Raw genomic sequence first — 72089 nt, 5'->3', positions numbered from 1 at the left:
GAGAGAGATTGGAAAACACTGAGATATACAATCACTGACAGATACTGACAGAGATTGGGAATCACTGAGAGATGCTGAGAGATATTGCGAATCACTGAGATATACAATCCCTGAGAGAGATTTGGAATCACTGAGAGATACAATCACTGTGACAGATACTGAAGAGATTGGGAATCACAGAGATATACAGTCACTGACAGATACTGAGAGAGATTGGGAATCACTGAGATATACAATCACTGTGACAGATACTGAGAAAGATTGGGAATCACTGAGAGATATAATGTCTCTGAGAGATACTGAGGGAGATTGGGAATCACTGTGATATACAATCACTGAGAGGTACTGAGAGAGATTGGGAATCACTGAGAGATACAATCACTGTGACAGATAGTGAGAGAGATTGGGAATGACTGAGAGATATACAATCACTGAGAGATACTGAGAGAGATTGGGAATCACTGAGATATATACAATCACTGAGAGATACAGAGAGAGATTGGGAATCACTGAGAGATACAGTCACTGAGAGATACTGAGAGAGATTGGGAATCACTGAGAGATATATAATCACTGTGACAGGTACTGAGAGAGATTGGGAATCACAGAGATATACAATCAATGAGCGATACTGAGAGAGATTGGGAAACACTGAGAGATATACAATCACTGAGAAATACTGAGAGAGATTGGGAATCACTGAGAGATACTGAGAGAGATTGGGAATCACTGAGAGCTACACAATGACTGAGAGAGGTTGGGAATCACTGAGAGATACTGAGAGAGATTGGGAATCACTGAGAGCTACACAATGACTGAGAGATACTGAGAGAGATTGGGAATCACTGAGAGATATACAATCACTGAGAAATACTGAGAGAGATTGGGAATCACTGAGAGATACTGCGAGAGATTGGGAATCACTGAGAGATACAGTCACTAAGAGATACTGAGAGAGATTTGGAATCACTGAGAGATAAACAATCACTGAGAGAGGTTGGGAATCACTGAGAGATACTGAGAGAGATTGGGAATCACTGAGAGCTACACAATGACTGAGAGATGCTGAGAGAGATTGGGAATCACTGAGAGATATACAATCACTGAGAGACATTGGGAATCACTGAGAGATACAGTCACTGAGAGATACTGAGAGAGATTGGGAATCACTGAGATATACAATCACTGAGAAATACTGAGAGAGATTGGGAATTACTGAGAGATACAATCACGGTGACAGATACTGAGAGAGATTGCGAATCACTGAGTAATACAGTCACGGTCAGATACTGAGAGAGATTGGGAATCACTGAGATATACAATCACTGTGACAGATACTGAGAAAGATTGGGAATCACTGAGAGATATAAAGTCTCTGAGAGATACTGAGGGAGAATGGGAATCACTGTGATATACAATCACTGAGAGGTACTGAGAGAGATTGGGAATCACTGAGAGATACAATCACTGTGACAGATAGTTAGAGAGATTGGGAATCACTGAGAGATATACAATCACTGAGAAATACTGAGAGAGATTGGGAATCACTGAGAGATATACAATCACTGAGAGATACAGAGAGAGATTGGGAATCACTGAGAGATACAGTCGCTGAGAGATACTGAGAGAGATTGGGAATCACTGAGAGATATATAATCACTGTGACAGGTACTGAGAGAGATTGGGAATCACTGAGAGATATACAATCACTGAGAGACATTGGGAATCACTGAGAGATACAGTCACTGAGAGATACTGAGAGAGATAAGGAATCACTGAGAGATACTGAGAGAGATTGCGAATCACTGAGATATACAGTCACTGACAGATACTGATCGAGATTGGGAATCACTGAGATATACAATCACTGTGAGAGATACTGAGAGAGATTGGGAATCACTGAGAGATTGGGAATCACTGAGAGATACTGAGAAAGATTGGGAATCACTGGCAGATACAATAACTGAGAGAGATTGGGAATCGCTGAGGGATACTGAGAGAGATTGGGGATCACTGATAGATACAATCACTGTGACAGATACTGAGAGAGATTGGAAATCACTGAGATATACAATCACTGACAGATACTGACAGAGATTGGGAATCACTGAGAGATGCTGAGAGAGATTGCAAATCACTGAGATATACAATCCCTGAGAGAGATTTGGAATCACTGAGAGATACAATCACTGTGACAGATACTGAGAAAGATTGGGAATCACTGAGAGATATAAAGTCTCTGAGAGATACTGAGGGAGATGGGGAATCACTGTGATATACAATCACTGAGAGGTACTGAGAGAGATTGGGAATCACTGTGAGATACAATCACTGTGACAGATAGTGAGAGAGATTGGGAATGACTGAGAGATATACAATCACTGAGAGATACTGAGAGAGATTGGGAATCACTGAGAGATATACAATCACTGAGAGATACAGAGAGAGATTGGGAATCACTGAGAGATACAGTCACTGAGAGATACTGAGAGTGATTGGGAATCACTGAGAGATATATAATCACTGTGACAGGTACTGAGAGAGATTGGGAATCACAGAGATATACAACCAATGAGCGATACTGAGAGAGATTGGGAAACACTGAGAGATACACAATCACTGAGAGATATTGGGAATCACTGAGAGATACACAATCACTGAGAGATACTGAAAGAGATTGGTAATCACTGAGATTCAGTCACTGAGAGATACTGAGAGAGATTGGGAATCACTGAGAGATATACAATCACTGAGAACTACTGAGAAGGATTGGGAATCACTGAGAGATACTGAGAGAGATTGGGAATCACTGAGAGATTTTGCGAGAGATTGGGAATCACTGAGAGATACAGTCACTAAGAGATACTGAGAGAGATTTGGAATCACTGAGAGATAAACAATCACTGAGAGAGGTTGGGAATCACTGAGAGATACTGAGAGAGATTGGGAATCATTGAGAGCTACACAATGACTGAGAGATGCTGAGAGAGATTGGGAATCACTGAGAGATATACAATCACTGAGAGACATTGGGAATCACTGAGAGATACAATCACTGAGAGATACTGAGAGAGATTGGGAATCACTGAGAGAGATTGGGAATTACTGAGAGATGCACAATCACTGAGAGATACTGAGATAGATTGGGAATCACTGAGAGATATACAATCACTGAGAGATACTGAGAGACATTGGGAATCACTGAGAGATACAGTCTCAGAGATATTGAGAGAGATTGGGAATCACTGAGAGATATACAATGCATTGGGAATCACTGAGAGACACTGAGAGAGATTGCGAATCACTGAGATATACAGTCACTGACAGATACTGAGGGAGATTGGGAATCACTGAGAGATATACAGTCACTGAGAGATACTGAGAGAGATTGGGAATAACTGTGATATACAAGCACTGAGAGATACTGAGAGAGATTGGGAATCACAGAGAGATACAATCACTGTGACAGATAGTGAGAGAGATTAGGAATGACTCAGAGATATACAATCACTGAGGGATACTGAGACAGATTGGGAATCACTGAGAGATATACAATCACTGAGAGATACTGAGAGAGATTAGGAATCACTGAGAGATATACAATCACTGTGGCAGGTACTGGGAGAGATTGGGAATCACTGAGAGATATACAATCACTTAGACAGATACTGAGAGAGATTGGGAATCACTGAGAGATATACAATCACTGAGAGATACTGAGACAGATTGGGGATCACTGAGAGATACAGTCACTGAGAGATACTGAGAGAGATTGGGAATCACTGAGAGATATACAATCACTGTGACAGATACTGAGAGAGATTGGGAATCACTGAGAGATACAATCACTGTGACAGATACTGAGAGAGATTGGGAATCACTAAGAGATAGAGTCACTGAGAGATACTGAGAGAGATTGGGAATCACTGAGATATACAGTCACTGAGAGACACTGAGAGAGATTGGGAATCACTGAGAGATACAGTCACTGAGAGATACTGAGAGAGATTGGGAATCACTGAGAGAGATTGGGAATCACTGAGAGATACTGAGAAAGATTGGGAATCACTGGCAGATACAATCACTGAGAGAGATTGGGAATCACTGAGGGATACTGAGAGAGATTGGGGATCACTGATAGATACAATCACTGTGACAGATACTGAGAGAGATTGGAAAACACTGAGATATACAATCACTGACAGATACTGACAGAGATTGGGAATCACTGAGAGATGCTGAGAGATATTGCGAATCACTGAGATATACAATCCCTGAGAGAGATTTGGAATCACTGAGAGATACAATCACTGTGACAGATACTGAAGAGATTGGGAATCACAGAGATATACAGTCACTGACAGATACTGAGAGAGATTGGGAATCACTGAGATATACAATCACTGTGACAGATACTGAGAAAGATTGGGAATCACTGAGAGATATAATGTCTCTGAGAGATACTGAGGGAGATTGGGAATCACTGTGATATACAATCACTGAGAGGTACTGAGAGAGATTGGGAATCACTGAGAGATACAATCACTGTGACAGATAGTGAGAGAGATTGGGAATGACTGAGAGATATACAATCACTGAGAGATACTGAGAGAGATTGGGAATCACTGAGATATATACAATCACTGAGAGATACAGAGAGAGATTGGGAATCACTGAGAGATACAGTCACTGAGAGATACTGAGAGAGATTGGGAATCACTGAGAGATATATAATCACTGTGACAGGTACTGAGAGAGATTGGGAATCACAGAGATATACAATCAATGAGCGATACTGAGAGAGATTGGGAAACACTGAGAGATATACAATCACTGAGAAATACTGAGAGAGATTGGGAATCACTGAGAGATACTGAGAGAGATTGGGAATCACTGAGAGCTACACAATGACTGAGAGAGGTTGGGAATCACTGAGAGATACTGAGAGAGATTGGGAATCACTGAGAGCTACACAATGACTGAGAGATACTGAGAGAGATTGGGAATCACTGAGAGATATACAATCACTGAGAAATACTGAGAGAGATTGGGAATCACTGAGAGATACTGCGAGAGATTGGGAATCACTGAGAGATACAGTCACTAAGAGATACTGAGAGAGATTTGGAATCACTGAGAGATAAACAATCACTGAGAGAGGTTGGGAATCACTGAGAGATACTGAGAGAGATTGGGAATCACTGAGAGCTACACAATGACTGAGAGATGCTGAGAGAGATTGGGAATCACTGAGAGATATACAATCACTGAGAGACATTGGGAATCACTGAGAGATACAGTCACTGAGAGATACTGAGAGAGATTGGGAATCACTGAGATATACAATCACTGAGAAATACTGAGAGAGATTGGGAATTACTGAGAGATACAATCACGGTGACAGATACTGAGAGAGATTGCGAATCACTGAGTAATACAGTCACGGTCAGATACTGAGAGAGATTGGGAATCACTGAGATATACAATCACTGTGACAGATACTGAGAAAGATTGGGAATCACTGAGAGATATAAAGTCTCTGAGAGATACTGAGGGAGAATGGGAATCACTGTGATATACAATCACTGAGAGGTACTGAGAGAGATTGGGAATCACTGAGAGATACAATCACTGTGACAGATAGTGAGAGAGATTGGGAATCACTGAGAGATATACAATCACTGAGAAATACTGAGAGAGATTGGGAATCACTGAGAGATATACAATCACTGAGAGATACAGAGAGAGATTGGGAATCACTGAGAGATACAGTCGCTGAGAGATACTGAGAGAGATTGGGAATCACTGAGAGATATATAATCACTGTGACAGGTACTGAGAGAGATTGGGAATCACTGAGAGATATACAATCACTGAGAGACATTGGGAATCACTGAGAGATACAGTCACTGAGAGATACTGAGAGAGATAAGGAATCACTGAGAGATACTGAGAGAGATTGCGAATCACTGAGATATACAGTCACTGACAGATACTGATCGAGATTGGGAATCACTGAGATATACAATCACTGTGAGAGATACTGAGAGAGATTGGGAATCACTGAGAGATTGGGAATCACTGAGAGATACTGAGAAAGATTGGGAATCACTGGCAGATACAATAACTGAGAGAGATTGGGAATCGCTGAGGGATACTGAGAGAGATTGGGGATCACTGATAGATACAATCACTGTGACAGATACTGAGAGAGATTGGAAATCACTGAGATATACAATCACTGACAGATACTGACAGAGATTGGGAATCACTGAGAGATGCTGAGAGAGATTGCAAATCACTGAGATATACAATCCCTGAGAGAGATTTGGAATCACTGAGAGATACAATCACTGTGACAGATACTGAGAAAGATTGGGAATCACTGAGAGATATAAAGTCTCTGAGAGATACTGAGGGAGATGGGGAATCACTGTGATATACAATCACTGAGAGGTACTGAGAGAGATTGGGAATCACTGTGAGATACAATCACTGTGACAGATAGTGAGAGAGATTGGGAATGACTGAGAGATATACAATCACTGAGAGATACTGAGAGAGATTGGGAATCACTGAGAGATATACAATCACTGAGAGATACAGAGAGAGATTGGGAATCACTGAGAGATACAGTCACTGAGAGATACTGAGAGTGATTGGGAATCACTGAGAGATATATAATCACTGTGACAGGTACTGAGAGAGATTGGGAATCACAGAGATATACAACCAATGAGCGATACTGAGAGAGATTGGGAAACACTGAGAGATACACAATCACTGAGAGATATTGGGAATCACTGAGAGATACACAATCACTGAGAGATACTGAAAGAGATTGGTAATCACTGAGATTCAGTCACTGAGAGATACTGAGAGAGATTGGGAATCACTGAGAGATATACAATCACTGAGAACTACTGAGAAGGATTGGGAATCACTGAGAGATACTGAGAGAGATTGGGAATCACTGAGAGATTTTGCGAGAGATTGGGAATCACTGAGAGATACAGTCACTAAGAGATACTGAGAGAGATTTGGAATCACTGAGAGATAAACAATCACTGAGAGAGGTTGGGAATCACTGAGAGATACTGAGAGAGATTGGGAATCATTGAGAGCTACACAATGACTGAGAGATGCTGAGAGAGATTGGGAATCACTGAGAGATATACAATCACTGAGAGACATTGGGAATCACTGAGAGATACAATCACTGAGAGATACTGAGAGAGATTGGGAATCACTGAGAGAGATTGGGAATTACTGAGAGATGCACAATCACTGAGAGATACTGAGATAGATTGGGAATCACTGAGAGATATACAATCACTGAGAGATACTGAGAGACATTGGGAATCACTGAGAGATACAGTCTCAGAGATATTGAGAGAGATTGGGAATCACTGAGAGATATACAATGCATTGGGAATCACTGAGAGACACTGAGAGAGATTGCGAATCACTGAGATATACAGTCACTGACAGATACTGAGGGAGATTGGGAATCACTGAGAGATATACAGTCACTGAGAGATACTGAGAGAGATTGGGAATAACTGTGATATACAAGCACTGAGAGATACTGAGAGAGATTGGGAATCACAGAGAGATACAATCACTGTGACAGATAGTGAGAGAGATTAGGAATGACTCAGAGATATACAATCACTGAGGGATACTGAGACAGATTGGGAATCACTGAGAGATATACAATCACTGAGAGATACTGAGAGAGATTAGGAATCACTGAGAGATATACAATCACTGTGGCAGGTACTGGGAGAGATTGGGAATCACTGAGAGATATACAATCACTTAGACAGATACTGAGAGAGATTGGGAATCACTGAGAGATATACAATCACTGAGAGATACTGAGACAGATTGGGGATCACTGAGAGATACAGTCACTGAGAGATACTGAGAGAGATTGGGAATCACTGAGAGATATACAATCACTGTGACAGATACTGAGAGAGATTGGGAATCACTGAGAGATACAATCACTGTGACAGATACTGAGAGAGATTGGGAATCACTAAGAGATAGAGTCACTGAGAGATACTGAGAGAGATTGGGAATCACTGAGATATACAGTCACTGAGAGACACTGAGAGAGATTGGGAATCACTGAGAGATACTGAGAGAGATTGGGAATCACTGAGAGATACACAATCACTGAGAGGTACTGAGAGTGATTGGGAATCACTGAGAGATATACAATCACTGAGAGATACAGAGAGAGATTGGGAATCACTGAGAGATATACAATCACTGAGAGATACTGAGAGAAATTGGGAATCACTGAGAGATATACAATTACTGAGAGAGATTGGGAATCACTGAGAGATACACAATCACTGAGAGAGATTTGGAATCACTGAGAGATACACAATCACAGAGATACTGAGAGAAATTGGGAATCACTGAGAGATACACAATCACTGAGAGATACTGAGAGAGATTGGGAATCACTGAGAGATATACAATCACTGAGAGAGGTTGGGAATCACTGCAGATATACAATCACTGAGAGAAACTGAGAGAGATTGGGAATCACTGAGAGATATACAATCACTGAGAGATACTGAGAGAGATTGGGAATCACTGAGAGATATGCAATCACTGAGAGATACTGAGAGAGAATGGGAATCACTGAGAGATATCCAATCACTGAGAGATACTTAGAGAGATTGGGAATCACTGAGAGATATACACTCACTGAGAGAGATTGAGAATGACTGAGAGATACACAATCACAGAGAAACTGAGAGAGATTGGGAATCACTGAGAGATATACAATCACTGAGAGATAATGAGAGAGATTGGGAATCACTGAGAGATTGGGAATGACTGAGAGATATAGTCACTGAGATATACTGAGAGAGATTGGGAATGACTGAGAGATACACAATCACTGAGAGATACTGAGAGAGATTGGGAATCACTGAGAGATATACAATCACTGAGAGATACTGAAAGAGATTAGGAATCACTGAGAGATACTGAGAGAGATTGGGAATCAGTGAGAGATAACAATCACTGAGAGATGCTGAGAGAGATTGGGAATCTGTGAGAGCTATAAAATCACTGAGAGATACTGAGAGAGATTGGGAATCACTGAGAGATACAGTCACTGAGCGATACTGAGAAAGATTGGGAATCACTGAGAGATACAGTCACTAAGAGATACAGAGAGAGATTGGGAATCACTGAGAGATACACAATCACTGAGATATACTGAGAAAGATTGGGAATCACTGACAGATACTGAGAGAGATTGGGAATCACTGAGAGATACACAATCACTGAGAGATGCGGAGAGAGACTGGGAATCAGTGAGAGATATACAATCACTGAGAGACATTGGGAATCACTGAGAGATACACTCACTGAGAGATACGGAGAGAGATTGGGAATCACTGAGAGATACTGAGAGAGATTGGGAATCACTGAGAAATATACAATCACTGAGAGGTACTGAGGGACATTTGGAATCACTGAGAGATACAGTCACTGAGAGACACTGAGAGAGATTGGGAATCACTGAGAGATACAGTCACTGAGAGATACTGAGAAAGATTGGGAATCAATGAGATATACAAACACTGAGAGATACTGAGAGAGATTGGGAATCACTGAGAGATACACAATCACTGAGAGATACTGAGAGAGATTGGGAATCATTGAGAGCTATACAATCACTGAGAGATACTGAGAGAGATTGGGAATCACTGAGAGATACAGTCACTGAGAGATACTGAGAGAGATTGGGAATCACTGAGAGATACAGTCACTAAGAGATACAGGGAGAGATTGGGAAACAGTGAGAGATACACAATCACTGAGAAATACTGAGAGAGATTGGGAAACACTGAGAGATACTGAGAGAGATTGGGAATCACTGAGATATACAATCCCTGAGAGAGATTTGGAATCACTGAGAGATACAATCACTGTGACAGATACTGAGAGAGATTGGGAATCACTGAGATATACAATCACTGAGAAATACTGAGAGAGATTGGGAATTACTGAGAGATACAATCACGGTGACAGATACTGAGAGAGATTGCGAATCACTGAGATATACAGTCACTGACAGATACTGAGAGAGATTGGGAATCACTGAGATATACAATCACTGTGACAGATACTGAGAAAGATTGGGAATCACTGAGAGATAAAAAGTCTCTGAGAGATACTGAGGGAGATTGGGAATCACTGTGATATACAATCACTGAGAGGTACTGAGAGAGATTGGGAATCACTGAGAGATACAATAACTGTGACAGATAGTGAGAGAGATTGGGAATCACTGAGAGATATACAATCACTGAGAGATACTGAGAGAGATTGGGAATCACTGAGAGATATACAATCACTGAGAGATACAGAGAGAGATTGGGAATCACTGAGAGATACAGTCACTGAGAGATACTGAGAGAGATTGGGAATCACTGAGAGATATATAATCACTCTGACAGGTACTGAGAGAGATTGGGAATCACAGAGATATACAATCAATGAGCGATACTGAGAGAGATTGAGATACACTGAGAGATACACAATCACTGAGAGATATTGGGAATCACTGAGAGATAGACAATCACTGAGAGATACTGAAAGAGATTGGGAATCACTGAGAGATACACAATCACTGCAAGATACTGAGAGAGCTTGGGAATCACTGAGATTCAGTCACTGATAGATACTGAGAGAGATTGGGAATCACTGTGAGATATACAATCATTATGGCAGATAATGGGAGAGATTGGGAATCACTGAGAGATTCAGTCACTGAGAGAGATTGGGAATCACTGAGAGATACAGTCACTGAGAGATACTGAGAGAGATTGGGAATCACTGACAGATACAATAACTGTGACAGATACAGAGAGAGATTGGGAATCACTGAGAGATACAATCACTGAGAGATACTGAGAGAGATTGGGAATGACTGAGAGATACAGTCACTGAGAGATACTGAGAAAGATTGGGAATCACTGAGATATACAATCACTGAGAGATACTGAGAGAGATTGGGAATCACTGAGAGATACACAATCACTGAGAGATACTGAGACAGATTGGGAATAACTGAGAGATATATAATCACTGTGACAGATACTGAGAGAGATTGGGAATCATTGATAGCTATACAATCACTGAGAGACACTGAGAGAGATTGGGAATCACTGAGAGATACAGTCACTGAGAGAGATTGGAAATCGCTGCGAGATACAGTCACTGAGAGATACTGAGAGAAATTGGGAATCACTGAGAGATACAATCACTGCGAGATACTGAGAGTGATGGGGAATCACTGAGAGAGACACAATCTCTGAGATACTGAGAGAGATTGGGAATCACTGAGAGATATACAATCACTGAGGGATAATGAGAGAGATTAGGAATCACTGAGAGATAGTGAGAGAGATTGGGAGTCACTGAGAGATATACAATCACTGAGAGATACTGAGACAGATTGGGAATAACAGAGAGATATATAATCACTGTGACAGATACTGAGAGAGATTGGGAATCACTGAGAGATACAGTCACTGAGAGATACTGACAGAGATTGGGAATCACTGAGAGATTCTGCCACTGAGAGATACTGAGAGAGATTGGGAATCATTGATAGCTATACAATCACTGAGAGAGATTGGGAATCACTGAGAGATACAGTCACTGAGAGATAGTGAGAGAGATTGGGAATCACTGAGAGATACAGTCACTAAGAGATACAGGGAGAGATTGGGAATCAATGAGAGATACACAATCACTGAGAGATACTGAGAGAGATTGGGAATCACTGAGAGATACTGAGAGAGATTGGGAATCACTGAGAGATACACAATCACTGAGAGATGCTGAGAGAGATTGGGAATCACTGAGAGATATACAATCACTGAGAGACCTTGGGAATCACTGAGAGATACAGTCACTGAGAGATACTGAGAGAGATTGGGAATCACTGAGAGATACTGAGAGAGATTGGAAATCACTGAGAGATACTGAGAGTGATTGGGAATCACTGAGAGATACAGACAACTGAGAGATACTGAAAAGATTGGGAATCACTGAGAGATACAATCACTGCGAGATACTGAGAGAGATTGGGAATCACTGACAGATACAATAACTGCGACAGATACAGAGAGAGATTGGGAGTCACTGAGAGATACAGTCACTGAGAGATACTGAGAGAGATTGGAAATCGCTGAGAGATACAGTCACTGAGAGATACTGAGAGAAATTGGGAATCACTGAGAGATACAATCACTGCGAGATACTGAGAGTGATGGGGAATCACTGAGAGAGACACAATCTCTGAGATACTGAGAGAGATTGGGAATCACTGAGAGATATTCAATCACTGAGGGATAATGAGAGAGATTAGGAATCACTGAGAGATAGTGAGAGAGATTGGGAGTCACTGAGAGATATACAATCACTGAGAGATACTGAGACAGATTGGGAATAACTGAGAGATATATAATCACTGTGACAGATACTGAGAGAGATTGGGAATCACTGAGAGATACAGTCACTGAGAGATACTGAGAGATTGGGAATCACTGAGAGATTCTGTCACTGAGAGATACTGAGAGAGATTGGGAATCGCTGAGAGAAATATAATCACTGTGAAAGGTACTGAGAGAGATTCGGAATCACTGAGATATACAATCATTGAGCGATACTGAGAGAGATTGGGAATCATTGAGAGATACACAATCACTGAGAGATACAGAAAGAGATTGGGAATCACTGAGAGATATACAATCACTGAGAGATACTGAGAGAGATTGGGAATCACTGAGATATACAGTCACTGACAGATACTGGCAGAGATTGGGAATCACTGAGAGATACTGAGAGAGATTGGAAATCACTGAGAGAAACTGTAGAGAGATTGGAAATCTCTGCGAGATACTGAGGGAGTTTGGGACTCACTGAGCTATACAATCACTGAGAGATACTGAGAGAGATTGGGAATCACTGAGATATACAGTCACTGTGAGATACTGAGAGAGATTGGAAATCACTGAGAGAAACAATAACTGTGACAGATACAGAGAGAGATTGGGAATCACTGAGAGATACAATCACTGAGAGATACTGAGGGAGATTCGGAATCACTGAGATATACAATCACTGAGAGATACTGAGAGAGATTTGGAATCACTGAGAGATACACAATCACTGAGAGACACTGAGAGAGATTGGGAATCACTGAGAGATACAGTCACTGAGAGATACTGAGAGAGATTGGAAATCGCTGAGAGATACAGTCACTGAGAGATACTGAGAGAGATTGGGAATCACTGAGAGATACAATCACTGCGAGATACTGAGAGTGATGGGGAATCACTGAGAGATACAATAACTGTGACAGATAGTGAGAGAGATTGGGAATCACTGAGAGATATACAATCACTGAGAGATACTGAGAGAGATTGGGAATCACTGAGAGATATACAATCACTGAGAGATACAGAGAGAGATTGGGAATCACTGAGAGATACAGTCACTGAGAGATACTGAGAGAGATTGGGAATCACTGAGAGATATATAATCACTCTGACAGGTACTGAGAGAGATTGGGAATCACAGAGATATACAATCAATGAGCGATACTGAGAGAGATTGAGATACACTGAGAGATACACAATCACTGAGAGATATTGGGAATCACTGAGAGATAGACAATCACTGAGAGATACTGAAAGAGATTGGGAATCACTGAGAGATACACAATCACTGCAAGATACTGAGAGAGCTTGGGAATCACTGAGATTCAGTCACTGATAGATACTGAGAGAGATTGGGAATCACTGTGAGATATACAATCATTATGGCAGATAATGGGAGAGATTGGGAATCACTGAGAGATTCAGTCACTGAGAGAGATTGGGAATCACTGAGAGATACAGTCACTGAGAGATACTGAGAGAGATTGGGAATCACTGACAGATACAATAACTGTGACAGATACAGAGAGAGATTGGGAATCACTGAGAGATACAATCACTGAGAGATACTGAGAGAGATTGGGAATGACTGAGAGATACAGTCACTGAGAGATACTGAGAAAGATTGGGAATCACTGAGATATACAATCACTGAGAGATACTGAGAGAGATTGGGAATCACTGAGAGATACACAATCACTGAGAGATACTGAGACAGATTGGGAATAACTGAGAGATATATAATCACTGTGACAGATACTGAGAGAGATTGGGAATCATTGATAGCTATACAATCACTGAGAGACACTGAGAGAGATTGGGAATCACTGAGAGATACAGTCACTGAGAGATACTGAGAGAGATTGGAAATCGCTGCGAGATACAGTCACTGAGAGATACTGAGAGAAATTGGGAATCACTGAGAGATACAATCACTGCGAGATACTGAGAGTGATGGGGAATCACTGAGAGAGACACAATCTCTGAGATACTGAGAGAGATTGGGAATCACTGAGAGATATACAATCACTGAGGGATAATGAGAGAGATTAGGAATCACTGAGAGATAGTGAGAGAGATTGGGAGTCACTGAGAGATATACAATCACTGAGAGATACTGAGACAGATTGGGAATAACAGAGAGATATATAATCACTGTGACAGATACTGAGAGAGATTGGGAATCACTGAGAGATACAGTCACTGAGAGATACTGACAGAGATTGGGAATCACTGAGAGATTCTGCCACTGAGAGATACTGAGAGAGATTGGGAATCATTGATAGCTATACAATCACTGAGAGAGATTGGGAATCACTGAGAGATACAGTCACTGAGAGATAGTGAGAGAGATTGGGAATCACTGAGAGATACAGTCACTAAGAGATACAGGGAGAGATTGGGAATCAATGAGAGATACACAATCACTGAGAGATACTGAGAGAGATTGGGAATCACTGAGAGATACTGAGAGAGATTGGGAATCACTGAGAGATACACAATCACTGAGAGATGCTGAGAGAGATTGGGAATCACTGAGAGATATACAATCACTGAGAGACCTTGGGAATCACTGAGAGATACAGTCACTGAGAGATACTGAGAGAGATTGGGAATCACTGAGAGATACTGAGAGAGATTGGAAATCACTGAGAGATACTGAGAGTGATTGGGAATCACTGAGAGATACAGACAACTGAGAGATACTGAAAAGATTGGGAATCACTGAGAGATACAATCACTGCGAGATACTGAGAGAGATTGGGAATCACTGACAGATACAATAACTGCGACAGATACAGAGAGAGATTGGGAGTCACTGAGAGATACAGTCACTGAGAGATACTGAGAGAGATTGGAAATCGCTGAGAGATACAGTCACTGAGAGATACTGAGAGAAATTGGGAATCACTGAGAGATACAATCACTGCGAGATACTGAGAGTGATGGGGAATCACTGAGAGAGACACAATCTCTGAGATACTGAGAGAGATTGGGAATCACTGAGAGATATTCAATCACTGAGGGATAATGAGAGAGATTAGGAATCACTGAGAGATAGTGAGAGAGATTGGGAGTCACTGAGAGATATACAATCACTGAGAGATACTGAGACAGATTGGGAATAACTGAGAGATATATAATCACTGTGACAGATACTGAGAGAGATTGGGAATCACTGAGAGATACAGTCACTGAGAGATACTGAGAGATTGGGAATCACTGAGAGATTCTGTCACTGAGAGATACTGAGAGAGATTGGGAATCGCTGAGAGAAATATAATCACTGTGAAAGGTACTGAGAGAGATTCGGAATCACTGAGATATACAATCATTGAGCGATACTGAGAGAGATTGGGAATCATTGAGAGATACACAATCACTGAGAGATACAGAAAGAGATTGGGAATCACTGAGAGATATACAATCACTGAGAGATACTGAGAGAGATTGGGAATCACTGAGATATACAGTCACTGACAGATACTGGCAGAGATTGGGAATCACTGAGAGATACTGAGAGAGATTGGAAATCACTGAGAGAAACTGTAGAGAGATTGGAAATCTCTGCGAGATACTGAGGGAGTTTGGGACTCACTGAGCTATACAATCACTGAGAGATACTGAGAGAGATTGGGAATCACTGAGATATACAGTCACTGTGAGATACTGAGAGAGATTGGGAATCACTGAGAGAAACAATAACTGTGACAGATACAGAGAGAGATTGGGAATCACTGAGAGATACAATCACTGAGAGATACTGAGGGAGATTCGGAATCACTGAGATATACAATCACTGAGAGATACTGAGAGAGATTTGGAATCACTGAGAGATACACAATCACTGAGAGACACTGAGAGAGATTGGGAATCACTGAGAGATACAGTCACTGAGAGATACTGAGAGAGATTGGAAATCGCTGAGAGATACAGTCACTGAGAGATACTGAGAGAGATTGGGAATCACTGAGAGATACAATCACTGCGAGATACTGAGAGTGATGGGGAATCGCTGAGAGAGACACAATCTCTGAGATACTGAGAGAGATTGGGAATCACTGAGAGATATACAATCACTGAGGGATAATGAGAGGGATTAGGAATCACTGAGAGATAGTGAGAGAGATTGGGAGTCACTGAGAGATATACAATCACTGAGAGATACTGAGACAGATTGGGAATAACTGAGAGATATATAATCACTGTGACAGATGCTGAGAGAGATTGGGAATCACTGAGAGATACAGACACTGAGAGATACTGAGAGAGATTGGGAATCACTGAGAGATTCTGTCACTGAGAGATACTGAGAGAAATTGGGAATCGCTGAGAGATATATAATCACTGTGAAAGGTACTGAGAGAGATTCGGAATCACTGAGATATACAATCATTGAGCGATACTGAGAGAGATTGGGATTCACTGAGAGATACACAATCACTGAGAGATACAGAAAGAGATTGGGAATCACTGAGAGATATACAATCACTGAGAGATACTGAGAGAGATTGGGAATCACTGAGAGATACAGTCACTGAGAGATACTGAGAGAGATTGGGAATCACTGAGATATACAGTCACTGACAGATACTGGCAGAGATTGGGAATCACTGAGAGATACTGAGAGAGATTGGAAATCACTGAGAGAAACTGAGAGAGATTGGAAATCTCTGCGAGATACTGAGAGAGATTGGGACTCACTGAGCTATACAATCACTGTGAGATACTGAGAGAGATTGGGAATCACTGAGATATACAGTCACTGTGAGATACTGAGAGAGATTGGGAATCACTGAGAGATACAATAACTGTGACAGACACAGAGAGAGATTGGGAATCACTGAGAGATACAATCACTGAGAGATACTGAGGGAGATTCGGAATCACTGAGATATACAATCACTGAGAGATACTGAGAGAGATTTGGAATCACTGAGAGATACAGTCACTGAGAGATACTGAGAGAGATTGGGAATGACTTTGAGATACAGTCACTGAGAGATACTGAGAAAGATTGGGAATCACTGAGAGATACAGTCACTGAGAGATACTGAGAGAGATTGGGAATCACTGAGATATACGGTCACTGACAGATACTGGCAGAGATTGGGAATCACTGAGTGATACTGAGAGAGATTGGAAATCACTGAGAGAGATTGGGAATCACTGAGATATACAGTCACTGAGAGATACTGAGAGAGATTGGGAATCGCTGCGAGATACAGTCACTGAGAGATACTGAGAGAAATTGGGAATCACTGAGATATACGGTCACTGACAGATACTGGCAGAGATTGGGAATCACTGAGTGATACTGAGAGAGATTGGAAATCACTGAGAGAGATTGGGAATCACTGAGAGATACAGTCACTGAGAGATACTGAGAGAGATTGGAAATCGCTGCGAGATACAGTCACTGAGAGATACTGAGAGAAATTGGGAATCACTGAGAGATACAATCACTGCGAGATACTGAGAGTGATGGGGAATCACTGAGAGAGACACAATCTCTGAGATACTGAGAGAGATTGGGAATCACTGAGAGATATACAATCACTGAGGGATAATGAGAGAGATTAGGAATCACTGAGAGATAGTGAGAGAGATTGGGAGTCACTGAGAGATATACAATCACTGAGAGATACTGAGACAGATTGGGAATAACAGAGAGATATATAATCACTGTGACAGATACTGAGAGAGATTGGGAATCACTGAGAGATACAGTCACTGAGAGATACTGAGAGAGATTGGGAATCACTGAGAGATTCTGTCACTGAGAGATACTGAGAGAGATTGGGAATCATTGATAGCTATACAATCACTGAGAGACATTGAGAGAGATTGGGAATCACTGAGAGATACAGTCACTGAGAGATACTGAGAGAGATTGGGAATCACTGAGAGATACAGTCACTAAGAGATACAGGGAGAGATCGGGAATCAATGACAGATACACAATCACTGAGAGATACTGAGAGTGATTGGGAATCACTGAGAGATACTGAGAGAGATTGGGAATCACTGAGAGATACACAATCACTGAGAGATGCTGAGAGAGATTGGGAATCACTGAGAGATATACAATCACTGAGAGACATTGGGAATCACTGAGAGATACAGTCACTGAGAGATACTGAGAGAGATTGGGAATCGCTGAGAGATACTGAGAGAGATTGGAAATCACTGAGAGATACTGAGAGTGATTGGGAATCACTGAGAGATACAGACAACTGAGAGATACTGAAAAGATTGGTAATAACTGAGAGATACAATCACTGCGAGATACTGAGAGAGATTGGGAATCACTGACAGATACAATAACTGTGACAGATACAGAGAGAGATTGGGAATCACTGAGATATACAATCACTGAGAGATACTGAGAGAGATTGGGAATCACTGAGAGATACACAATCACTGAGAGATACTGAGACAGATTGGGAATAACTGAGAGATATATAATCACTGTGACAGATACTGAGAGAGATTGGGAATCATTGATAGCTATACAATCACTGAGAGACACTGAGAGAGATTGGGAATCACTGAGAGATACAGTCACTGAGAGATACTGAGAGAGATTGGAAATCGCTGCGAGATACAGTCACTGAGAGATACTGAGAGAAATTGGGAATCACTGAGAGATACAATCACTGCGAGATACTGAGAGTGATGGGGAATCACTGAGAGAGACACAATCTCTGAGATACTGAGAGAGATTGGGAATCACTGAGAGATATACAATCACTGAGGGATAATGAGAGAGATTAGGAATCACTGAGAGATAGTGAGAGAGATTGGGAGTCACTGAGAGATATACAATCACTGAGAGATACTGAGACAGATTGGGAATAGCAGAGAGATATATAATCACTGTGACAGATACTGAGAGAGATTGGGAATCACTGAGAGATACAGTCACTGAGAGATACTGACAGAGATTGGGAATCACTGAGAGATTCTGCCACTGAGAGATACTGAGAGAGATTGGGAATCATTGATAGCTATACAATCACTGAGAGAGATTGGGAATCACTGAGAGATACAGTCACTGAGAGATAGTGAGAGAGATTGGGAATCACTGAGAGATACAGTCACTAAGAGATACAGGGAGAGATTGGGAATCAATGAGAGATACACAATCACTGAGAGATACTGAGAGAGATTGGGAATCACTGAGAGATACTGAGAGAGATTGGGAATCACTGAGAGATACACAATCACTGAGAGATGCTGAGAGAGATTGGGAATCACTGAGAGATATACAATCACTGAGAGACCTTGGGAATCACTGAGAGATACAGTCACTGAGAGATACTGAGAGAGATTGGGAATCACTGAGAGATACTGAGAGAGATTGGAAATCACTGAGAGATACTGAGAGTGATTGGGAATCACTGAGAGATACAGACAACTGAGAGATACTGAAAAGATTGGGAATCACTGAGAGATACAATCACTGCGAGATACTGAGAGAGATTGGGAATCACTGACAGATACAATAACTGCGACAGATACAGAGAGAGATTGGGAGTCACTGAGAGATACAGTCACTGAGAGATACTGAGAGAGATTGGAAATCGCTGAGAGATACAGTCACTGAGAGATACTGAGAGAAATTGGGAATCACTGAGAGATACAATCACTGCGAGATACTGTGAGTGATGGGGAATCACTGAGAGAGACACAATCTCTGAGATACTGAGAGAGATTGGGAATCACTGAGAGATATTCAATCACTGAGGGATAATGAGAGAGATTAGGAATCACTGAGAGATAGTGAGAGAGATTGGGAGTCACTGAGAGATATACAATCACTGAGAGATACTGAGACAGATTGGGAATAACTGAGAGATATATAATCACTGTGACAGATACTGAGAGAGATTGGGAATCACTGAGAGATACAGTCACTGAGAGATACTGAGAGATTGGGAATCACTGAGAGATTCTGTCACTGAGAGATACTGAGAGAGATTGGGAATCGCTGAGAGAAATATAATCACTGTGAAAGGTACTGAGAGAGATTCGGAATCACTGAGATATACAATCATTGAGCGATACTGAGAGAGATTGGGAATCATTGAGAGATACACAATCACTGAGAGATACAGAAAGAGATTGGGAATCACTGAGAGATATACAATCACTGAGAGATACTGAGAGAGATTGGGAATCACTGAGATATACAGTCACTGACAGATACTGGCAGAGATTGGGAATCACTGAGAGATACTGAGAGAGATTGGAAATCACTGAGAGAAACTGTAGAGAGATTGGAAATCTCTGCGAGATACTGAGGGAGTTTGGGACTCACTGAGCTATACAATCACTGAGAGATACTGAGAGAGATTGGGAATCACTGAGATATACAGTCACTGTGAGATACTGAGAGAGATTGGGAATCACTGAGAGAAACAATAACTGTGACAGATACAGAGAGAGATTGGGAATCACTGAGAGATACAATCACTGAGAGATACTGAAGGAGATTCGGAATCACTGAGATATACAATCACTGAGAGATACTGAGAGAGATTTGGAATCACTGAGAGATACACAATCACTGAGAGACACTGAGAGAGATTGGGAATCACTGAGAGATACAGTCACTGAGAGATACTGAGAGAGATTGGAAATCGCTGAGAGATACAGTCACTGAGAGATACTGAGAGAGATTGGGAATCACTGAGAGATACAATCACTGCGAGATACTGAGAGTGATGGGGAATCGCTGAGAGAGACACAATCTCTGAGATACTGAGAGAGATTGGGAATCACTGAGAGATATACAATCACTGAGGGATAATGAGAGGGATTAGGAATCACTGAGAGATAGTGAGAGAGATTGGGAGTCACTGAGAGATATACAATCACTGAGAGATACTGAGACAGATTGGGAATAACTGAGAGATATATAATCACTGTGACAGATGCTGAGAGAGATTGGGAATCACTGAGAGATACAGACACTGAGAGATACTGAGAGAGATTGGGAATCACTGAGAGATTCTGTCACTGAGAGATACTGAGAGAAATTGGGAATCGCTGAGAGATATATAATCACTGTGAAAGGTACTGAGAGAGATTCGGAATCACTGAGATATACAATCATTGAGCGATACTGAGAGAGATTGGGATTCACTGAGAGATACACAATCACTGAGAGATACAGAAAGAGATTGGGAATCACTGAGAGATATACAATCACTGAGAGATACTGAGAGAGATTGGGAATCACTGAGAGATACAGTCACTGAGAGATACTGAGAGAGATTGGGAATCACTGAGATATACAGTCACTGACAGATACTGGCAGAGATTGGGAATCACTGAGAGATACTGAGAGAGATTGGAAATCACTGAGAGAAACTGAGAGAGATTGGAAATCTCTGCGAGATACTGAGAGAGATTGGGACTCACTGAGCTATACAATCACTGTGAGATACTGAGAGAGATTGGGAATCACTGAGATATACAGTCACTGTGAGATACTGAGAGAGATTGGGAATCACTGAGAGATACAATAACTGTGACAGACACAGAGAGAGATTGGGAATCACTGAGAGATACAATCACTGAGAGATACTGAGGGAGATTCGGAATCACTGAGATATACAATCACTGAGAGATACTGAGAGAGATTTGGAATCACTGAGAGATACAGTCACTGAGAGATACTGAGAGAGATTGGGAATGACTTTGAGATACAGTCACTGAGAGATACTGAGAAAGATTGGGAATCACTGAGAGATACAGTCACTGAGAGATACTGAGAGAGATTGGGAATCACTGAGATATACGGTCACTGACAGATACTGGCAGAGATTGGGAATCACTGAGTGATACTGAGAGAGATTGGAAATCACTGAGAGAGATTGGGAATCACTGAGATATACAGTCACTGAGAGATACTGAGAGAGATTGGGAATCGCTGCGAGATACAGTCACTGAGAGATACTGAGAGAAATTGGGAATCACTGAGATATACGGTCACTGACAGATACTGGCAGAGATTGGGAATCACTGAGTGATACTGAGAGAGATTGGAAATCACTGAGAGAGATTGGGAATCACTGAGAGATACAGTCACTGAGAGATACTGAGAGAGATTGGAAATCGCTGCGAGATACAGTCACTGAGAGATACTGAGAGAAATTGGGAATCACTGAGAGATACAATCACTGCGAGATACTGAGAGTGATGGGGAATCACTGAGAGAGACACAATCTCTGAGATACTGAGAGAGATTGGGAATCACTGAGAGATATACAATCACTGAGGGATAATGAGAGAGATTAGGAATCACTGAGAGATAGTGAGAGAGATTGGGAGTCACTGAGAGATATACAATCACTGAGAGATACTGAGACAGATTGGGAATAACAGAGAGATATATAATCACTGTGACAGATACTGAGAGAGATTGGGAATCACTGAGAGATACAGTCACTGAGAGATACTGAGAGAGATTGGGAATCACTGAGAGATTCTGTCACTGAGAGATACTGAGAGAGATTGGGAATCATTGATAGCTATACAATCACTGAGAGACATTGAGAGAGATTGGGAATCACTGAGAGATACAGTCACTGAGAGATACTGAGAGAGATTGGGAATCACTGAGAGATACAGTCACTAAGAGATACAGGGAGAGATTGGGAATCAATGACAGATACACAATCACTGAGAGATACTGAGAGTGATTGGGAATCACTGAGAGATACTGAGAGAGATTGGGAATCACTGAGAGATACACAATCACTGAGAGATGCTGAGAGAGATTGGGAATCACTGAGAGATATACAATCACTGAGAGACATTGGGAATCACTGAGAGATACAGTCACTGAGAGATACTGAGAGAGATTGGGAATCGCTGAGAGATACTGAGAGAGATTGGAAATCACTGAGAGATACTGAGAGTGATTGGGAATCACTGAGAGATACAGACAACTGAGAGATACTGAAAAGATTGGTAATAACTGAGAGATACAATCACTGCGAGATACTGAGAGAGATTGGGAATCACTGACAGATACAATAACTGTGACAGATACAGAGAGAGATTGGGAATCACTGAGAGATACAGTCACTGAGAGATACTGAGAGAGATTGGAAATCGCTGAGAGATACAGTCACTGAGAGATACTGAGAGAAATTGGGAATCACTGAGAGATACAATCACTGCGAGATACTGAGAGTGATGGGGAATCACTGAGAGAGACACAATCTCTGAGATACTGAGAGAGATTGGGAATCACTGAGAGATATACAATCACTGAGGGATAATGAGAGAGATTAGGAATCACTGAGAGATAGTGAGAGAGATTGGGAGTCACTGAGAGATATACAATCACTGAGAGATACTGAGACAGATTGGGAATAACAGAGAGATATATAATCACTGTGACAGATACTGAGAGAGATTGGGAATCACTGAGAGATACAGTCACTGAGATATACTGAGAGAGATTGGGAATCACTGAGAGATTCTGTCACTGAGAGATACTGAGAGAGATTGGGAATCGCTGAGAGATATATAATCGCTGTGAAAGGTACTGAGAGAGATTCGGAATCACTGAGATATACAATCATTGAGCGATACTGAGAGAGATTGGGAATCACTGAGAGATACAGTCACTGAGAGATACTGAGAGAGATTGGGAATCACTGAGATATACAGTCACTGACAGATACTGGCAGAGATTGGGAATCACTGAGAGAAACTGAGAGAGATTGGAAATCTCTGCGAGACACTGAGAGAGATTGAGAATCACTGAGAGATACAATCACTGAGAGATACTGTGGGAGATTCGGAATCACTGAGATATACAATCACTGAGAGATACAGAGAGAGATTGGGAATCACTGAGAGATACAGTCACTGAGAGATACTGAGAGAGATTTGGAATGACAGAGAGATACAGTCACTGAGAGATACTGAGAAAGATTGGGAATCACTGAGATATACAATCACTGAGAGAGATTGTGAATCACTGAGAGATACACAATCACTGAGAGATACTGAGAGAGATTGGGAATCATTGATAGCTATACAATCACTGAGAGACACTGAGAGAGATTGGGAATCACTGAGAGATACAGTCACTGAGAGATACTGAGAGAGATTGGAAATCGCTGAGAGATACAGTCACTGAGAGATACTGAGAGAAATTGGGAATCACTGAGAGATACAATCACTGCGAGATACTGAGAGTGATGGGGAATCGCTGAGAGAGACACAATCTCTGAGATACTGAGAGAGATTGGGAATCACTGAGAGATATACAATCACTGAGGGATAATGAGAGAGATTAGGAATCACTGACAGATAGTGAGAGAGATTGGGAGTCACTGAGAGATATACAATCACTGAGAGATACTGAGACAGATTGGGAATAACTGAGAGATATATAATCACTGTGACAGATGCTGAGAGAGATTGGGAATCACTGAGAGATACAGTCACTGAGAGATACTGAGAGAGATTGGGAATCACTGAGAGATACAGTCACTGAGAGATACTGAGAGAAATTGGGAATCACTGAGAGATACAATCACTGCGAGATACTGAGAGTGATGGGGAATCACTGAGAGAGACACAATCTCTGAGATACTGAGAGAGATTGGGAATCACTGAGAGATATTCAATCACTGAGGGATAATGAGAGAGATTAGGAATCACTGAGAGATAGTGAGAGAGATTGGGAGTCACTGAGAGATATACAATCACTGAGAGATACTGAGACAGATTGGGAATAACTGAGAGATATATAATCACTGTGACAGATACTGAGAGAGATTGGGAATCACTGAGAGATACAGTCACTGAGAGATACTGAGAGATTGGGAATCACTGAGAGATTCTGTCACTGAGAGATACTGAGAGAGATTGGGAATCGCTGAGAGAAATATAATCACTGTGAAAGGTACTGAGAGAGATTCGGAATCACTGAGATATACAATCATTGAGCGATACTGAGAGAGATTGGGAATCATTGAGAGATACACAATCACTGAGAGATACAGAAAGAGATTGGGAATCACTGAGAGATATACAATCACTGAGAGATACTGAGAGAGATTGGGAATCACTGAGATATACAGTCACTGACAGATACTGGCAGAGATTGGGAATCACTGAGAGATACTGAGAGAGATTGGAAATCACTGAGAGAAACTGTAGAGAGATTGGAAATCTCTGCGAGATACTGAGGGAGTTTGGGACTCACTGAGCTATACAATCACTGAGAGATACTGAGAGAGATTGGGAATCACTGAGATATACAGTCACTGTGAGATACTGAGAGAGATTGGGAATCACTGAGAGAAACAATAACTGTGACAGATACAGAGAGAGATTGGGAATCACTGAGAGATACAATCACTGAGAGATACTGAGGGAGATTCGGAATCACTGAGATATACAATCACTGAGAGATACTGAGAGAGATTTGGAATCACTGAGAGATACACAATCACTGAGAGACACTGAGAGAGATTGGGAATCACTGAGAGATACAGTCACTGAGAGATACTGAGAGAGATTGGAAATCGCTGAGAGATACAGTCACTGAGAGATACTGAGAGAGATTGGGAATCACTGAGAGATACAATCACTGCGAGATACTGAGAGTGATGGGGAATCGCTGAGAGAGACACAATCTCTGAGATACTGAGAGAGATTGGGAATCACTGAGAGATATACAATCACTGAGGGATAATGAGAGGGATTAGGAATCACTGAGAGATAGTGAGAGAGATTGGGAGTCACTGAGAGATATACAATCACTGAGAGATACTGAGACAGATTGGGAATAACTGAGAGATATATAATCACTGTGACAGATGCTGAGAGAGATTGGGAATCACTGAGAGATACAGACACTGAGAGATACTGAGAGAGATTGGGAATCACTGAGAGATTCTGTCACTGAGAGATACTGAGAGAAATTGGGAATCGCTGAGAGATATATAATCACTGTGAAAGGTACTGAGAGAGATTCGGAATCACTGAGATATACAATCATTGAGCGATACTGAGAGAGATTGGGATTCACTGAGAGATACACAATCACTGAGAGATACAGAAAGAGATTGGGAATCACTGAGAGATATACAATCACTGAGAGATACTGAGAGAGATTGGGAATCACTGAGAGATACAGTCACTGAGAGATACTGAGAGAGATTGGGAATCACTGAGATATACAGTCACTGACAGATACTGGCAGAGATTGGGAATCACTGAGAGATACTGAGAGAGATTGGAAATCACTGAGAGAAACTGAGAGAGATTGGAAATCTCTGCGAGATACTGAGAGAGATTGGGACTCACTGAGCTATACAATCACTGTGAGATACTGAGAGAGATTGGGAATCACTGAGATATACAGTCACTGTGAGATACTGAGAGAGATTGGGAATCACTGAGAGATACAATAACTGTGACAGACACAGAGAGAGATTGGGAATCACTGAGAGATACAATCACTGAGAGATACTGAGGGAGATTCGGAATCACTGAGATATACAATCACTGAGAGATACTGAGAGAGATTTGGAATCACTGAGAGATACAGTCACTGAGAGATACTGAGAGAGATTGGGAATGACTTTGAGATACAGTCACTGAGAGATACTGAGAAAGATTGGGAATCACTGAGAGATACAGTCACTGAGAGATACTGAGAGAGATTGGGAATCACTGAGATATACGGTCACTGACAGATACTGGCAGAGATTGGGAATCACTGAGTGATACTGAGAGAGATTGGAAATCACTGAGAGAGATTGGGAATCACTGAGATATACAGTCACTGAGAGATACTGAGAGAGATTGGGAATCGCTGCGAGATACAGTCACTGAGAGATACTGAGAGAAATTGGGAATCACTGAGATATACGGTCACTGACAGATACTGGCAGAGATTGGGAATCACTGAGTGATACTGAGAGAGATTGGAAATCACTGAGAGAGATTGGGAATCACTGAGAGATACAGTCACTGAGAGATACTGAGAGAGATTGGAAATCGCTGCGAGATACAGTCACTGAGAGATACTGAGAGAAATTGGGAATCACTGAGATATACGGTCACTGACAGATACTGGCAGAGATTGGGAATCACTGAGTGATACTGAGAGAGATTGGAAATCACTGAGAGAGATTGGGAATCACTGAGAGATACAGTCACTGAGAGATACTGAGAGAGATTGGAAATCGCTGCGAGATACAGTCACTGAGAGATACTGAGAGAAATTGGGAATCACTGAGAGATACAATCACTGCGAGATACTGAGAGTGATGGGGAATCACTGAGAGAGACACAATCTCTGAGATACTGAGAGAGATTGGGAATCACTGAGAGATATACAATCACTGAGGGATAATGAGAGAGATTAGGAATCACTGAGAGATAGTGAGAGAGATTGGGAGTCACTGAGAGATATACAATCACTGAGAGATACTGAGACAGATTGGGAATAACAGAGAGATATATAATCACTGTGACAGATACTGAGAGAGATTGGGAATCACTGAGAGATACAGTCACTGAGAGATACTGAGAGAGATTGGGAATCACTGAGAGATTCTGTCACTGAGAGATACTGAGAGAGATTGGGAATCATTGATAGCTATACAATCACTGAGAGACATTGAGAGAGATTGGGAATCACTGAGAGATACAGTCACTGAGAGATACTGAGAGAGATTGGGAATCACTGAGAGATACAGTCACTAAGAGATACAGGGAGAGATTGGGAATCAATGACAGATACACAATCACTGAGAGATACTGAGAGTGATTGGGAATCACTGAGAGATACTGAGAGAGATTGGGAATCACTGAGAGATACACAATCACTGAGAGATGCTGAGAGAGATTGGGAATCACTGAGAGATATACAATCACTGAGAGACATTGGGAATCACTGAGAGATACAGTCACTGAGAGATACTGAGAGAGATTGGGAATCGCTGAGAGATACTGAGAGAGATTGGAAATCACTGAGAGATACTGAGAGTGATTGGGAATCACTGAGAGATACAGACAACTGAGAGATACTGAAAAGATTGGTAATAACTGAGAGATACAATCACTGCGAGATACTGAGAGAGATTGGGAATCACTGACAGATACAATAACTGTGACAGATACAGAGAGAGATTGGGAATCACTGAGAGATACAGTCACTGAGAGATACTGAGAGAGATTGGAAATCGCTGAGAGATACAGTCACTGAGAGATACTGAGAGAAATTGGGAATCACTGAGAGATACAATCACTGCGAGATACTGAGAGTGATGGGGAATCACTGAGAGAGACACAATCTCTGAGATACTGAGAGAGATTGGGAATCACTGAGAGATATACAATCACTGAGGGATAATGAGAGAGATTAGGAATCACTGAGAGATAGTGAGAGAGATTGGAGTCACTGAGAGATATACAATCACTGAGAGATACTGAGACAGATTGGGAATAACAGAGAGATATATAATCACTGTGACAGATACTGAGAGAGATTGGGAATCACTGAGAGATACAGTCACTGAGATATACTGAGAGAGATTGGGAATCACTGAGAGATTCTGTCACTGAGAGATACTGAGAGAGATTGGGAATCGCTGAGAGATATATAATCGCTGTGAAAGGTACTGAGAGAGATTCGGAATCACTGAGATATACAATCATTGAGCGATACTGAGAGAGATTGGGAATCTCTGAGAGATACAGTCACTGAGAGATACTGAGAGAGATTGGGAATCACTGAGATATACAGTCACTGACAGATACTGGCAGAGATTGGGAATCACTGAGAGAAACTGAGAGAGATTGGAAATCTCTGCGAGATACTGAGAGAGATTGAGAATCACTGAGAGATACAATCACTGAGAGATACTGTGGGAGATTCGGAATCACTGAGATATACAATCACTGAGAGATACAGAGAGAGATTGGGAATCACTGAGAGATACAGTCACTGAGAGATACTGAGAGAGATTTGGAATGACAGAGAGATACAGTCACTGAGAGATACTGAGAAAGATTGGGAATCACTGAGATATACAATCACTGAGAGAGATTGTGAATCACTGAGAGATACACAATCACTGAGAGACACTGAGAGAGATTGGGAATCATTGATAGCTATACAATCACTGAGAGACACTGAGAGAGATTGGGAATCACTGAGAGATACAGTCACTGAGAGATACTGAGAGAGATTGGAAATCGCTGAGAGATACAGTCACTGAGAGATACTGAGAGAAATTGGGAATCACTGAGAGATACAATCACTGCGAGATACTGAGAGTGATGGGGAATCGCTGAGAGAGACACAATCTCTGAGATACTGAGAGAGATTGGGAATCACTGAGAGATATACAATCACTGAGGGATAATGAGAGAGATTAGGAATCACTGACAGATAGTGAGAGAGATTGGGAGTCACTGAGAGATATACAATCACTGAGAGATACTGAGACAGATTGGGAATAACTGAGAGATATATAATCACTGTGACAGATGCTGAGAGAGATTGGGAATCACTGAGAGATACAGTCACTGAGAGATACTGAGAGAGATTGGGAATCACTGAGAGATTCTGTCACTGAGAGATACTGAGAGAAATTGGGAATCACTGAGAGATACAATCACTGCGAGATACTGAGAGTGATGGGGAATCGCTGAGAGAGACACAATCTCTGAGATACTGAGAGAGATTGGGAATCACTGAGAGATATACAATCACTGTGGGATAATGAGAGAGATTAGGAATCACTGAGAGATAGTGAGAGAGATTGGGAGTCACTGAGAGATATACAATCACTGAGAGATACTGAGACAGATTGGGAATAACTGAGAGATATATAATCACTGTGACAGATGCTGAGAGAGATTGGGAATCACTGAGAGATACAGTCACTGAGAGATACTGAGAGAGATTGGGAATCACTGTGAGATTCTGTCACTGAGAGATACTGAGAGAGATTGGGAATCACTGAGAGATATATAATCACTGTGAAAGGTACTGAGAGAGATTCGGAATCACTGAGATATACAATCATTGAGCGATACTGAGAGAGATTGGGAATCACTGAGAGATACACAATCACTGAGAGATACAGAAAGAGATTGGGAATCACTGAGAGATATACAATCACTGAGAGATACTGAGAGAGATTGGGAACCACTGAGAGATACAGTCACTGAGAGATACTGAGAGAGATTGGGAATCACTGAGATATACAGTCACTGACAGATACTGGCAGAGATTGGGAATCACTGAGAGATACTGAGAGAGATTGGAAATCACTGAGAGAAACTGAGAGAGATTGGAAATCTCTGCGAGATACTGAGAGAGATTGGGACTCACTGAGCTATACAATCACTGAGAGATACTGAGAGAGATTGGGAATCACTGAGATATACAGTCACTGTGAGATACTGAGAGAGATTGGGAATCACTGAGAGATACAATTACAGTGACAGACACAGAGAGAGATTGGGAATCACTGAGAGATACAATCAATGAGAGATACTGAGAGAGATTCGGAATCACTGAGATATACAATCACTGAGAGATACTGAGAGAGATTGGGAATCACTGAGAGATACATTCACTGAGAGATACTGAGAGAGATTGGGAATGACTTTGAGATACAGTCACTGAGAGATACTGAGAAAGATTGGCAATCACTGAGATATACAATCACTGAGAGATACTGAGAGAGATTGTGAATCACTGAGAGATACACAATCACTGAGAGATACTGAGAGAGATTGGGAATCATTGATAGCTATACAATCACTGAGAGACACTGAGAGACATTCGGAATCACTGAGAGATACAGTCACTGAGAGATACTGAGAGAGATTGGGAATCACTGAGAGATACAGTCACTAAGAGATACAGGGAGAGATTGGGAATCAATGAGAGATTCACAATCACTGAGAGATACTGAGAGAGATTGGGAATCACTGAGAGATACAATAACTGTGACAGATACAGAGAGAGATTGGTAATCACTGAGATATACAGTCACTGAGAGATACTGAGAGAGATTGGGAATCACTGAGAGATACAATAACTGTGACAGATACAGAGAGAGATTGGGAATCACTGAGAGATACAATCACTGAGAGATACTGAGAAAGATTGGGAATCACTGAGATATACAATCACTGAGAGATACTGAGAGAGATTGGGAATCACTGAGAGATACACAATCACTGAGAGATACTGAGACAGATTGGGAATAACTGAGAGATATATAATCACTGTGACAGATACTGAGAGAGATTGGGAATCATTCATAGCTATACAATCACTGAGAGACACTGAGAGAGATTGGGAATCACTGAGAGATACAGTCACTGAGAGATACTGAGAGAGATTGGAAATCGCTGAGAGATACAGTCACTGAGAGATACTAAGAGAAATTGGGAATCACTGAGAGATACAGTCACTGAGAGATACTGAGAGAGATTGGGAATGACTGAGAGATACAGTCACTGAGAGATACTGAGAAAGATTGGGAATCACTGAGATATACAATCACTGAGAGATACTGAGAGAGATTGGGAATCACTGAGAGATACACAATCACTGAGAGATACTGAGAGAGATTGGGAATCATTGATAGCTATACAATCACTGAGATACACTGAGAGAGATTGGGAATCACTGAGAGATACAATAACTGTGACAGATACAGAGAGAGATTGGTAATCACTGAGATATACAGTCACTGAGAGATACTGAGAGAGATTGGCAATCACTGAGAGATACAATAACTGTGACAGATACAGAGAGAGATTGGGAATCACTGAGAGATACAATCACTGAGAGATACTGAGAAAGATTGGGAATCACTGAGATATACAATCACTGAGAGATACTGAGAGAGATTGGGAATCACTGAGAGATACACAATCACTGAGAGATACTGAGACAGATTGGGAATAACTGAGAGATATATAATCACTGTGACAGATACTGAGAGAGATTGGGAATCACTGAGAGATATACAATCACTGAGAGAGATTGGGAATCACTGAGAGATACAGTCACTGAGAGATACTGAGAGAGATTGGGAATCACTGAGAGATACTGAGAGAGATTGGAAATCACTGAGAGATACTGAGAGTGATTGGGAATCACTGAGAGATACAGACAACTGAGACATGCTGAAAAGATTGGGAATCACTGAGAGATACAATCACTGCGAGATACTGAGAGAGATTGGGAATCACTGACAGATACAATAACTGTGACAGATACAGAGAGAGATTGGGAATCACTGAGAGATACAATCACTGTGAGATACTGAGAGAGATTGGGAATCACTGAGATATACAATCACTGAGAGATACTGAGCGTGATTGGGAATCACTGAGAGATACAGTCACTGAGAGATACTGAGAGAGATTGGGAATGACTGAGAGATACAGTCACTGAGAGATACTGAGAAAGATTGGGAATCACTGAGATATACAATCACTGAGAGATACTGAGAGAGATTGGGGATCACTGAGAGATACAGTCACTGAGAGATACTGGCAGAGATTGGGAATCATTGAGAGATACTGAGAGAGATTGGAAATCACTGAGAGAAACTGAGAGAGATTGGAAATCTCTGCGAGATACTGAGAGAGATTGGGACTCACTGAGCTATACAATCACTGAGAGATACTGAGAGAGATTGGGAATCACTGAGATATACAGTCACTGTGAGATACTGAGAGAGATTGGGAATCACTGAGAGATACAATAACTGTGACAGATACAGAGAGAGATTGGGAATCACTGAGATATACAATCACTGAGAGATACTGAGGGAGATTCGGAATCACTGAGATATACAATCACTGAGAGATACTGAGAGAGATTGGGAATCACTGAGAGATACAGTCACTGAGAGATACTGAGAGAGATTGGGAATGACTGAGAGAAACAGTCACTGAGAGATACTGAGAAAGATTGGGAATCACTGAGATATACAATCACTGAGAGATACTGAGAGAGATTGGGAATCACTGAGAGATACACAATCACTGAGAGATACTGAGAGAGATTGGGAATCATTGATAGCTATACAATCACTGAGAGACACTGAGAGAGATTGGGAATCACTGAGAGATACAGTCACTGAGAGATACTGAGAGAGATTGGAAATCGCTGCGAGATACAGTCACTGAGAGATACTGAGAGAAATTGGGAATCACTGAGAGATACAATCACTGCGAGATACTGAGAGTGATGGGGAATCGCTGAGAGAGACACAATCTCTGAGATACTGAGAGAGATTGGGAATCACTGAGAGATATACAATCACTGAGGGATAATGAGAGAGATTAGGAATCACTGAGAGATAGTGAGAGAGATTGGGAGTCACTGAGAGATATACAATCACTGAGAGATACTGAGACAGATTGGGAATAACTGAGAGATATATAATCACTGTGACAGATGCTGAGTGAGATTGGGAATCACTGAGAGGTACAGTCACTGAGAGATACTGAGAGAGATTGGGAATCACTGAGAGATTCTGTCACTGAGAGATACTGAGAGAGATTGGGAATCATTGATAGCTATACAATCACTGAGAGACACTGAGAGAGATTAGGAATCACTGAGAGATACGGTCACAGAGAGATTGGAAATCACAGAGAAACTGAGAGAGATTGGAAATCTCTGCGAGATACTGAGAGAGATTGTTACTCACTGAGCTATACAATCACTGAGAGATACTGAGAGAGATTGGGAATCACTGAGATATACAGTCACTGTGAGATACTGAGAGAGATTGGGAATCACTGAGAGATACAATAACTGTGACAGACACAGAGAGAGATTGGGAATCACTGAGAGATACAATCACTGAGAGATACTGAGGGAGATTCGGAATCACTGAGATATACAATCACTGAGAGATACTGAGAGAGATTGGGAATCACTGAGAGATACAGTCACTGAGAGATACTGAGAGAGATTGGGAATGACTTTGAGATACAGTCACTGAGAGATACTGAGAGAGATTGGGAATTATTGATAGCTATACAGTCACTGAGAGACACTGAGAGAGATTGGGAATCACTGAGAGATACAGTCACTGAGAGATACTGAGAGAGATTGGGAATCACTGAGAGATACAGTCACTAAGAGATACAGGGAGAGATTGGGAATCAATGAGAGATACACAATCACTGAGAGATACTGAGAGAGATTGGGAATCACTGAGAGATACAGAGAGAGATTGGGAGTCACTGAGAGATACACAATCACTGAGAGATGCTGAGAGAGATTGGGAATCACTGAGAGATATACAATCACTGAGAGACATTGGGAATCACTGAGAGATACAGTCACTGAGAGATACTGAGAGAGATTGGGAATCACTGAGAGATACTGAGAGAGATTGGAAATCACTGAGAGATACTGAGAGTGATTGGGAATCACTGAGAGAAATAGACAACTGAGAGATACTGAAAAGATTGGGAATCACTGAGAGATACAATCACTGCGAGATACTGAGAGAGATTTGGAATCACTGAGAGAGACACAATCTCTGAGATACTGAGAGAGATTGGGAATCACTGAGAGATATACAATCACTGAGGGATAATGAGAGAGATTAGGAATCACTGAGAGATAGTGAGAGAGATTGGGAGTCACTGAGAGATATACAATCACTGAGAGATACTGAGACAGATTGGGAATAACTGAGAGATATATAATCACTGTGACAGATGCTGAGTGAGATTGGGAATCACTGAGAGGTACAGTCACTGAGAGATACTGAGAGAGATTGGGAATCACTGAGAGATTCTGTCACTGAGAGATACTGAGAGAGATTGGGAATCATTGATAGCTATACAATCACTGAGAGACACTGAGAGAGATTAGGAATCACTGAGAGATACGGTCACAGAGAGATTGGAAATCACAGAGAAACTGAGAGAGATTGGAAATCTCTGCGAGATACTGAGAGAGATTGTTACTCACTGAGCTATACAATCACTGAGAGATACTGAGAGAGATTGGGAATCACTGAGATATACAGTCACTGTGAGATACTGAGAGAGATTGGGAATCACTGAGAGATACAATAACTGTGACAGACACAGAGAGAGATTGGGAATCACTGAGAGATACAATCACTGAGAGATACTGAGGGAGATTCGGAATCACTGAGATATACAATCACTGAGAGATACTGAGAGAGATTGGGAATCACTGAGAGATACAGTCACTGAGAGATACTGAGAGAGATTGGGAATGACTTTGAGATACAGTCACTGAGAGATACTGAGAGAGATTGGGAATTATTGATAGCTATACAGTCACTGAGAGACACTGAGAGAGATTGGGAATCACTGAGAGATACAGTCACTGAGAGATACTGAGAGAGATTGGGAATCACTGAGAGATACAGTCACTAAGAGATACAGGGAGAGATTGGGAATCAATGAGAGATACACAATCACTGAGAGATACTGAGAGAGATTGGGAATCACTGAGAGATACAGAGAGAGATTGGGAGTCACTGAGAGATACACAATCACTGAGAGATGCTGAGAGAGATTGGGAATCACTGAGAGATATACAATCACTGAGAGACATTGGGAATCACTGAGAGATACAGTCACTGAGAGATACTGAGAGAGATTGGGAATCACTGAGAGATACTGAGAGAGATTGGAAATCACTGAGAGATACTGAGAGTGATTGGGAATCACTGAGAGAAACAGACAACTGAGAGATACTGAAAAGATTGGGAATCACTGAGAGATACAATCACTGCGAGATACTGAGAGAGATTTGGAATCACTGAGAGAGACACAATCTCTGAGATACTGAGAGAGATTGGGAATCACTGAGAGATATACAATCACTGAGAGATAATGAGAGAGATTCAGACTCACTGAGAGATAGTGAGAGAGATTGGGAATCACTGAGAGATATACAATCACTGAGAGATACTGAGACAGATTGGGAATAACTGAGAGATACATAATCGCTGTGACAGATACTGCGAGAGATAGGGAATCGCTGAGATATACAATCACTGAGAGATACTGAGAGAGATTGGGAATCACTGAGAGATACAGTCACTGAGAGATTCTGAGAGAGATTGGGAATCACTGAGAGATTCTGTCACTGAGAGATACTGAGAGAGATTGGGAATCACAGTGAGATACATTCACTGAGAGGTACTGAGAGAGATTGGGAATCGCTGAGAGATATATAATCACTGTGACAGGTACTGAGAGAGATTCGGAATCACTGAGATATACAATCACTGATCGATACTGAGAGCGATTCGGAATCACTTAGATATACAATCACTGAGAGATACTGAGCGAGATTGGGAATCACTGAGAGATACAATCACTGTGACAGATACTGAGAGAGATTGGGAATCACTGAGATATACAATCACTGCGAGATACTGAGAGAGATTGGAAATCACTGAGATATACATTCACTGTGAGAGTTACTGAGAGAGATTGGGAATCACTGAGAGATATACGATCACAGAGAGATACTGAGAGAGATTGGGAATCAGTGAGTGAGATTGGGAATCACTGAGAGATACTGAGAAAGATTGGGAATCACTTAGAGATACAATCACTGAGAGAGATTGGGAATCGCTGAGGGATACTGAGAGAGATTGGGAATCACTGAGAGATATACAATCACTGTGACAGATACTGAGAGAGATTGCGAATCACTGAGATATACAAACACTGAGAGATACTGAGAGAGATTGGGAATCACTGAGAGATACAGTCACTGAGAGATACTGAGAGAGATTGGGAATCACTGGGAGATATACAATCACTGAGGGATACTGAGAAAGATTGGGAATCACTGATAGATATACAACCACTGTGGCAGATACTGGGAGAGAATGGGTATCACTGAGAGATATACAATCACTTTGACAGATACTGAGAGAGCTTGGGAATCAGTGAGAGACATAGAATCACTGAGAGATACTGAGACAGATTGGGAATCACTGAGAGATACAGTCAATGAGAGATACTGAGAGAGTTTGGGAATCATTGAGAGATATACAATCACAGTGACTGATACTGAGAGAGATTGGGAATCACTGAGAGATACAGTCACTGAGAGATACTGAGAGAGATTGGGAATCACTGAGAGATACAGTCACTGAGAGATACTGAGAGAGATTGGGAATCACTGAGAGATACTGTCACTGAGAGATACTGAGAGAGATTGGGAATCACTGAGAGATACAGTCACTGAGAGATAGTGAGAGAGATTGGGAATCACTGAGAGATACAATCACTGTGACAGATACTGAGAGAGATTGGGAATCACTGAGAGAGATTGGGAATCACTGAGAGATACTGAGAAAGATTGGGAATCACTGAGAGATACAGTCACTGAGAGATACTGAGAGAGATTGGGAATCACTGAGAGATACAATCACTGCGAGATACTGAGAGAGATTTGGAATCACTGAGGGAGACACAATCTCTGAGATACTGAGAGAGATTGGGAATCACTGAGAGATATACAATCACTGAGAGATAATGAGAGAGATTAGGAATCACTGAGAGATAGTGAGAGAGATTGGGAATCACTGAGAGATACTGAGAGAGATTGGGAATCACTGAGAGATATACAATCACTGAGAGATGCTGAGAGAGATTGGGAATCGCTGAGAGATATACAATCACTGAGAGACATTGGGAATCACTGAGAGATACAGTCACTGAGAGTTACTGAGAGAGATTGGGAATCACTGAGAGATACTGAGAGAGATTGGGAATCTCTGAGAGATACACAATCACTGAGAGATACTGAGAGAGATTGGGAATCACTGAGAGATACTGAGAGAGATTGGGAATCACTGAGATATATACAATCACTGAGAGATGCTGAGAGAGATTGGGAATCGCTGGCAGATACAATCACTGAGAGAGATTGGGAATCGCAGAGAGATTCACAATCACTGAGAGATACTGAGAGAGATTGGGAATCACTGAGAGATACTGAGAGAGATTGGGAATCACTGAGAGATATACAATCATTGAGAGATGCTGAGAGAGATTGGGAATCGCTGAGAGATATACAATCACTGAGAGACATTGGGAATCACTGAGAGATACAGTCACTGAGAGATACTGAGAGAGATGGGGAATCACTGAGAGATACTGAGAGAGATTGGGAATCTCTGAGAGATACACAATCACTGTGAGATACTGAGAGACATTGGGAATCACTGAGAGATACAGTCACTGAGAGATACTGAGAGAGATTGGGAATCATTGAGAGATATACAATCAAAGAGAGAAACTGAGAGAGATTGGGAATCACTGAGAGATACTGAGAGTGATTGGGAATCACTGAGAGATACAGTCACTGAGAGATACTGAGAGAGATTGGGATTCACTGAGAGATACAATCACTGCGAGATACTGAGAGAGATTTGGAATCACTGAGGGAGACACAATCTCTGAGATACTGAGAGAGATTGGGAATCACTGAGAGATATACAATCACTGAGAGATAATGAGAGAGATTAGGAATCACTGAGAGATAGTGAGAGAGATTGGAAATCACTGAGAGATATACAATCACTGAGAGATACTGAGACTGATTGGGAATAACTGAGAGATATATAATCACTGCGACAGATACTGAGAGAGATAGGGAATCACGGAGATATACAATCACTGAGAGATACTGAGAGAGATTGGGACTCACTGAGAGATACAATCACTGTGACAGATACTGAGAGAGATTGGGAATCACTGAGAGATACAATCACTAAGCGATACTGAGAGAGATTGGGAATCACTGAGAGATACACAATCACTGAGAGAAACTGAGAGATATTGGGAATCACTGAGAGATACACAATCACTGAGAGATACAGAAAGAGATTGGGAATCACTGAGAGATATACAATCACTGAGAGATACTGAGAGAGATTGGGAATCACTGAGAGGTACAGTCACTGAGAGATACGGTGAGAGATTGTGAATCACTGAGATATACAGTCACTGACAGATACTGGCAGAGATTGGGAATCACTGCGAGATACTGAGAGAGATTGGGAATCACTGAGAGATACTGAGAGAGATTGGGAATCACTGAGATATACAATCACTGAGAGATACTAAGAGAGATTGGGAATCACTGAGATATACAATCACTGAGAGATACTGAGAGAGATTGGGTATCACTGAGATATACAGTCACTTAGATATACTGAGAGAGATTGGGAATCACTGAGAGAGACTGGGAATCACTGAGAGATACTGAGAAAGTTTGGGAATCGCTGGCAGATACTATCACTGAGAGAGATTGGGAATCGCTGAGAGATACATGATCACTGAGAGATACTGACAGTGATTGGGAATCACTGAGAGATACTGAGAGAGATTGGGAATCACAGAGAGATATAGAATCACTGAGAGCTGCTGAGAGAGATTGGGAATCGCTGAGAGATATACAATCACTGAGAGCCATTGGGAATCACTGCGAGATACTGAGAGAGATTGGGAAAAACTCAGAGATACTGAGAGAGATTGGGAATCACTGAGATATACAATCACTGAGAGATACTAAGAGAGATTGGGAATCACTGAGATATACAATCACTGAGAGATACAGAGAGAGATTGGGAATCACTGAGATATACAGTCACTTAGAGATACTGAGAGAGATTGGCAATCACTGAGAGATACAATCACAGAGAGATACTGAGAGAGATTCGGAATCACTTAGATATACAATCACTGAGAGATACTGAGCGAGATTGGGAATCACTGAGAGATACAATCACTGTGACAGATACTGAGAGAGATTGGGAATCACTGAGATATACAATCTCTGCGAGATACTGAGAGAGATTGGGAATCACTGAGAGATATACGATCACAGAGAGATACTGAGAGAGATTGGGAATCAGTGAGTGAGATTGGGAATCACTGAGAGATACTGAGAAAGATTGGGAATCACTTAGAGATACAATCACTGAGAGAGATTGGGAATCGCTGAGGGATACTGAGAAAGATTGGGAATCACTTAGAGATACAATCACTGAGAGAGATTGGGAATCACTGCGAGATACTGAGAGAGATTTGGAATCACTGAGGGAGACACAATCTCTGAGATACTGAGAGAGATTGGGAATCACTGAGAGATATACAATCACTGAGAGATAATGAGAGAGATTAGGAATCACTGAGAGATAGTGAGAGAGATTAGGAATCACTGAGAGATACTGAGAGAGATTGGGAATCACTGAGAGATATACAATCACTGAGAGGTGCTGAGAGAGATTGGGAATCGCTGAGAGATATACAATCACTGAGAGACATTGGGAATCACTGAGAGATACAGTCACTGAGAGTTACTGAGAGAGATTGGGAATCACTGAGAGATACTGAGAGAGATTGGGAATCTCTGAGAGATACACAATCACTGAGAGATACTGAGAGTGATTGGGAATCACTGAGAGATACTGAGAGAGATTGGGAATCACTGAGATATATACAATCACTGAGAGATGCTGAGAGAGATTGGGAATCGCTGGCAGATACAATCACTGAGAGATATTGGGAATCGCTGAGAGATTCACAATCACTGAGAGATACTGAGAGAGATTGGGAATCACTGAGAGATACTGAGAGAGATTGGGAATCACTGAGAGATATACAATCATTGAGAGATGCTGAGAGAGATTGGGAATCGCTGAGAGATATACAATCACTGAGAGACATTGGGAATCACTGAGAGATACAGTCACTGAGAGATACTGAGAGAGATGGGGAATCACTGAGAGATACTGAGAGAGATTGGGAATCTCTGAGAGATACACAATCACTGTGAGATACTGAGAGACATTGGGAATCACTGAGAGATACAGTCACTGAGAGATACTGAGAGAGTTTGGGAATCACTGAGAGATATACAATCAAAGAGAGATACTGAGAGAGATTGGGAATCACTGAGAGATACTGAGAGTGATTGGGAATCACTGAGTGATACAGTCACTGAGAGATACTGAGAGAGATTGTGATTCACTGAGAGATACAATCACTGCGAGATACTGAGAGAGATTAGGAATCACTGAGAGATAGTGAGAGAGATTGGAAATCACTGAGAGATATACAATCACTGAGAGATACTGAGACTGATTGGGAATAACTGAGAGATATATAATCACTGCGACAGATACTGAGAGAGATAGGGAATCACGGAGATATACAATCACTGAGAGATACTGAGAGAGATTGGGACTCACTGAGAGATACAATCACTGTGACAGATACTGAGAGAGATTGGGAATCACTGAGAGATACAATCACTGAGCGATACTGAGAGAGATTGGGAATCACTGAGAGATACAATCACTGTGACAGATACTGAGAGAGATTAGGAATCACTGAGAGATACAATCACTGAGAGAAACTGAGAGATATTGGGAATCACTGAGAGATACACAATCACTGAGAGATACAGAAAGAGATTGGGAATCACTGAGAGGTACAGTCACTGAGAGATACTGAGAGAGATTGTGAATCACTGAGATATACAGTCACTGACAGATACTGGCAGAGATTGGGAATCACTGAGAGATACTGAGAGAGATTGGGAATCACTGAGAGAAACTGAGAGTGATTGGGAATCACTGCGAGATACTGAGAGAGATTGGGAATCACTGAGAGATACTGAGAGAGATTGGGAATCACTGAGATATACAATCACTGAGAGATACTAAGAGAGAATGGGAATCACTGAGATATACAATCACTGAGAGATACTGAGAGAGATTGGTTATCACTGAAATATACAGTCACTTAGAGATACTGAGAGAGATTGGGAATCAATGAGAGAGACTGGGAATCACTGAGAGATACTGAGAAAGTTTGGGAATCGCTGGCAGATACAATCACTGAGAGAGATTGGGAATCGCTGAGAGATACATGATCACTGAGAGATACTGACAGTGATTGGGAATCACTGAGAGATACTGAGAGAGATTGGGAATCACTGAGAGATATAGAATCACTGAGAGCTGCTGAGAGAGATTGGGAATCGCTGAGAGATATACAATCACTGAGAGCCATTGGGAATCACTGAGAGATACACAATCGCTGAGAGATACTGAGAGAGATGGGGAATCACTGAGAGATACTGAGAGAGATTGGGAATCTCTGAGAGACACACAATCACTGAGAGATGCTGAGAGAGAATTGGAATCACTGAGATATATACAAACACTGAGAGATACTGAGAGAGATTGGGAATCACTGAGAGATATACAATCAATGAGAGATACTGAGAGAGATTGGAAATCACTGAGAGATACTGAGAGTGATTGGGAATCACTGAGAGATACAGTCAACTGAGTGATACTGAGAAAGATTGGGAATCACTGAGAGATACAATCACTGCGAGATACTGAGAGAGATTTGGAATCACTGAGAGAGACACAATCTCTGAGATACTGAGAGAGATTGGGAATCACTGAGAGATATACAATCACTGAGAGATAATGAGAGAGATTCAGAATCACTGAGATATACAATCCCTGAGAGAGATTGGGAATCACTGAGAGATACAATCACTGTGACAGATATTGTGAGAGATTGGGAATCACTGAGAGATACAGTCACTGAGAGATACTGAGAGAGATTGGGAATCACTGAGAGATGCTGTCACTAAGAGATACAGGGAGAGATTGGGAATCAATGAGAGATTCACAATCACTGAGAGATACTGAGAGAGATTGGGAATCACTGAGAGATACAATAACTGTGACAGATACAGAGAGTGATTGGGAATCACTGAGATATACAGTCACTGAGAGATACTGAGAGAGATTGGGAATCACTGGGAGATACAATAACTGTGACAGATACAGAGAGAGATTGGGAATCACTGAGAGATACAATCACTGAGAGATACTGAGAAAGATTGGGAATCACTGAGATATACAATCACTGAGAGATACTGAGAGAGATTGGGAATCAGTGAGAGATACACAATCACTGAGAGATACTGAGACAGATTGGGAATAACTGAGAGATATATAATCACTGTGACAGATACTGAGAGAGATTGGGAATCATTGATAGCTATACAATCACTGAGAGACACTGAGAGAGATTGGGAATCACTGAGAGATACAGTCACTGAGAGATACTGAGAGAGATTGGAAATCGCTGAGAGATACAGTCACTGAGAGATACTGAGAGAAATTGGGAATCACTGAGAGATACAATCACTGCGAGATACTGAGAGTGATGGGGAATCACTGAGAGAGACACAATCTCTGAGATACTGAGAGAGATTGGGAATCACTGAGAGATACAGTCACTGAGAGATACTGAGAGAGATTGGGAATCACTGAGAGATACCGTCACTAAGAGATACAGGGAGAGATTGGGAATCAATGAGAGATTCACAATCACTGAGAGATACTGAGAGAGATTGGGAATCACTGAGAGATACAATAACTGTGACAGATACAGAGAGTGATTGGGAATCACTGAGATATACAGTCACTGAGAGATACTGAGAGAGATTGGGAATCACTGGGATATTTAATAACTGTGACAGATACAGAGAGAGATTGGGAATCACTGAGAGATACAATCACTGAGAGATACTGAGAAAGATTGGGAATCACTGAGATATACAATCACTGAGAGATACTGAGAGAGATTGGGAATCACTGAGAGATACACAATCACTGAGAGATACTGAGACAGATTGGGAATAACTGAGAGATATATAATCACTGTGACAGATACTGAGAGAGATTGGGAATCATTGATAGCTATACAATCACTGAGAGACACTGAGAGAGATTGGGAATCACTGAGAGATACAGTCACTGAGAGATACTGAGAGAGATTGGGAATCACTGAGAGATACTGTCACTGAGAGATACTGAGAGAGATTGGGAATCACTGAGAGATACAGTCACTGAGAGATAGTGAGAGAGATTGGGAATCACTGAGAGATACAATCACTGTGACAGATACTGAGAGAGATTGGGAATCACTGAGAGAGATTGGGAATCACTGAGAGATACTGAGAAAGATTGGGAATCACTGAGAGATACAGTCACTGAGAGATACTGAGAGAGATTGGGAATCACTGAGAGATACAATCACTGCGAGATACTGAGAGAGATTTGGAATCACTGAGGGAGACACAATCTCTGAGATACTGAGAGAGATTGGGAATCACTGAGAGATATACAATCACTGAGAGATAATGAGAGAGATTAGGAATCACTGAGAGATAGTGAGAGAGATTGGGAATCACTGAGAGATACTGAGAGAGATTGGGAATCACTGAGAGATATACAATCACTGAGAGATGCTGAGAGAGATTGGGAATCGCTGAGAGATATACAATCACTGAGAGACATTGGGAATCACTGAGAGATACAGTCACTGAGAGTTACTGAGAGAGATTGGGAATCACTGAGAGATACTGAGAGAGATTGGGAATCTCTGAGAGATACACAATCACTGAGAGATACTGAGAGAGATTGGGAATCACTGAGAGATACTGAGAGAGATTGGGAATCACTGAGATATATACAATCACTGAGAGATGCTGAGAGAGATTGGGAATCGCTGGCAGATACAATCACTGAGAGAGATTGGGAATCGCAGAGAGATTCACAATCACTGAGAGATACTGAGAGAGATTGGGAATCACTGAGAGATACTGAGAGAGATTGGGAATCACTGAGAGATATACAATCATTGAGAGATGCTGAGAGAGATTGGGAATCGCTGAGAGATATACAATCACTGAGAGACATTGGGAATCACTGAGAGATACAGTCACTGAGAGATACTGAGAGAGATGGGGAATCACTGAGAGATACTGAGAGAGATTGGGAATCTCTGAGAGATACACAATCACTGTGAGATACTGAGAGACATTGGGAATCACTGAGAGATACAGTCACTGAGAGATACTGAGAGAGATTGGGAATCATTGAGAGATATACAATCAAAGAGAGAAACTGAGAGAGATTGGGAATCACTGAGAGATACTGAGAGTGATTGGGAATCACTGAGAGATACAGTCACTGAGAGATACTGAGAGAGATTGGGATTCACTGAGAGATACAATCACTGCGAGATACTGAGAGAGATTTGGAATCACTGAGGGAGACACAATCTCTGAGATACTGAGAGAGATTGGGAATCACTGAGAGATATACAATCACTGAGAGATAATGAGAGAGATTAGGAATCACTGAGAGATAGTGAGAGAGATTGGAAATCACTGAGAGATATACAATCACTGAGAGATACTGAGACTGATTGGGAATAACTGAGAGATATATAATCACTGCGACAGATACTGAGAGAGATAGGGAATCACGGAGATATACAATCACTGAGAGATACTGAGAGAGATTGGGACTCACTGAGAGATACAATCACTGTGACAGATACTGAGAGAGATTGGGAATCACTGAGAGATACAATCACTAAGCGATACTGAGAGAGATTGGGAATCACTGAGAGATACACAATCACTGAGAGAAACTGAGAGATATTGGGAATCACTGAGAGATACACAATCACTGAGAGATACAGAAAGAGATTGGGAATCACTGAGAGATACTGAGAGAGATTGGGAATCACTGAGAGGTACAGTCACTGAGAGATACGGTGAGAGATTGTGAATCACTGAGATATACAGTCACTGACAGATACTGGCAGAGATTGGGAATCACTGCGAGATACTGAGAGAGATTGGGAATCACTGAGAGATACTGAGAGAGATTGGGAATCACTGAGATATACAATCACTGAGAGATACTAAGAGAGATTGGGAATCACTGAGATATACAATCACTGAGAGATACTGAGAGAGATTGGGTATCACTGAGATATACAGTCACTTAGATATACTGAGAGAGATTGGGAATCACTGAGAGAGACTGGGAATCACTGAGAGATACTGAGAAAGTTTGGGAATCGCTGGTAGATACTATCACTGAGAGAGATTGGGAATCGCTGAGAGATACATGATCACTGAGAGATACTGACAGTGATTGGGAATCACTGAGAGATACTGAGAGAGATTGGGAATCACAGAGAGATATAGAATCACTGAGAGCTGCTGAGAGAGATTGGGAATCGCTGAGAGATATACAATCACTGAGAGCCATTGGGAATCACTGCGAGATACTGAGAGAGATTGGGAAAAACTCAGAGATACTGAGAGAGATTGGGAATCACTGAGATATACAATCACTGAGAGATACTAAGAGAGATTGGGAATCACTGAGATATACAATCACTGAGAGATACAGAGAGAGATTGGGAATCACTGAGATATACAGTCACTTAGAGATACTGAGAGAGATTGGCAATCACTGAGAGATACAATCACAGAGAGATACTGAGAGAGATTCGGAATCACTTAGATATACAATCACTGAGAGATACTGAGCGAGATTGGGAATCACTGAGAGATACAATCACTGTGACAGATACTGAGAGAGATTGGGAATCACTGAGATATACAATCTCTGCGAGATACTGAGATAGATTGGGAATCACTGAGAGATATACGATCACAGAGAGATACTGAGAGAGATTGGGAATCAGTGAGTGAGATTGGGAATCACTGAGAGATACTGAGAAAGATTGGGAATCACTTAGAGATACAATCACTGAGAGAGATTGGGAATCGCTGAGGGATACTGAGAAAGATTGGGAATCACTTAGAGATACAATCACTGAGAGAGATTGGGAATCACTGCGAGATACTGAGAGAGATTTGGAATCACTGAGGGAGACACAATCTCTGAGATACTGAGAGAGATTGGGAATCACTGAGAGATATACAATCACTGAGAGATAATGAGAGAGATTAGGAATCACTGAGAGATAGTGAGAGAGATTGGGAATCACTGAGAGATACTGAGAGAGATTGGGAATCACTGAGAGATATACAATCACTGAGAGGTGCTGAGAGAGATTGGGAATCGCTGAGAGATATACAATCACTGAGAGACATTGGGAATCACTGAGAGATACAGTCACTGAGAGTTACTGAGAGAGATTGGGAATCACTGAGAGATACTGAGAGAGATTGGTAATCTCTGAGAGATACACAATCACTGAGAGATACTGAGAGTGATTGGGAATCACTGAGAGATACTGAGAGAGATTGGGAATCACTGAGATATATACAATCACTGAGAGATGCTGAGAGAGATTGGGAATCGCTGGCAGATACAATCACTGAGAGATATTGGGAATCGCTGAGAGATTCACAATCACTGAGAGATACTGAGAGAGATTGGGAATCACTGAGAGATACTGAGAGAGATTGGGAATCACTGAGAGATATACAATCATTGAGAGATGCTGAGAGAGATTGGGAATCGCTGAGAGATATACAATCACTGAGAGACATTGGGAATCACTGAGAGATACAGTCACTGAGAGATACTGAGAGAGATGGGGAATCACTGAGAGATACTGAGAGAGATTGGGAATCTCTGAGAGATACACAATCACTGTGAGATACTGAGAGACATTGGGAATCACTGAGAGATATACAAACACTGAGAGATACTGAGAGAGTTTGGGAATCACTGAGAGATATACAATCAATGAGAGATACTGAGAGAGATTGGGAATCACTGAGAGATACTGAGAGTGATTGGGAATCACTGAGAGATACAGTCAACTGAGAGATACTGAGAGAGATTGTGATTCACTGAGAGATACAATCACTGCGAGATACTGAGAGAGATTAGGAATCACTGAGAGAGACACAATCTCTGAGATACTGAGAGAGATTGGGAATCACTGAGAGATATACAATCACTGAGAGATAATGAGAGAGATTCAGAATCACTGAGATATACAATCCCTGAGAGAGATTGGGAATCACTGAGAGATACAATCACTGTGACAGATATTGTGAGAGATTGGGAATCACTGAGAGATACAGTCACTGAGAGATACTGAGAGAGATTGGGAATCACTGAGAGATGCTGTCACTAAGAGATACAGGGAGAGATTGGGAATCAATGAGAGATTCACAATCACTGAGAGATACTGAGAGAGATTGGGAATCACTGAGAGATACAATAACTGTGACAGATACAGAGAGTGATTGGGAATCACTGAGATATACAGTCACTGAGAGATACTGAGAGAGATTGGGAATCACTGGGAGATACAATAACTGTGACAGATACAGAGAGAGATTGGGAATCACTGAGAGATACAATCACTGAGAGATACTGAGAAAGATTGGGAATCACTGAGATATACAATCACTGAGAGATACTGAGAGAGATTGGGAATCAGTGAGAGATACACAATCACTGAGAGATACTGAGACAGATTGGGAATAACTGAGAGATATATAATCACTGTGACAGATACTGAGAGAGATTGGGAATCATTGATAGCTATACAATCACTGAGAGACACTGAGAGAGATTGGGAATCACTGAGAGATACAGTCACTGAGAGATACTGAGAGAGATTGGAAATCGCTGAGAGATACAGTCACTGAGAGATACTGAGAGAAATTGGGAATCACTGAGAGATACAATCACTGCGAGATACTGAGAGTGATGGGGAATCACTGAGAGAGACACAATCTCTGAGATACTGAGAGAGATTGGGAATCACTGAAAGATATACAATCACTGAGAGGTGCTGAGAGAGATTGGGAATCGCTGAGAGATATACAATCACTGAGAGACATTGGGAATCACTGAGAGATACAGTCACTGAGAGTTACTGAGAGAGATTGGGAATCACTGAGAGATACTGAGAGAGATTGGTAATCTCTGAGAGATACACAATCACTGAGAGATACTGAGAGTGATTGGGAATCACTGAGAGATACTGAGAGAGATTGGGAATCACTGAGATATATACAATCACTGAGAGATGCTGAGAGAGATTGGGAATCGCTGGCAGATACAATCACTGAGAGATATTGGGAATCGCTGAGAGATTCACAATCACTGAGAGATACTGAGAGAGATTGGGAATCACTGAGAGATACTGAGAGAGATTGGGAATCACTGAGAGATATACAATCATTGAGAGATGCTGAGAGAGATTGGGAATCGCTGAGAGATATACAATCACTGAGAGACATTGGGAATCACTGAGAGATACAGTCACTGAGAGATACTGAGAGAGATGGGGAATCACTGAGAGATACTGAGAGAGATTGGGAATCTCTGAGAGATACACAATCACTGTGAGATACTGAGAGACATTGGGAATCACTGAGAGATACAGTCACTGAGAGATACTGAGAGAGTTTGGGAATCACTGAGAGATATACAATCAAAGAGAGATACTGAGAGAGATTGGGAATCACTGAGAGATACTGAGAGTGATTGGGAATCACTGAGAGATACAGTCACTGAGAGATACTGAGAGAGATTGGGATTCACTGAGAGATACAATCACTGCGAGATACTGAGAGAGATTAGGAATCACTGAGAGATAGTGAGAGAGATTGGAAATCACTGAGAGATATACAATCACTGAGAGATACTGAGACTGATTGGGAATAACTGAGAGATATATAATCACTGCGACAGATACTGAGAGAGATAGGGAATCACGGAGATATACAATCACTGAGAGATACTGAGAGAGATTGGGACTCACTGAGAGATACAATCACTGTGACAGATACTGAGAGAGATTGGGAATCACTGAGAGATACAATCACTGAGCGATACTGAGAGAGATTGGGAATCACTGAGAGATACAATCACTGTGACAGATACTGAGAGAGATTAGGAATCACTGAGAGATACAATCACTGAGAGAAACTGAGAGATATTGGGAATCACTGAGAGATACACAATCACTGAGAGATACAGAAAGAGATTGGGAATCACTGAGAGGTACAGTCACTGAGAGATACTGAGAGAGATTGTGAATCACTGAGATATACAGTCACTGACAGATACTGGCAGAGATTGGGAATCACTGAGAGATACTGAGAGAGATTGGGAATCACTGAGAGAAACTGAGAGTGATTGGGAATCACTGCGAGATACTGAGAGAGATTGGGAATCACTGAGAGATACTGAGAGAGATTGGGAATCACTGAGATATACAATCACTGAGAGATACTAAGAGAGAATGGGAATCACTGAGATATACAATCACTGAGAGATACTGAGAGAGATTGGTTATCACTGAGATATACAGTCACTTAGAGATACTGAGAGAGATTGGGAATCAATGAGAGAGACTGGGAATCACTGAGAGATACTGAGAAAGTTTGGGAATCGCTGGCAGATACAATCACTGAGAGAGATTGGGAATCGCTGAGAGATACATGATCACTGAGAGATACTGACAGTGATTGGGAATCACTGAGAGATACTGAGAGAGATTGGGAATCACTGAGAGATATAGAATCACTGAGAGCTGCTGAGAGAGATTGGGAATCGCTGAGAGATATACAATCACTGAGAGCCATTGGGAATCACTGAGAGATACACAATCGCTGAGAGATACTGAGAGAGATGGGGAATCACTGAGAGATACTGAGAGAGATTGGGAATCTCTGAGAGACACACAATCACTGAGAGATGCTGAGAGAGAATTGGAATCACTGAGATATATACAAACACTGAGAGATACTGAGAGAGATTGGGAATCACTGAGAGATATACAATCAATGAGAGATACAGAGAGAGATTGGAAATCACTGAGAGATACTGAGAGTGATTGGGAATCACTGAGAGATACAGTCAACTGAGTGATACTGAGAAAGATTGGGAATCACTGAGAGATACAATCACTGCGAGATACTGAGAGAGATTTGGAATCACTGAGAGAGACACAATCTCTGAGATACTGAGAGAGATTGGGAATCACTGAGAGATATACAATCACTGAGAGATAATGAGAGAGATTCAGAATCACTGAGATATACAATCCCTGAGAGAGATTGGGAATCACTGAGAGATACAATCACTGTGACAGATATTGTGAGAGATTGGGAATCACTGAGAGATACAGTCACTGAGAGATACTGAGAGAGATTGGGAATCACTGAGAGATGCTGTCACTAAGAGATACAGGGAGAGATTGGGAATCAATGAGAGATTCACAATCACTGAGAGATACTGAGAGAGATTGGGAATCACTGAGAGATACAATAACTGTGACAGATACAGAGAGAGATTGGGAATCACTGAGAGATACAATCACTGAGAGATACTGAGAAAGATTGGGAATCACTGAGATATACAATCACTGAGAGATACTGAGAGAGATTGGGAATCAGTGAGAGATACACAATCACTGAGAGATACTGAGACAGATTGGGAATAACTGAGAGATATATAATCACTGTGACAGATACTGAGAGAGATTGGGAATCATTGATAGCTATACAATCACTGAGAGACACTGAGAGAGATTGGGAATCACTGAGAGATACAGTCACTGAGAGATACTGAGAGAGATTGGAAATCGCTGAGAGATACAGTCACTGAGAGATACTGAGAGAAATTGGGAATCACTGAGAGATACAATCACTGCGAGATACTGAGAGTGATGGGGAATCACTGAGAGAGACACAATCTCTGAGATACTGAGAGAGATTGGGAATCACTGAGAGATACAGTCACTGAGAGATACTGAGAGAGATTGGGAATCACTGAGAGATACCGTCACTAAGAGATACAGGGAGAGATTGGGAATCAATGAGAGATTCACAATCACTGAGAGATACTGAGAGAGATTGGGAATCACTGAGAGATACAATAACTGTGACAGATACAGAGAGTGATTGGGAATCACTGAGATATACAGTCACTGAGAGATACTGAGAGAGATTGGGAATCACTGGGATATTTAATAACTGTGACAGATACAGAGAGAGATTGGGAATCACTGAGAGATACAATCACTGAGAGATACTGAGAAAGATTGGGATTCACTGAGATATACAATCACTGAGAGATACTGAGAGAGATTGGGAATCACTGAGAGATACACAATCACTGAGAGATACTGAGACAGATTGGGAATAACTGAGAGATATATAATCACTGTGACAGATACTGAGAGAGATTGGGAATCATTGATAGCTATACAATCACTGAGAGACACTGAGAGAGATTGGGAATCACTGAGAGATACAGTCACTGAGAGATACTGAGAGAGATTGGAAATCGCTGAGAGATACAGTCACTGAGAGATACTGAGAGAAATTGGGAATCACTGAGAGATACAATCACTGCGAGATACTGAGAGTGATGGGGAATCACTGAGAGAGACACAATCTCTGAGATACTGAGAGAGTGGGGAATCACTGAGAGATATACAATCACTGGGGGATAATGAGAGAGATTAGGAATCACTGAGAGATAGTGAGAGAGATTGGGAGTCACTGAGAGATATACAATCACTGAGAGATACTGAGACAGATTGGGAATAACAGAGAGATATATAATCACTGTGACAGATACTGAGAGAGATTGGGAATCACTGAGAGATACAGTCACTGAGAGATACTGAGAGAGATTGGGAATCACTGAGAGATTCTGTCACTGAGAGATACTGAGAGAGATTGGGAATCATTGATAGCTATACAATCACTGAGAGACACTCAGAGAGATTGGGAATCACTGAGAGATACAGTCACTGAGAGATAGTGAGAGAGATTGGGAATCACTGAGAGATACAGTCACTAAGAGATACAGGGAGAGATTGGGAATCAATTAGAGATACACAATCACTGAGAGATACTGAGAGAGATTGGGAATCACTGAGAGATACAGAGAGAGATTGGGAATCACTGAGAGATACACAATCACTGAGAGATGCTGAGAGAGATTGGGAATCACTGAGAGATATACAATCACTGAGAGACATTGGGAATCACTGAGAGATACAGTCACTGAGAGATACTGAGAGAGATTGGGAATCACTGAGAGATACTGAGAGAGATTGGAAATCACTGAGAGATACTGAGAGTGATTGGGAATCACTGAGAGATACAGACAACTGAGAGATACTGAAAAGATTGGGAATCACTGAGAGATACATTCACTGCGAGATACTGAGAGAGATTGGGAATCACTGACAGATACAATAACTGTGACAGATACAGAGAGAGATTGGGAATCACTGAGAGATACAATCACTGAGAGATACTGAGAGAGATTGGGAATCACTGAGATATACAATCACTGAGAGATACTGAGCGAGATTGGGAATCACTGAGAGATACAGTCACTGAGAGATACTGAGAGAGATTGGGAATGACTGAGAGATACAGTCACTGAGAGATACTGAGACAGATTGGGAATAACTGAGAGATATATAATCACTGTGACAGATACTGAGAGAGATAGGGAATCACGGAGATAAACAATCAACGAGAGACACTGAGAGAGATAGGGAATCACTGAGAGATACAATCACTGTGACAGATACTGAGAGAGATTGGGAATCACTGAGAGATACAATCACTGAGAGATACTGAGAGAGATTGGGAATCGCTGAGTGATAAATAATCACTGTGACAGGTACTGGGAGAGATTCGGAATCACTGAGATATACAAACACTGAGCGATTCTGAGAGAGATTGGGAATCACTGAGATATACAGTCACTGACAGATACTGGCAGAGATTGGGAATCACTGAGAGATACTGAGAGAGATTGGGAATCACTGAGAGAAACTGAGAGTGATTGGGAATCACTGCAAGATACTGAGAGAGATTGGGAATCACTGAGAGATACTGAGAGAGATTGGGAATCACTGAGATATACAATCACTGAGAGATACTAAGAGAGATTGGGAATCACTGAGAGATACAGTCACTGAGAGATACTGAGAGAGATTGGGAATCACTGAGATATACAGTCACTGACAGATATTGGCAGAGATTGGGAATCACTGAGAGATACTGAGAGAGATTGGGAATCACTGAGAGAAACTGAGAGTGATTGGGAATCACTGCAAGATACTGAGAGAGATTGGGAATCACTGAGAGATACTGAGAGAGATTGGGAATCACTGAGATATACAATCACTGAGAGATACTAAGAGAGATTGGGAATCACTGAGATATACAATTACTGAGAGATACTGAGAGAGATTGGGAATCACTGAGATATACAGTCACTTAGATATACTGAGAGAGATTGGGAATCACTGAGAGAGATTGGGAATCACTGAGAGATACTGAGAAAGATTGGGAATCGCTGGCAGATACAATCACTGAGAGAGATTGGGAATCGCTGAGAGATACACAATCACTGAGAGATACTGACAGAGATTGGGAATCACTGAGAGATACTGAGAGAGATTGGGAATCACTGAGAGATGCTGTCACTAAGAGATACAGGGAGAGATTGGGAATCAATGAGAGATTCACAATCACTGAGAGATACTGAGAGAGATTGGGAATCACTGAGAGATACAATAACTGTGACAGATACAGAGAGTGATTGGGAATCACTGAGATATACAGTCACTGAGAGATACTGAGAGAGATTGGGAATCACTGGGAGATACAATAACTGTGACAGATACAGAGAGAGATTGGGAATCACTGAGAGATACAATCACTGAGAGATACTGAGAAAGATTGGGAATCACTGAGATATACAATCACTGAGAGATACTGAGAGAGATTGGGAATCAGTGAGAGATACACAATCACTGAGAGATACTGAGACAGATTGGGAATAACTGAGAGATATATAATCACTGTGACAGATACTGAGAGATATTGGGAATCATTGATAGCTATACAATCACTGAGAGACACTGAGAGAGATTGGGAATCACTGAGAGATACAGTCACTGAGAGATACTGAGAGAGATTGGAAATCGCTGAGAGATACAGTCACTGAGAGATACTGAGAGAAATTGGGAATCACTGAGAGATACAATCACTGCGAGATACTGAGAGTGATGGGGAATCACTGAGAGAGACACAATCTCTGAGATACTGAGAGAGATTGGGAATCACTGAGAGATACAGTCACTGAGAGATACTGAGAGAGATTGGGAATCACTGAGAGATACCGTCACTAAGAGATACAGGGAGAGATTGGGAATCAATGAGAGATTCACAATCACTGAGAGATACTGAGAGAGATTGGGAATCACTGAGAGATACAATAACTGTGACAGATACAGAGAGTGATTGGGAATCACTGAGATATACAGTCACTGAGAGATACTGAGAGAGATTGGGAATCACTGGGATATTTAATAACTGTGACAGATACAGAGAGAGATTGGGAATCACTGAGAGATACAATCACTGAGAGATACTGAGAAAGATTGGGAATCACTGAGATATACAATCACTGAGAGATACTGAGAGAGATTGGGAATCACTGAGAGATACACAATCACTGAGAGATACTGAGACAGATTGGGAATAACTGAGAGATATATAATCACTGTGACAGATACTGAGAGAGATTGGGAATCATTGATAGCTATACAATCACTGAGAGACACTGAGAGAGATTGGGAATCACTGAGAGATACAGTCACTGAGAGATACTGAGAGAGATTGGAAATCGCTGAGAGATACAGTCACTGAGAGATACTGAGAGAAATTGGGAATCACTGAGAGATACAATCACTGCGAGATACTGAGAGTGATGGGGAATCACTGAGAGAGACACAATCTCTGAGATACTGAGAGAGTGGGGAATCACTGAGAGATATACAATCACTGGGGGATAATGAGAGAGATTAGGAATCACTGAGAGATAGTGAGAGAGATTGGGAGTCACTGAGAGATATACAATCACTGAGAGATACTGAGACAGATTGGGAATAACAGAGAGATATATAATCACTGTGACAGATACTGAGAGAGATTGGGAATCACTGAGAGATACAGTCACTGAGAGATACTGAGAGAGATTGGGAATCACTGAGAGATTCTGTCACTGAGAGATACTGAGAGAGATTGGGAATCATTGATAGCTATACAATCACTGAGAGACACTCAGAGAGATTGGGAATCACTGAGAGATACAGTCACTGAGAGATAGTGAGAGAGATTGGGAATCACTGAGAGATACAGTCACTAAGAGATACAGGGAGAGATTGGGAATCAATTAGAGATACACAATCACTGAGAGATGCTGAGAGAGATTGGGAATCACTGAGAGATACACAATCACTGAGAGATGCTGAGAGAGATTGGGAATCACTGAGAGATATACAATCACTGAGAGACATTGGGAATCACTGAGAGATACAGTCACTGAGAGATACTGAGAGAGATTGGGAATCACTGAGAGATACTGAGAGAGATTGGAAATCACTGAGAGATACTGAGAGTGATTGGGAATCACTGAGAGATACAGACAACTGAGAGATACTGAAAAGATTGGGAATCACTGAGAGATACATTCACTGCGAGATACTGAGAGAGATTGGGAATCACTGACAGATACAATAACTGTGACAGATACAGAGAGAGATTGGGAATCACTGAGAGATACAATCACTGAGAGATACAGAGAGAGATTGGGAATCACTGAGAGATACACAATCACTGAGAGATGCTGAGAGAGATTGGGAATCACTGAGAGATATACAATCACTGAGAGACATTGGGAATCACTGAGAGATACAGTCACTGAGAGATACTGAGAGAGATTGGGAATCACTGAGAGATACTGAGAGAGATTGGAAATCACTGAGAGATACTGAGAGTGATTGGGAATCACTGAGAGATACAGACAACTGAGAGATACTGAAAAGATTGGGAATCACTGAGAGATACATTCACTGCGAGATACTGAGAGAGATTGGGAATCACTGACAGATACAATAACTGTGACAGATACAGAGAGAGATTGGGAATCACTGAGAGATACAATCACTGAGAGATACTGAGAGAGATTGGGAATCACTGAGATATACAATCACTGAGAGATACTGAGCGAGATTGGGAATCACTGAGAGATACAGTCACTGAGAGATACTGAGAGAGATTGGGAATGACTGAGAGATACAGTCACTGAGAGATACTGAGACAGATTGGGAATAACTGAGAGATATATAATCACTGTGACAGATACTGAGAGAGATAGGGAATCACGGAGATAAACAATCAACGAGAGACACTGAGAGAGATAGGGAATCACTGAGAGATACAATCACTGTGACAGATACTGAGAGAGATTGGGAATCACTGAGAGATACAATCACTGAGAGATACTGAGAGAGATTGGGAATCGCTGAGTGATAAATAATCACTGTGACAGGTACTGGGAGAGATTCGGAATCACTGAGATATACAAACACTGAGCGATTCTGAGAGAGATTGGGAATCACTGAGATATACAGTCACTGACAGATACTGGCAGAGATTGGGAATCACTGAGAGATACTGAGAGAGATTGGGAATCACTGAGAGAAACTGAGAGTGATTGGGAATCACTGCAAGATACTGAGAGAGATTGGGAATCACTGAGAGATACTGAGAGAGATTGGGAATCACTGAGATATACAATCACTGAGAGATACTAAGAGAGATTGGGAATCACTGAGAGATACAGTCACTGAGAGATACTGAGAGAGATTGGGAATCACTGAGATATACAGTCACTGACAGATATTGGCAGAGATTGGGAATCACTGAGAGATACTGAGAGAGATTGGGAATCACTGAGAGAAACTGAGAGTGATTGGGAATCACTGCAAGATACTGAGAGAGATTGGGAATCACTGAGAGATACTGAGAGAGATTGGGAATCACTGAGATATACAATCACTGAGAGATACTAAGAGAGATTGGGAATCACTGAGATATACAATTACTGAGAGATACTGAGAGAGATTGGGAATCACTGAGATATACAGTCACTTAGATATACTGAGAGAGATTGGGAATCACTGAGAGAGATTGGGAATCACTGAGAGATACTGAGAAAGATTGGGAATCGCTGGCAGATACAATCACTGAGAGAGATTGGGAATCGCTGAGAGATACACAATCACTGAGAGATACTGACAGAGATTGGGAATCACTGAGAGATACTGAGAGAGATTGGGAATCACTGAGAGATATAGAATCACTGAGAGCAGCTGAGAGAGATTGGGAATCGCTGAGAGATATACAATCACTGAGAGAGATTGGGAATCACTGAGAGATACTGAGAGAGATTGGGAATCACTGAGAGATACAATCACTGTGACAGATACTGAGAGAGATTGGGAATCACTGAGATATACAATCACTGACAGATACTGACAGAGATTGGGAATCACTGAGAGATGCTGAGAGACATTGGGAATCACTGAGATATACAATCCCTGAGAGAGATTTGGAATCACTGAGAGATACAATCACTGTGACAGATATTGTGAGAGATTGGGAATCACTGAGATATAGAGTCACTGACAGATACTGAGAGAGATTGGGAATCACTGAGATATACAATCACTGTGGCAGATACTGGGAGAGAATGGGTATCACTGAGAGATATACAATCACTTTCAGAGATACTGAGATATATTGCGAATCACTGAGATATATACAATCACTGAGAGATACTGAGACAGATTGGGAATCACTGATAGATACAGTCACTGAGAGATACTGAGAGAGATTGGGAATCACTGAGAGATATAAAATCACTGTGACAGATACTGAGATAGATTGGGAATCACTGAGAGATTCAATAACTGTGACAGATATTGAGATAGATTGGAAATCACTGAGATAAACAATCACGGCGAGATACTGAGAGAGATTGGGAATCACTGACATATACAATCACTGTGAGAGATACTGAGAGAGATTGGGAATCACTGAGAGATATACAATCACTGAGAGATACTGAGAGAGATTGGGAATCACTGAGAGAGATTGGGAATCACTGAGAGATACTAAGAAAGATTGGGAATCGCTGGCAGATACAATCGCTGAGAGAGATTGGGAATCGCTGAGAGATTCACAATCACTGAGAGATACTGAGAGAGTTTGGGAATCACTGAGAGATACTGAGAGAGATTGGGAATCACTGCGAGATATACGATCACTGAGAGCTGCTGAGAGAGATTGGGAATCGCTGAGAGATATACAATCACTGAGAGACATTGGGAATCACTGAAAGATACAGTCACTGAGAGATGCTGAGAGAGTTTGGGAATCATTGAGAGATATACAATCACAGTGACTGATACTGAGAGAGATTGGGAATCACTGAGAGATACAGTCACTGAGAGATACTGAGAGAGATTGGGAATCACTGAGAGATACTGTCACTGAGAGATACTGAGAGAGATTGGGAATCACTGAGAGATACAGTCACTGAGAGATAGTGAGAGAGATTGGGAATCACTGAGAGATACAATCACTGTGACAGATACTGAGAGAGATTTGGAATCACTGAGAGAGATTGGGAATCACTGAGAGATACTGAGAAAGATTGGGAATCACTGAGAGATACAATCACTGCGAGATACTGAGAGAGATTTGGAATCACTGAGGGAGACACAATCTCTGAGATAGTGAGAGAGATTGGGAATCACTGAGAGATATACAATCACTGAGAGATAATGAGAGAGATTAGGAATCACTGAGAGATAGTGAGAGAGATTGGGAATCACTGAGAGATACTGAGAGAGATTGGGAATCACTGAGAGATATACAATCACTGAGAGATGCTGAGAGAGATTGGGAATCGCTGAGAGATATACAATCACTGAGAGACATTGGGAATCACTGAGAGATACAGTCACTGAGAGTTACTGAGAGAGATTGGGAATCACTGAGAGATACTGAGAGAGATTGGTAATCTCTGAGAGATACACAATCACTGAGAGATACTGAGAGTGATTGGGAATCACTGAGAGATACTGAGAGAGATTGGGAATCACTGAGATATATACAATCACTGAGAGATGCTGAGAGAGATTGGGAATCGCTGGCAGATACAATCACTGAGAGATATTGGGAATCGCTGAGAGATTCACAATCACTGAGAGATACTGAGAGAGATTGGGAATCACTGAGAGATACTGAGAGAGATTGGGAATCACTGAGAGATATACAATCATTGAGAGATGCTGAGAGAGATTGGGAATCGCTGAGAGATATACAATCACTGAGAGACATTGGGAATCACTGAGAGATACAGTCACTGAGAGATACTGAGAGAGATGGGGAATCACTGAGAGATACTGAGAGAGATTGGGAATCTCTGAGAGATACACAATCACTGTGAGATACTGAGAGACATTGGGAATCACTGAGGGATACAGTCACTGAGAGATACTGAGAGAGATTGGGAATCACTGAGAGATATACAATCAAAGAGAGATACTGAGAGAGATTGGGAATCACTGAGAGATACTGAGAGTGATTGGGAATCACTGAGAGATACAGTCACTGAGAGATACTGAGAGAGATTGGGATTCACTGAGAGATACAATCACTGCGAGATACTGAGAGAGATTAGGAATCACTGAGAGATAGTGAGAGAGATTGGAAATCACTGAGAGATATGCAATCACTGAGAGATACTGAGACTGATTGGGAATAACTGAGAGATATATAATCACTGCGACAGATACAGAGAGAGATAGGGAATCACGGAGATATACAATCACTGAGAGATACTGAGAGAGATTGGGACTCACTGAGAGATACAATCACTGTGACAGATACTGAGAGAGATTGGGAATCACTGAGAGATACAATCACTGAGCGATACTGAGAGAGATTGGGAATCACTGAGAGATACAATCACTGTGACAGATACTGAGAGAGATTAGGAATCACTGAGAGATACAATCACTGAGAGAAACTGAGAGATATTGGGAATCACTGAGAGATACACAATCACTGAGAGATACAGAAAGAGATTGGGAATCACTGAGAGGTACAGTCACTGAGAGATACTGAGAGAGATTGTGAATCACTGAGATATACAGTCACTGACAGATACTGGCAGAGATTGGGAATCACTGAGAGATACTGAGAGAGATTGGGAATCACTGAGAGAAACTGAGAGTGATTGGGAATCACTGCGAGATACTGAGAGAGATTGGGAATCACTGAGAGATACTGGGAGAGATTGGTTATCACTGAGATATACAGTCACTTAGAGATACTGAGAGAGATTGGGAATCACTGAGAGAGACTGGGAATCACTGAGAGATACTGAGAAAGTTTGGGAATCGCTGGCAGATACAATCACTGAGAGAGATTGGGAATCGCTGAGAGATACATGATCACTGAGAGATACTGACAGTGATTGGGAATCACTGAGAGATACTGAGAGAGATTGGGAATCACTGAGAGATATAGAATCACTGAGAGCTGCTGAGAGAGATTGGGAATCGCTGAGAGATATACAATCACTGAGAGCCATTGGGAATCACTGAGAGATACACAATCGCTGAGAGATACTGAGAGAGATGGGGAATCACTGAGAGATACTGAGAGAGATTGGGAATCTCTGAGAGACACACAATCACTGAGAGATGCTGAGAGAGAATTGGAATCACTGAGATATATACAAACACTGAGAGATACTGAGAGAGATTGGGAATCACTGAGAGATATACAATCAATGAGAGATACAGAGAGAGATTGGAAATCACTGAGAGATACTGAGAGTGATTGGGAATCACTGAGAGATACAGTCAACTGAGTGATACTGAGAAAGATTGGGAATCACTGAGAGATACAATCACTGCGAGATACTGAGAGAGATTTGGAATCACTGAGAGAGACACAATCTCTGAGATACTGAGAGAGATTGGGAATCACTGAGAGATACTGAGAGAGATTGGGAATCTCTGAGAGATACACATTCACTGAGAGATACTGAGAGAGATTGGGAATCACTGAGAGATACTGAGAGAGATTGGGAATCACTGAGATATATACAATCACTGAGAGATGCTGAGAGAGATTGGGAATCGCTGGCAGATACAATCACTGAGAGAGATTGGGGATCGCTGAGAGATTCACAATCACTGAGAGATACTGAGAGAGATTGGGAATCACTGAGAGATATACAATCATTGAGAGATGCTGAGAGAGATTGGGAATCGCTGAGAGATATACAATCACTGAGAGACATTGGGAATCAGTGAGAGATACTGTCACTGAGAGATACTGAGAGAGATGGGGAATCACTGAGAAATACTGAGAGAGATTGGGAATCTCTGAGAGATACACAATCACTGTGAGATACTGAGAGACATTGGGAATCACTGAGAGATACAGTCACTGAGAGATACTGAGAGAGATTGGGAATCACTGAGAGATATACAATCAATGAGAGATACTGAGAGAGATTGGGAATCACTGAGAGATACTGAGAGTGATTGGGAATCACTGAGAGATACAGTCACTGAGAGATACTGAGAGAGATTGGGATTCACTGAGAGATACAATCACTGCGAGATACTGAGAGAGATTTGGAATCACTGAGGGAGACACAATCTCTGAGATACTGAGAGAGTTTGGGAATCACTGAGAGATATACAATCACTGAGAGATAATGAGAGAGATTAGGAATCACTGAGAGATAGTGAGAGAGATTGGAAATCACTGAGAGATATACAATCACTGAGAGATACTGAGACTGATTGGGAATAACTGAGAGATATATAATCACTGCGACAGATACTGAGAGAGATAGGGAATCACTGAGAGATACAATCACTGAGCGATACTGAGAGAGATTGGGAATCACTGAGAGATACAATCACTGTGACAGATACTGAGAGAGATTGGGAATCACTGAGAGATACAATCACTGAGAGAAACTGAGAGATATTGGGAATCACTGAGAGATACACAATCACTGAGAGATACAGAAAGAGATTGGGAATCACTGAGAGGTACAGTCACTGAGAGATACTGAGAGAGATTGTGAATCACTGAGATATACAGTCACTGACAGATACTGGCAGAGATTGGGAATCACTGAGAGATACTGAGAGAGATTGGGAATCACTGAGAGAAACTGAGAGTGATTGGGAATCACTGCGAGATACTGAGAGAGATTGGGAATCACTGAGAGATACTGAGAGAGATTGGGAATCACTGAGATATACAATCACTGAGAGATACTAAGAGAGAATGGGAATCACTGAGATATACAATCACTGAGAGATACTGAGAGAGATTGGTTATCACTGAGATATACAGTCACTTAGAGATACTGAGAGAGATTGGGAATCACTGAGAGAGACTGGGAATCACTGAGAGATACTGAGAAAGTTTGAGAATCGCTGGCAGATACAATCACTGAGAGAGATTGGGAATCGCTGAGAGATACATGATCACTGAGAGATACTGACAGTGATTGGGAATCACTGAGAGATACTGAGAGAGATTGGGAATCACTGAGAGATATAGAATCACTGAGAGCTGCTGAGAGAGATTGGGAATCGCTGAGAGATATACAATCACTGAGAGCCATTGGGAATCACTGAGAGATACACAATCGCTGAGAGATACTGAGAGAGATTGGGAATCACTGAGAGATATACAATCAATGAGAGATACTGAGAGAGATTGGAAATCACTGAGAGATACTGAGAGAGATTGGGAATCACTGAGAGATATAGAATCACTGAGAGCTGCTGAGAGAGATTGGGAATCGCTGAGAGATATACAATCACTGAGAGCCATTGGGAATCACTGAGAGATACACAATCGCTGAGAGATACTGAGAGAGATTGGGAATCACTGAGAGATATACAATCAATGAGAGATACTGAGAGAGATTGGAAATCACTGAGAGATACTGAGAGTGATTGGGAATCACTGAGAGATACAGTCAACTGAGTGATACTGAGAAAGATTGGGAATCACTGAGAGATACAATCACTGCGAGATACTGAGCGAGATTTGGAATCACTGAGAGAGACACAATCTCTGAGATACTGAGAGAGATTGGGAATCACTGAGAGATATACAATCACTGAGAGATAATGAGAGAGATTGGGAATCACTGAGATATACAATCCCTGAGAGAGATTGGGAATCACTGAGAGATACAATCACTGTGACAGATATTGTGAGAGATTGGGAATCACTGAGATATAGAGTCACTGACAGATACTGAGAGAGATTGGGAATCACTGAGAGATACAGTCACTGAGAGATACTGAGAGAGATTGGGAATCACTGAGAGATACCGTCACTAAGAGATACAGGGAGAGATTGGGAATCAATGAGAGATTCACAATCACTGAGAGATACTGAGAGAGATTGGGAATCACTGAGAGATACAATAACTGTGACAGATACAGAGAGTGATTGAGAATCACTGAGATATACAGTCACTGAGAGATACTGAGAGAGATTGGGAATCACTGGGAGATACAATAACTGTGACAGATACAGAGAGAGATTGGGAATCACTGAGAGATACAATCACTGAGAGATACTGAGAGAGATTGGGAATCACTGAGAGATATACAATCATTGAGAGATGCTGAGAGAGATTTGGAATCGCTGAGAGATATACAATCACTGAGAGACATTGGGAATCACTGAGAGATACAGTCACTGAGAGATACTGAGCTGGATGGGGAATCACTGAGAAATACTGAGAGAGATTGGGAATCTCTGAGAGATACACAATCACTGTGAGATACTGAGAGACATTGGGAATCACTGAGAGATACAGTCACTGAGAGATACTGAGAGAGATTGGGAATCACTGAGAGATATACAATCAAAGAGAGATACTGAGAGAGATTGGGAATCACTGAGAGATACTGAGAGTGATTGGGAATCACTGAGAGATACAGTCACTGAGAGATACTTAGAGAGATTGGGATTCACTGAGAGATACAATCACTGCGAGATACTGAGAGAGATTTGGAATCACTGAGGGAGACACAATCTCTGAGATACTGAGAGAGTTTGGGAATCACTGAGATATACAATCACTGAGAGATAATGAGAGAGATTAGGAATCACTGAGAGATAGTGAGAGAGATTGGAAATCACTGAGAGATATACAATCACTGAGAGATACTGAGACTGATTGGGAATAACTGAGAGATATATAATCACTGCGACAGATACTGAGAGAGATAGGGAATCACGGAGATATACAATCACTGAGAGATACTGAGAGAGATAGGGAATCACTGAGAGATACAATCACTGTGACAGATACTGAGAGAGATTGGGAATCACTGAGAGATACAATCACTGAGAGATACTGAGAGAGATTGGGAATCGCTGAGAGATAAATAATCACTCTGACAGGTACTGGGAGAGATTCGGAATCACTGAGATATACAATCACTGAGCGATTCTGAGAGAGATTGGGAATCACTGAGATATACAGTCACTGACAGATACTGGCAGAGATTGGGAATCACTGAGAGATACTGAGAGAGATTGGGAATCACTGAGAGAAACTGAGAGTGATTGGGAATCACTGCAAGATACTGAGAGAGATTGGGAATCACTGAGAGATACTGAGAGAGATTGGGACTCACTGAGAGATACAATCACTGTGACAGATACTGAGAGAGATTGGGAATCACTGAGAGATACAATCACTGAGCGATACTGAGAGAGATTGGGAATCACTGAGAGATACACAATCACTGAGAGATACTGAGAGATATTGGGAATCACTGAGAGATACACAATAACTGAGAGATACTGAGAGAGATTCGAAATCACTGAGATATACAATCACTGAGAGATTGGGAATCTCTGAGAGATAAATAATCACTGTGACAGGTACTGAGAGAGATTCGGAATCACTGAGATATACAATCACTGAGCGATACTGAGAGAGATTGGGAATCACTGAGAGATACACAATCACTGAGAGATACAGAAAGAGATTGGGAATCACTGAGAGATATACAATCACTGAGAGATACTGAGAGAGATTGGGAATCACTGAGAGATGCAGTCACTGAGAGATACTGAGAGAGATTGGGAATCACTGAGATATACAGTCACTGACAGATACTGGCAGAGATTGGGAATCACTGAGAGATACTGAGAGAGATTGGGAATGACTGAGAGAAACTGAGAGTGATTGGGAATCACTGCGAGATACTGAGAGAGATTGGGAATCACTGAGAGATACTGAGAGAGATTGGGAATCACTGAGATATACAATCACTGAGAGATACTAAGAGAGATTGGGAATCACTGATATATACATTCACTGAGAGATACTGAGAGTGAATAGGAATCACTGAGAGATACAGTCAACTGAGAGATACTGAAAAGATTGGGAATCACTGAGAGATACAATCACCGCGAGATACTGAGAGAGATTGGGAATCACTGAGAGATATACAATCACTGAGAGATAATGAGAGAGATTCAGAATCACGGAGAGATAGTGAGAGAGATTGGGAATCACTGAGAGATATACAATCACTGAGAGATACTGAGACAGATTGGGAATAACTGAGAGATACATAATCAATGTGACAGATACTGAGAGAGATAGGGAATCGATGAGATATACAATCACTGAGAGATACTGAGAGAGATTGGGAATCACTGAGAGATACAGTCACTGAGAGATACTGAGAGAGATTGGGAATCACTGAGAGATTCTGTCACTGAGAGATACTGAGATAGATTGGGAATCGCTGAGAGATATATAATCACTGTGACAGGTACTGAGAGGGATTCGGAATCACTGAGATATACAATCACTGATCGATACTGAGAGAGATTGGGAATCACTGTGGGATACACAATCACTGAGAGATACTGAGAGATATTGGGAATCACTGAGAGATACACAATCACTGATAGATACAGAAAGAGATTGGGAATCACTGAGAGATATTCAATCACTGAGAAATACTGAGAGAGATTGGGATCACTGAGAGATACAGCCACCGAGAGACACTGAGAGAGATTGGGAATCACTGAGATATACAGTCACTGACAGATACTGGCAGAGATTGGGAATCACTGAGAGATACTGAGAGAGATTGGGAATCACTGAGAGAAACTGAAAGTGATTGGGAATCACTGCGAGATACTGAGAGAGATTGGGAAAAACTGAGAGATACTGAGAGAGATTGGGAATCACTGAGATATACAATCACTGAGAGATACTAAGAGAGATTGGGAATCACTGAGATATACAATCACTGAGAGATACAGGGAGAGGTTGGGAATCACTGAGATATACAGTCACTTAGAGATACTGAGAGAGATTGGGAATCACTGAGATAAACAATAACTGTGACAGATACAGGGAGAGATTGGGAATCACTGAGAGATACAATCACTGAGAGATACTGAGAGAGATTCGGAATCACTGAGATATACAATCACTGACAGATACTGAGCGAGATTGGGAATCACTGAGAGATACAATCACTGTGACAGATACTGAGAGAGATTGGGAATCACTGAGATATACAATCACTGCGAGATACTGAGAGAGAATGGAAATCACTGAGATATACATTCACTGTGAGAGTTACTGAGAGAGGTTGGGAATCACTGAGAGATATACAATCACAGAGAGTTACTGAGAGAGATTGGGAATCAGTGAGAGAGATTGGGAATCACTGAGAGATACTGAGAAAGATTGGGAATCACTTAGAGATACAATCACTGAGAGAGATTGGGAATCGCTGAGCGATACTGAGAGAGATTGGGAATCACTGAGTGATATACAATCACTGTGACAGATAATGAGAGAGATTGCGAATCACTGAGATATACAATCACTGAGAGATACTGAGAAGATTGGGAATCACTGAGAGATACAGCAACTGAGAGATACTGAGAGAGATTGGGAATCACTGGGAGATATACAATCACTGAGGGATACTGAGAGAGATTGGGAATCACTGATAGATATAAAACCACTGTGGCAGATACTGGGAGAGAATGGGTATCACTGAGAGATATACAATCATTTTGACAGATACTGAGAGAGCTTGGGAATCACTGAGAGACATAGAATCACTGAGAGATACTGAGACAGATTGGGAATCACTGAGAGATACAGTCACTGAGAGATACTGAGAGAGATTGGGAATCACTGAGAGATACTGTCACTGAGAGATACTGAGAGAGATTGGGAATCACTGAGAGATACAGTCACTGAGAGATACTGAGAGAGATTGGGAATCACTGAGAGATACAATCACTGTGACACATACTGAGAGAGATTGGGAATCACTGAGAGAAACTGAGAAAGATTGGGAATCACTGAGAGAAACTGAGAAAGATTGGGAATCACTGAGAGATACAGTCACTGAGAGATACTGAGAGAGATTGGGAATCACTGAGAGATACAATCACTGCGAGATACTGAGAGAGATTTGGAATCACTGAGAGAAACTGAGAAAGATTGGGAATCACTGAGAGAAACTGAGAAAGATTGGGAATCACTGAGAGATACAGTCACTGAGAGATACTGAGAGAGATTGGGAATCACTGAGAGATACAATCACTGCGAGATACTGAGAGAGATTTGGAATCACTGAGGAAGACACAATCTCTGAGATACTGAGAGAGATTGGGAATCACTGAGAGATATACAATCACTGAGAGATAATGAGAGAGATTAGGAATCACTGAGAGATAGTGAGAGAGATTGGGAATCACTGAGAGATACTGAGAGAGATTGGGAATCACTGAGAGATACAGTCACTGAGAGTTACTGAGAGAGATGGGAAATCACTGAGAGATACTGAGAGAGATTGGGAATCTCTGAGAGATACACAATCACTGCGAGATACTGAGAGATTTTGGGAATCACTGAGAGATACTGAGAGAGATTGGGAATCACTGAGAGATATACAATCACTGAGAGATGCTGAGAGAGATTGGGAATCGCTGGCAGATACAATCACTGAGAGAGATTGGGAATCGCTGAGAGATTCACAATCACTGAGAGATAGTGAGAGAGATTGGGAATCACTGAGAGATACTGAGAGAGATTGGGAATCACTGAGAGATATACAATCATTGAGAGATGCTGAGAGAGATTGGGAATCGCTGAGAGATATACAATCACTGAGAAACATTGGGAATCACTGAGAGATACAGTCACTGAGAGATACTGAGAGAGATGGGGAATCACTGAGAGATACTGAGAGAATTTGGGAATCACTGAGAAATACACAATCACTGTGAGATACTGAGAGACATTGGGAATCACTGAGAGATACAGTCACTGAGAGATACTGAGAGAGATTGGGAATCACTGAGAGATATACAATCAATGAGAGATACTGAGAGAGATTGGGAATCACTGAGAGATACTGAGAGTGATTGGGAATCACTGAGAGATACAGTCACTGAGAGATATTGAGAGAGATTGGGAATCACTGAGAGATATACAATCACTGAGAGATAATGAGAGAGATTAGGAATCACTGAGAGATAGTGAGAGAGATTGGAAATCACTGAGAGATATACAATCACTGAGAGATACTGAGACAGATTGGGTATAACTGAGAGATATATAATCACTGTGACAGATACTGAGAGAGATAGAGAATCATGGAGATATACAATCACTGAGAGATACTGAGAGAGATTGGGACTCACTGAGAGATACAATCACTGTGACAGATACTGAGAGAGATTGGGAATCACTGAGAGATACAATCACTGAGAGATACTGAGAGAGATTGGGAATCACTGAGATATACACAATCACTGAGAGATACTGAGAGATATTGGGAATCACTGAGAGATACACAATCACTGAGAGATACAGAAAGAGACTGGGAATCTCTGAGAGATATACAATCACTTAGAGATACTGAGAGAGATTGGGAATCACTGAGAGGTACAGTCACTGCGAGATACTGAGAGAGATTGTGAATCACTGAGATATACAGTCACTGACAGATACTGGCAGAGATTGGGAATCACTGAGAGATACTGAGAGAGATTGGGAATCACTGAGAGAAACTGAGAGTGATTGGGAATCACTGCGAGATACTGAGAGAGATTGGGAATCACTGAGAGATACTGAGAGAGATTGGGAATCACTGAGATATACAATCACTGAGAGATACTAAGAGAGATTGGGAATCACTGAGAGATATACAATCACTGAGAGATAATGAGAGAGATTCAGAATCACTGAGATATACTATCACTGAGAGATACTGAGAGAGATTGGGAATCACTGAGATATACAGTCACTGAGAGATACTGAGAGAGATTGGGAATCACTGAGAGATACAATAACTGTGACAGATACTGAGAGACATTGGGAATCACTGAGAGATACAATCACAGAGAGATACTGAGAGAGATTGTGAATCGCTGAGAAATACAATCACTGTGACAGATACTGAGAGAGATTGGGAATCACTGAGATATACAATCACTGTGAGAGATACTGAGAGAGATTAGGAATCACTGAGAGATATGCAATCACTTAGAGATACTGAGAGAGATTGGGAGTCACTGAGAGAGATTGGGAATTCATGAGAGATACTGAGAAAGATTCGGAATCACTGGCAGATACAATCACTGAGAGAGATTGGGAATCGCTGAGGGATACTGAGAGAGATTGGAAATCACAGAGAGATACAATCACTGTGACAGATACTGAGAGAGATTTGAAATCACTGAGATATACAATCACTGACAGATACTGACAGAGATTGGGAATCACTGAGAGATGCTGAGAGACATTGGGCATCACTGAGATATACAATCCCTGAGAGAGATTTGGAATCACTGAGAGATACAAACATTGTGACAGATATTGTGAGAGATTGGGAATCACTGAGATATAGGGTCACTGACAGATACTGAGAGAGATTGGGAATCACTGAGATATACAATCACTGAGAAATACTGAGAGGGATTGGGAATTACTGAGATATACAGTCACTGACAGATACTGAGGGAGATTGGGAATCACTGAGAGATAAGCAATCACTGAGAGATACTGAGAGAGATTGGGAATCACTGAGATATACAATCACTGTGACAGATACTGAGAAAGATTTAGAATGACTGAGAGATATACAGTCACTGAGAGATACTGAGAGAGATTAGCATTCGCTGTGATATACAATCACTGAGAGATACTGAGAGAGATTGGGAATCACTGAGAGATACAATCACTGTGACTGAGAGAGATTGGGAATCACTGAGATATACAATCACTGAGAGACACTGTGAGAGATTGGGAATCAATGAAAGATATATAACCACTGAGCGATACTGAGAGAGATTGGGAATCACTGAGCGATATTCAATCTCTGTGACAGATGCTGAGAGAGATTGGTAATCACTTAGAGGTATACTATCACTGTGACAGATACTGAGAGAGATTGGGAATCACTGAGAGATACAGTCACTGAGAAATACTGAGAGAGATTGGGAATAACTGAGAGTTACAGTCATTGAGAGATACTGAGAGAGATTGGGAATCACTGAGATATACAATCACTGAGAGACACTGAGAGAGATTGGGAATCACTGAGAGATGTACAATCACTGAGCGATACTGAGAGAGATTGGGAATCACTGTGAGATATACAATCACTGAGAGATACTGAGAGAGATTCGGAATC

The sequence above is a fragment of the Cetorhinus maximus genome, chromosome 7, assembly GCF_964194155.1.
Source record: "Cetorhinus maximus chromosome 7, sCetMax3.hap1.1, whole genome shotgun sequence".
In the NCBI taxonomy this organism is placed as follows: Eukaryota; Metazoa; Chordata; class Chondrichthyes; order Lamniformes; family Cetorhinidae; genus Cetorhinus; species Cetorhinus maximus.
The sequence above is the reverse complement of the archived record's forward strand: the minus strand, read 5'-3'. Positions refer to the sequence as shown.